This window comes from Uloborus diversus, chromosome 4 (assembly GCF_026930045.1).
Source record: "Uloborus diversus isolate 005 chromosome 4, Udiv.v.3.1, whole genome shotgun sequence".
NCBI classification, from domain to species: domain Eukaryota; kingdom Metazoa; phylum Arthropoda; class Arachnida; order Araneae; family Uloboridae; genus Uloborus; species Uloborus diversus.
The window spans coordinates 41,602,789-41,663,736 of NC_072734.1; the positions used below are offsets into that span (position 1 = coordinate 41,602,789).

At 33.8% G+C, this 60,948-nt stretch overlaps 1 protein-coding gene across 1 annotated transcript; it reads left to right on the forward strand.

Moving 5' to 3' along the window:
• The first annotated feature begins 6,884 nt into the window (after positions 1 to 6,884).
• On the forward strand, positions 6,885 to 60,322 carry LOC129220073 (tyrosine-protein phosphatase non-receptor type 21-like). The gene is made up of 20 exons (XM_054854410.1): positions 6,885 to 7,058; positions 10,890 to 11,062; positions 14,332 to 14,429; positions 16,183 to 16,253; positions 16,679 to 16,837; positions 17,146 to 17,171; positions 21,856 to 21,943; positions 22,076 to 22,158; positions 24,842 to 24,892; positions 25,002 to 25,041; positions 29,013 to 29,070; positions 29,342 to 29,759; positions 33,924 to 34,122; positions 34,787 to 35,380; positions 40,995 to 41,213; positions 44,538 to 44,666; positions 48,479 to 48,547; positions 53,702 to 53,861; positions 57,300 to 57,460; positions 60,194 to 60,322. The coding sequence occupies exons 1-20, from the start codon at positions 6,885 to 6,887 to the stop codon at positions 60,320 to 60,322; spliced, it is 3,099 nt and encodes a 1,032-aa protein (XP_054710385.1).
• The last annotated feature ends 626 nt before the right edge of the window (positions 60,323 to 60,948 follow it).

The following is a 60,948-nucleotide window of genomic DNA, read 5'->3' on the forward strand; positions in this document are numbered from 1 at the left end:
AGAGAAAAAGAAGAGAGATGAGAAAGAAAAAAAAAAGAAGAAAAGGAAAAAATTCCAAGCGATTATATATATATATATATATATATATATATATATATATATATATATATATATATATATATATAAAAGAAGTAACCCCCCCCGAAAGTCGGGTCTAGCTACGCCACTGTTTGCATTAGGTGATTTTTGGATCCTCACTACGACGTCATTTAGTGGGTTAAGGACTTTGTAGGGTCCATCCCAATGCGACTGCAATTTGGGTGACAGACCTTTCCGTCGGATGGGATTCCATAACCAAACCTTGTCGCCTTCGTTGAATTCATGTCCAGTAGACCTTGTGTCGTATCGGGTCTTCATCTTCTCCGCCGCGATGTTGATTCGCTCTCGTGCGTAGTTATGAACGTCTTCCAACCGGGCCTGGAGATCCTGGATGTACTCCTCAGGCGATGAAGGCGCATCCGGAGGACGACCGAAGACGAGATCACAAGGTAGCCGAAGCTCTCGTCCGAAGGGCATCTGAGATGAGGCATATCCGGTAGTCTCGTGGACAGCACTGCGGTAGGCCAGCAGGAACAAAGGTAGCTTCTTGTCCCAATCCTGTTGATTTCTGGATACCATAAGTGAGAGATTATTCAGGATTGTGCGGTTAAATCTCTCCACCATGCCGTCCGATTGTGGGTGTAGTGGTGTTGTCCTAGTTTTCTCAATTCCGAGAATTTGACATAGGCCCTTAAACACAGCAGAGATGAAATTCCTCCCTTGATCGGAATGAATCTGCAAAGGTGTTCCGTATCTCGAGATCCAATGCTGGACTAGAGTCTCTGCTACGGTAGTAGCTTCTTGATCTGGAATGGGATATGCTTCCGGCCATTTGGTGAAGTAGTCGATGGAAACAAGAATGTATTTGTTCCCATCAGCAGTTCTTGGTAGAGGACCCAGGATGTCGATCCCAATTCGTTCGAAAGGAGCTCCAACGTTGTACAGATGTAGCTTCCCTCTGCTTCTTTTCTTCGGTCCTTTACGAGCAGAACAGGCGTCACAAGAATGGCACCACTTCTCCACGTCATCCTTCGCCTTGCTCCAGAAGAAGCGCTCCCGAACTTTATTAAGGGTTTTCAAGACACCAAAATGTCCTCCAGTCGCACTACTATGTATTTCTTTCAGAACATCTGAAATCCTTGATCGGGGAAGTAGTAACTGCCACCTAGACGTTTTGCCGTCATCAGATTCCCATTTTCGGTACAGTACGCCGTTCCGTAAATGGAGTGAATTCCATAAAGCCCAGTATCTTTTTGTTGCAGGACTGAAGATGGAAACGTCCTGCCAGCTAGGTCGCCGACTGTCACTTTCCATGAACTCCAAAATTGGTTTTATGTCGGGGTCTTCAAGTTGATCTTTTCGAACTTGGTCGTCACTCCATGGATCAGGTTCTGATGATATTGGAGTCACTGTCACCTGATAGGCGGTAGGGCTAGTCGTTCCATACTGTTTCTCGATTCGGGAACAATAGTGGCAGTTCTCAGGACAGGGTCTCCTTGATAAAGCGTCAGCATTACCGTGAGATAACCCTTTTCGATGCTTGATCTCCATGTCATATTCCTGGAGCCGCTGTATCCATCTGGCTATCTGGCCTTCTGGATTCTTGAAGTTCAAAAGCCAAGTTAACGAGGCATGATCTGTCCGAAGCAGAAATTTTCGGCCGTAGAGGTAATGATGGAAGTGTTCTACAGCTTTCACTATGGGCCAGTAACTCCTTTCTGGTGACGCAGTAACTTCGCTCCGACTTTGATAAGCATTTGCTCCAGTAAGCGATGACATGTTCATTTCCGTCAATTTCTTGGGATAAAACAGCTCCAATTCCCTCGTTGCTCGCATCAGTGTCCAGGATGAAGGATTTTTCAGGCTGAGGATAGGCGTTGATGTTAAAGCCTCCTTCAGTCGTAGAAATGCATCTTCGCATTCTTTGGACCATTCAAACTTTTGTTTGCTCTCCGTCAGCTTATGCAAAGGTCGTGCAATGTTGGAAAAACCCTTCACAAACTTCCTGTAGTACGTGCAGAGCCCCAGGAAACTTCGCAACTGATGGATGTTTTCGGGACGACTCCAACTCCTGACCGCAGATACCTTCTCTGGATCGGTTTGCACACCCTCAGAAGAGATGATGTGACCAAGGTAGTTCACTTCCCGGCGGAACAAATTACATTTGGACGGGCTTAACTTCAGATTGGCTTCCTTAAGCTTTTGCAGCACCTTCCTAAGATTTGCCAGATGTTCTTCGAAGCTGCGTCCCACGATGATGATATCGTCTAAGTAGACCAGACAGAAACTATTTACAGGTTACGTTCCTACAATAATTACTATTTACAGGATTTGTAACAATATGTTTGTATCGGTTTTACCAATTTTTTCATATTTAGATTTAAAAATAAAAAAAATCCCATTCACTTTTTGCATTTTTTTTGTAAAATACCTAGTTTTTGGGTATTTACCCAGGCCTTGGGTAAATACCCAAAAAATATTTACCTACCCACTGGGTATTTACCTGATCTACATCACTAATTTTGTTTAAAACTTTTTCTATTCAATCTGATTTTTTTGAAACTTTTAATTTAAATCTCTTAAAAATAAATCTTTGTCAAAGCAGTTTTTCCGATCTTTTTTAATTTCTTAATTATTACAAAATTTGAATATTTTAAAAGTAGCTTTTCCAAATTTGCAGAGAAGATGCGCTATTTTGTAGAATAAATTGGCTTCATTTTTTTTTTCCCTATTAGTTATACATTGCATCAATGTAATATTATTTATATAAGTTATTATGTCTTTATTTTATCACAATACAAGCATCATAATAAGATAATAATTGGTAATGCAGCTGATTTTTTTTAAAGTGAAACTTATATTTGGCTTTGAAATTCTGATTGGCAAATTTTTGTGTGACGGAAGTGACTAGTTGTATTTGTATGATGAAAAGCACACATGTGCGCTCTTCTCACTTTCTTCGTATTTTGTTGTCCAGGGTTGCGTGTACTGCATTGAGTAGAACTATCGGTTATCAACAGAGTATCTGTTGAAACAAGTGTACATAGCTAGGCTTGCCAGACATCCCGGTTTTCAGACAAAATTCCTGTGTCCCAGCCGATTTACTGGTTAGCCAGCTTGCACATCTCAAAAAAAATAATAATAAATTTGTTTACAGATGACTGAAGAAGTCGTCTCCCAAATGGTTTACAGTTTATTGTTTGAACATTTCTAGATAAATATTTATTTTCACAATATTTGCATTTCATGTAGCACAAAATTTAGTTTGTGAACATAGTCAGCATAGCATTGATAGAGTGTGTTTCATTTGTTTGCCAGAACAAAAGTTCATCTTATTATTTTAGTCGTATTGACAATTTGTTTAAAGAAAAATTAACGTTAAGATACCCTCCTTTTCATACAATTGAAAGATTCTTGTTCTTTAAATCAATCATTTACTAAATGGTATCCCAATGCACTATTCAGGAATGTTCTTATAAATGTATCAATGCCTCAGAAAAAGAAAAAGTCCAAAAATGATGATCTTGTCAAGGAAAGCATTTTGGTACAGTTTTGACTGAAAATACATTTAAAAACCCATTTTGTTTTTTGCAAATACAAGCAGAAGACAAACTTAAGGTTCAAAAGATCTTAGAGTGTTCCATAAACCAAAAAACTAAAGCTATTCTCAATCTGTTTTTTTCTTCTATGTATCTTTATGGCTAAATTTTTAGATTATTCTGTTCCTTGATAATAAGATGGCAGTTGAAACTATCATAAACCATTCCATTTTTACAGGCTGCCTTCTTAAAATATATATGACAGAAAAATCTAAACGAGAGATTTTGAGACCTTTTTAAGGTATGCCTGCTAATGGTGAATAGCAGGAACTGCATGCGGAAGTAGTGTTATTGATTGAGATTTTAGAAAAAGTTGCAGGAAAAGCGTAATCCTGCGCCCTAGTGCAAAAACTGTTTAGTGCATTTCAAATATCAGGGATGCCTATCCAGGAGGGGAGGCATGACGCAGACTGCACCATTGAATTTTTTACGGGGGGGGGGGGGGGGTTGACGGGTATTTTTCCCATTTTGGCACGATGTTTAGGGAAAGGCATCCGTGCAAGTATTGTTTTGTGTTTTCCTTGTTTAGAATCTATTTTCTTTTTTAAAAATATGCTATTTTATTGTAAATATGCCTGAAATGTCTTAGCTTGCATTTAACATTTGAAACTTCAACTAGCTGTTGAAAAAGGAAGGTTAAATGATTTGTGCATGGTTCAAAATTAATTTGTACGCCCTGCAAATGTGGCCATACAGCCAGACTTGCAACTGGCACAAATCATCAGTTCTTCAGTTTAAAAAAAAAAAAATAGGAAGTTGATAGTTTACGTATTATAATACATAATGGTTCTTTGTTCAAACCTATGCAAATTAAAAGCTAAAGTTTAAAATTCCCTGAATAAAATTAAAGCATATGTACGTAAAAATGTCACTCCCACGCAATTGGATTAATCAATAAATAAGTTGAACCAATGGACATGCAAGACTCCAGAGACCTCATAAATGGAAGAAAATGTCCTTTTTCTATTTCTTAAAATATCAAGGGACATAGACGGTACACTGGTGGACAATTGCTAAGGACGGATGGCAATAGCAGCGTTAGCAACCCCAAAATGGAAGGCAAGGAAATATAGAAATTAGCATAAGTTCGGGACACAGTAAGACGTGTTGTGAGTATGCAAATTTTAGACTCACAATGTTACTGGTCATGTCATAGCATGATCGCCCAAAATTCCAAATGCTGTTAATGAAACTCAACAGCCCCCCCCCCCCCTGTTTCTCCCAAATCAAATAACACAGTTATCAATAAGTTAACAATTACCCTCCAAAATCTTCTGCTTGAACTGCATGGATAGTGGATTCAAATTGTGTCTCTGCTAGCTACCAGTTCATTTTCTCTCTACGTTTGATACTACCAAATTAGGTTTTCCCGCCATTACTGTCTGTTAAGTAGGCGTGGCTTACAGCGGCGGATTTTTGACCGTCGAATGAGCAATGCCGCTCGACTATTCCCATCACTGAAGGTGGAAAATGCTTGTTTCAGCTGACGTTCCATTTCAAATCTTTGCGAATTTTCATATGAATAATTATTGTCACTCTTTCCCTCCCTTGCCACTCAATAATTTTTTATTATTGATTGAAGTCTTCTTTATAGACGTGGGCCTAACCTGCGATCTTCATGATAAGTGTGGTAGGCAATTATCCTAATTTGTTAGGTGTAACTTACTATATTTTTTAACTTTTAAGTTTTCTAACTGAGACTGATCAAAAGGGCCATTCAGCTCTACCATCAATGACACCCGCCTGCGGCGGGCGCGCCATCCGAATGAAGTCATAGCATGATCAGCGATATGAAGGATTCGGCGCGTGATGACCATGGTTGTTCAAAAGCAAAGTTTGACTGGAAAGAATCAATTGACAAACTTGCATTTTTCGGTATGTCTTCCCGACATCCCTTAGATGATTTTATGGGTGGTGATGTGGCTCGCAACATCGAAGAAGGGCAGAAACATTTAGATGTTGCCAGGAGTTCGATGTCAGCCACAGAGTTGTTTCTAGAGTTTGGAAATCATTTCAAACAAATGGAAGGTGTAGCAAATGTCACAAAGGAGATTGTGTACGCAATACAATGTCAGCAGAACATTGGTACTTAGTGCTAGCAGCAAAAAGCCAGCGCCACACTGCTACTGAGGTAGCAATGCAGTTTCCTACTGCTACTAGCAAGCAAATATCTCAAAAAACTGTAGCCAGACGTTTGAATGAAGTAAGACTATACATCCGTCAGCTTGTTTTGTACATCCTATTGTCTACAAGTCAATGTTTTGCTCGTTTGTAATGATGTCTTCAGCATCACATTTAGAGAGAAGTTTACTGGGCTTGTGTACTATTCTCAGATGAAAGCAGGTTCATTCTGTTGGTCTAATTGTGGACAACAACTAACCTGTCATGAGAGCAGTACAGCATACAAGCCGGCAAACATAAAAGAAAAGGACTAGTGAAACTTCAACAAGTTGTGTCATGGTATGGGTATGATTATAATCAATGGCCGTACGTCACTTGTGTGCTTCCAAACAAGACTATGACGGATAGTGATACATTAATGTTGTTCTACTGCCTCATGTTCACGTGTTCTGTGGTGCTGTGGGCGATAAATTCGTTTTCATGGATGGCAGCGTAACATATCATTAACAATTGTCGTCCAGTAGTGTCTAGCTCACTCAAAATATTCAACCCATCGGATGGCCAGTACTTTTTATAGATCTGAATCATATTGAAAATGTTTGGGAGGCTTTGAGGAGCAGTCTTTCTGGTTGACAACGGCCTCTAATAATCAAGGACACCATAATCCGTGACTAACAGAAGAATGGGATAAATTGGAGCATCACATGACTTGTGGAAGCTTGCATCGCTCTCCATGATAGCCTTATCCCATATTGACATCTTTCGCTGGAATGCCTTACATTTATTCACTTTTACGTATTCAGCCTAAAATGACCGTTTCGTCCTTTGGACTTTTCAACGCCATCGAGTTACACTTACTTTTTTACGCGCTACATAGCCCATTGGAATCCGTCCTTAGCAATTGTCCACCAGTGTATAACTAATGCTACAGTATACTGAGACACAGTATAACTTTGCTCTACTATATTTCATTTTATTTCAAATATTTTTATGCCTATTTTTAGTCTTGCATAACAATTTTCTGTTTATTTTCAGATCTGTGCTTTTTTTGAACATTTGCATAAATATTGAATCTATGGATTATGCCACAGCTGTTGCCATCCACTATTCAGTTACCTAAAGAAAATGCCTTTCAAACTGAAACTTAAAAAAAGCAGACAGTACAATGTCTCCTCAAAGAATTTGTTTGTTCTTTCCGTAGAATTGCTTGATAACACAACTGTGGAATGTACTTTGTCTTCGCAAAGCCTTGGTCAAGAGTGCCTTAATAATGTTTGTCAGAGACTTGGATTACAACAAGTAAGAGAAATTGTTTTGCTCTTTTTCTGACTGTTTTTTCGTTATAGGTGCGTTGAGTGCATTTTAATCTTGCAGGTTGCCATGCCACAGGGAAACCTGAAAAAGTAGGGAAAATACAGGGAATTGAAAAATCCTCTAAAAAACAGGGAAAATCCAGGGAATTTTGAAAATTTGCTTAAAAACCTGGAAAATACAGGGAATTTCATTTTTTATTTTTAATTTAAGTTTCAAAAATCAATGTCAAAACATATTAACTACCAAAAAAAAAATAAATTGAAATTAAAAAAAATATAATAAGAAAATAAGAAAAGCTAGTGGAATAAAATAACAAAATAAAATAACTTTGCTTCAACGTTTTTTTTTCTTTAGTTTTGTTTAAGTGAATATTAAAATGTCTATCATAAAAGCAAATATTTTTGAATGTTTTGTTTAGCATGCAGTTTTTATTGTGCTGCTTATTTTTTACTTCCTTTTACAAAAAAGGAAGTATTCACAAAAAAATTTTCACTCAAAAATCAACCTTAATTTCCATTTTGCTCACCCCGGAATGAATGTTAAGTTTTTTTTTTCGACTCGACCACACGTGGAGAAGTGCTTAAGACCGTATAGACACGCGCAATATCCATTTTGACGATTCCTGAGTAAGTTACAACAAGTTTTCTCGTGATGTCTGTATGTATGTGCGTATGTATGTCGCATAACTCAATAACGGTATGTCCTAGGAAGTTGAAATTTGGTACGTAGACTCCTAGTGGGGTCTAGTTGTGCACCTCCCCTTTTGGTTGCATTTGGGGGTTTCTAAGGGGGTCTTTTGCCCCTTTTTGGGGGGAATATATCACCAGTCTATTCATCGCCAACTTAGCGACAAATTTGGCAGGGTTTTTTTTTTTATCTGGTTTCAATTTGGCCACTGTTGTATTTAGAATGTAAACTATTGAATCCCATTAAAATTGCCAATAATGGGAAAATGACATTAAATTGGAGTATAAGGAAGTGATGCACACATCAGCTGGTTTTCTTTACAAACAGCTAAATATAAATATTCAGTTACCATACTGTTATTTCAGTTTTAATGAATACTACTACTTTATTTTTCATGTTTAATTTATGTATTTTTTTGCTGTTGACTCTCTATTTAACGACATTCTCTTATTTAAAGAGGACTTTTCACGGTCCCGGATGCTATGAGGTAGTTTTAAAAGCATCCTATGTAGGGACTCATTCTACTTAAGGACGAATTTTTGTGGTTCCTTGAAAGTCATTAAATAGAGACCCAACTGTAATTATTTATTTTCCTATAATGAAACTATCAGGATATTAATATTAATTTCATCATACAAATATATGTTCACTCATTTTTAATGCGCACTTATACAAGGAAAATACAGAGAATTTTCTCCCAGAATTGAAGGGCAACCCTGTCTTGGCAATTATTTTTTGTTTTATTTACTGTCACCATGTTTGGTCAAAGTAAGATAGAAACTAGGAAATACCAATTTGTTATTTTGTCTATTTAAGGGACATTAAAAAAATATGCCTTTAAAATAGCCAGACTAAAAGTTTGATTAAAATGAAAAATAATCAGCTGAATAATTAAATTATGCCCTTAAAAGTGAAATAATCTGCCAAATAACAAAAAAGTTAGGAAATAATACAAAAATTAAACTACAGTAGTTTGCCAAATCAAGTTAAATGCTGAATTTGCAAATAAACTATTCCGCAAAGTAAATGTATTGAGTCACAAATAAACATTAATGTTCCATTGAAACTTAGAATTTTGCAAAAATTAGTTTAAATGAAGATGTTAACATAATCTTTTAGTTTCCACCAAGGTAAAAGTTAAACAAGTAGCCAAGCCAAGTGACTGGAAAATTTCCTTTTTTTCCCTACAACAAAGATTTTTCTCTGGTAAAATTATTCAACACTTTGCTCATACACGTGTTCAATCTAGAAGTTTAGTTTAAAACAGTAGTTGGGAATCTGAGGACTGCGATCTAGGAGAAAAATGCTTGATAAAAATGAAACATTTTGTGGAAATATTCTTTTAGTTTCGTAAATGCAACTTATTTTATTCTAGGATAATAAGTTAATAAATTTATGTTAAGTTCTTTGCTCAAAATGTTTGTATTATTAAATAGTTTGTATTATTAACACACACACAGCTCTTTTCTGCTAATCTTTGTTCAAAATGAAACTTATTTCTAGAAGACAAAAAGTTGTATTAAATCTTGAATATTTCAGTTTAAATCAAATGTAACATTCATGACAAAATCCTTATGTCATTCGAAATCAGTCTCAGTCTGAACCTTTTGTCTGAATTATTTGATGTGTGGTCTGGAACATTTTTTTAAAGTCACTAAACAAAAATGAATAGTTCAGCAGATTAATGCATATTTTAAAATATTGCATTGAAATTAAAAATTTAAAGTTAGATGCCTGAGTACCTAATGCTTTTGCGTGTGTGTAATTGTGTTAAATATTTTGTTGTATCAAACATTCTTTGTTTGATGCAAAATTTTAGCTTTCTTTATAGCTTATTGTGGAATTATGTGTATAAGAACTTTAAATATAGACACTGTTTTTTGCTTTTATGACTCCTTTTATGAGTTTTACAAAGTTTTCACGTTCTGTGAGAATTCATGACATGAAGCATCAACTTTGAATGCATAATGTAGTGACATTTTTTTTTCTTCTAAACTGTGATAAGTATTTGAAATAGATGATAACAAACTAACCAATAGCTAATAAGATTCTTTTGAGGCTTTAATGTAACACAATACTAAGATTTCAGAATCATTGAATAATAGATTTATTTTTATACATCACTAAAATTTGCTTATTAGCGCATGCATGTACTATACACCAAACTCCATGTGAATGTACAAGGGACGTTTAGAATGGTAGTTCTATTTTAAAATATAAAATTTATAAGTTCAGATATAGCAAGGAAATTTATTGCACAAAAATCTACTTTACTTACACTATCTTTTGACGTAGCTCCCATGATTTTCCAGGAGTATGACGTATCATGGTACAAGTTTTTGCATATCCTCTTTGTAAAATGTTGCCGACGGTGTAGTCAACCATGAAGTAACTTGTTTTTTCAGCTCGTCATCGCTGCTGTACCCAGTTGTGTTCCCATTGGGTATACTCCATACAGTGTATGCACTCAAAAACATTTGTTTGGCATATTATGTATATGATCACATACACATATTGTGCATAAAGGATTACTGGGATTGTTCCCTCAGAAAAATTGATGGGAACATCATTGTTTGTTTTGCTGATTGTCTAGGAAAGACTTCAGATACCAAAATAAATAAAAGTCCCTAGAGGCGGGTTCAAGACTGTAAGAAGGATAATCAAAAACGTTCCAGCCCAAGCCCTGTAGAAATCCTCATAGTTGACTACACACAGAGGCGTGCACAGAAATTTTGGGGCCGTCACATATGACTTTTTCGAGCCCCCTCCATATTGTTTATCCCCACATCCCTGCACATATTTCAACCTTCATTTAAAAATAATGGGGCCCCTTCTCAGTCCCAGGCCAACAGATGTGTCCAAGCCCCCCCCCCCCCCCCCCCCCTTTCTCTCTGTGCACGCTACTGACTACAGAGTGGAAACATTATACAAAGAGGGTATACAAAGACTTGTATTACGTTATGAAAATGCCTAGAAAATCTCGGGAGCTATGCTGAAAAATAGTGTAAGGTTGGAAGATTTTTTTGCAATGACTTCTTTGCTGCATCTGTACTTGTTCTTTTTTTGTTTCAAACTGAAACTTACTTTTCGAACATCCTTCATAATATGTGTTTTATATTTTTCTTCTAGCCTCAATATTTTGGGCTCAAGTTTCTGTCCAAAAAGGGTACATTTTGGTGGGTGGATTTACAAAGCCCTTTGAAAAAGCAACTAGATAAATATGCAACAGAAAATTGCAGTTTGTCCCTCGGTGTCATGTTTTTTGTATCTGATGTAAATATTTTACATGATGAAGTTACAAGGTATTGTATTTCAAAGATATTTTCCAACTGCATTTTAATATTTTAATTAGAGACGTACCGAGTACTCGGTAACTACTCGGTACTCGGCCGAATTCTGATCATATACTCGGCCAATACCGAGTAGTTGCAAAAAATTGAATATTGTCCAAGACATATACTAAAATTTATTAAAAAAAGAGCAAGCATTTATTCTGCAATCATTTACAATTAAAATTTATAAGTCAAATTTAAATTTTGAGAATAATGAAGTGTGTAATGCTTCAATGGAATAAATCTTTATTTTAATGTCCCCAAAGTTAATAAAACATCTATTAAAAATTACGCAAAAAAGGTAAGTATAAAAAATATGGAATTTTTATATAAAAAATGGATTTTTGCTACAAACAAAAATTAGTTATAAAAAATGTAAAAATACCTTTGCTTAAAAATAAAAGGAAATAAAACAACGTAAAAATTACAGTGCAGAAACTCTGCAGACACGTGTTTTGGCGTTACAAGGAATTCCTTCTTCAATGCACAAAATGGGAGCTCGTAGATTTAAAGGCATCCGACAAAAGTCAGATTTTGTAACAGGGGGGGGGGGGCAGAAACACGTGTCTGCAGTATTCCTGCACATTTGTTTTATCTGCTTTTAAAAATTATTTATGTTTGGCGAACTAGAACTATAATTGATTGGCTAACGGACCCCCACTTATGCGGACAATTTTTAATTCCCCAGTTCCAATGCAAATAACATTATTAAACCCCTGTCCTGCGGACACCTCTATATTGCGGACAAAAAAATTTGTCTCGTTAGTGTTCGCATTAGAGGGATTTTACTGTAATTTGTTTTAATTCCAACTTGATTGATCATACCTTTTATTTATTTATTTTTAATTTTAAAAGTAAAATTTTTGACACAAACAAAATTGTATATATAATATGCAATTAAATTTCAGCAGGAATTTAGTTTTAAAAACTATTATATGGACAAGGAGGTCTGTACTACTACTCCAATAAGTTTAAAATTCATCACATGTGTGTCGGTATTGATGGTTCTTCTTAAAACTTAATTGGTACTTGGTAACTCGGCCGAGTAGTGAAAGGCCGAGTACTTGGTACTCGGCCAAAGTGCTGCTCGGTACGTCTCTAATTTTAATTAAAGTGTTAGAATTAATTCATAAATTGAGATACAGTTTTAGGTAACTAGCTATTATATGTAACAATTACGTAGATATAAAACTCTAAAAAAATGTGTAAATCGTTTTGTTAATCAAAGTGTGGTGATAAGTACACTTAAATATTTTCAGTAGTCCAATTTTTTGAAAGTGTTTTTTTTTTTTTTTTAATTTCACTCAATCTTATTAATAAGGCTGGGTTTATATCCTGTCTTACTAATAAGAAGGTGTACAATTAAATAATTTTAACCTTTAGTTTACATAAATTTGAAACTGAGCACTTAAATCTTATAAAAACAAACCTAACTTATGTTTCTCAAGGATCATTTATTTTTGTAAATAGCTTTCATTGACTAACTTCAGAAATGGTATGTCTTTGGTTTAAAGAATTATCTGGACAGGAAACTTAGGCATTTTCTCTATATACTTGTGTGGGGGGGGGGGGGGATATATCAAGTTATGAATCATGAGAACTATGCTACTGGTACCAGGGGTCAAAGTGGTCCTATATTTCCTATATTTTCAAAAAAAGTATGAAAATTGTCCTATATTTCCTATATTTTTGGAAAATGTCCTATATTTCCTATATTCCTGCTTTTTTATCCAATTTATTTCTTTAAAACAACAGTAAAAATAATAATAATTTGAATTTTGTCATCTTGAATTCAAATTATGTTTTTCGCAATCACAAGTGTGTGTGTGTATATGTAAACGTACGTGTGTGTGTGTGGGGGGTATGTGTGTGTAGGCATGTGTGTTTGTGACTGTGTGTAGGTGTGTGGGGGGGGGTATGTGTATGTGTGTGTAGGCATATATGTTTGTGTCTGTGTGCAGGCATGAGTGTGTGGGTAGTTGTGTGTATGTGAATGTGTAGGTGTGTGTGTATGTGTTTGTGTATGTGTGTAGGTTCATGTATTTATGCGTGTAAGTGTAGGATATTGACGAAACCTGGAGACGGTTTTCGCTAGAGGTGCAGCATCGTGAGGAGCCGGTCAGTGGTGATGCTGCAGAGGGTGCTGGTGGGAAAAATCAAAGGAACGCCAAAAATAGTCAAATGAAAGCAATAAGCAATCGTGATTGCTCAATAAACTATCTGAATTTTTCGTCAAAAATACGTGTGCAAACGAATTTTAAATTAAGAAACGCAACTCACTAAATCCTGCAACAGGCATTTTCTCGCATTGGCTACAGCAATATGACGTCACTGTAGTGGGTGGAGTTTCAAAAACGAATTCTGAAGTTGGTTTTAGAATTTTGCGTTTGGCAACAGCAGTTTGTTTTGTTTTCCAGCGTGGTTTTTTTCGGTTTTTGTTTTCGCCGGTATATTTTTGTGTTTAGTGCATTTTCTAATAGTCTTAAGTTCGGAATGTTCTAATAGTCTTTTGCAATATTTTCTTTTTGTGGAATTTTATAGAACAAAATATCTGTATATTTGTGCTACAAAGCATTGGTTATTTCCTGGTAGTTCTCAACACAAAGACGGTTTTTATTTATTTATATAAGCTATGTTTGTGACACTTCTATCCCTGCAAAAATTGTGAGTTGCTCTGATAGTTATCAATAAATTTCACTTTGTTCTTTTTTTTTTGTACAAAGTACACTTTTTTCAAAAATTATTCTTTCAACTACAGGAAAGTCGATTCAGGTGTAAGTTATAATTTTGTTTGAGGGTTTTTTTTTAAACGAAATCATTGATAAGAATAAATAAATAATATGTATGTATTTCTTTTTTCATAGCGAAACTATTCATATAATGTGTCCTATATTTTTTGTGGAAAATGTCCTATATGTGACAAGTCGATCACTTCTACCCCTGTGGTACTCTTCCTAATATGATGAAAAGTTATGCCAAATTATAACTATAACATCATGGAATCGCAATTGCAGTATTTCCATAAAAAATGCATGCCCAGTTATACAGAATTAAAACTTAAAATATTTACACATGGGCTAAATGTATAAAATTTAACGTGCAAAAACGACAATTTGAAACTTTTTGTTAATTACGTATATGTAATTCATTTAACCAAAAAAAAAAATGTAGATGCAAGAATTTTTGTTTTTGTTGCTGAGTTTTGTCAAGAAGTTCCAAGATCTCTTTTGCTTTTCTAGATATCATTATTTTCTTCAGCTGAAGTCTGATATTCTAGAAGGTAAACTACATTGCACAGAAGAGCAAACAATTCTATTTGCCAGTTATAGTCTTCAAGGTATGTATTCCATCTTTTATCACTTTTTCCAGTTTTCAATGCTACAATTGCCTCATCATAATCTTCTCCAGTTTAATATAGTGTGTGGCTTATCAACCTCCTGTATTTTGAGAAAGTGTTGTGCGAGTTGTGGTAGGGTTACACTGGTGGAAGTGGATAGCTGCATACATGCCATTTACTGTAGTAGCAGTAGCATGGTGCAGTTAGTATCATCATGTGTTGTGGAGGGGTATATTCCAGGATTTAAGCTGAGTTCAAAGTTCTTTTACAAAAAAGCTAAAATTGGAGAAATGTCATTAGCTAAAAATCAGCCTTGAAATCTTTGAACAAATAAATTCACAATAGGCAATATTTTTAAAAAATTTGAAATGAAAAATTCCGAATTGTTGTTAGCATTAAGGGAGCAAATTTTTTTTTTAAACCATAATAATGCATTTATTAAGCGAACATAGTGTTCTTAAGACGAAATACTGTTGAACTTTATAGCAGTTTACAGTCAGCTAAGCATTATAAATAAGATTAGGTTCAACATAGTCATTCTTGCTTCATCTCTTGGATTGTGCATCTTTCCCCGCCCCCCCCCCCCTTCTTTTTTTTACTATATTGGAGCAAAAAGCCTTGTTCTGTTTTCTCAATTTGAATAGCATTTTCGCGCATTTTGCAAAAAATGCACCGTAGCGGAAACCCTGGTATATTCATAATGGTGAATTTTTAAATTACTAGACCATTTCATGTGACAGATCGGGACATTTTGAGGGAGTAGTATTGTCACTAGATTTTGTTTCATAAATACAAATAATACAAACTAGAAATATTTTGTTTTTGATAGCAACAGTAAAGATTTGTCATAAGAACTATGTAGAACATCAAAAGTTAGTCAGTTTGAAGAAAATAACTGAACAACATGCAATAAAATGCCTGTGACGGAACGGGACACATAAGAGTTCAATTATTTTATTTTAAAACAGTAACTTTCAATATGCTGTGTAAATTCTTATGACAAATCCTTACTGTTGCCATCAAAAATAAAATTTCAAGTTTGTTCTATTTGTATTTATAAAACAAAATGTACTGACAGAACAACTCCAAATGTCCCGTCCAATGGAATGACCCCACTGTGAATGATTTTTCTTACGTTCCTATTAGAAAATCACTAGCCAGCTGCATGTTTTATGTGCTAAATGGCTTTGAAGCTTCCTGGATGGATGCTCTCACATGCACCACATTTTTCAGTCTTGTAACAGTCTGAGGTCAGCATGGCGTATTTGTTTCCAGTGTACCTGTATCTCCAAAGTTTGGTACCCAAACAGGATTTTTTTTTCTATTTGTAACAGGATCATGTTGGCCAAATTGAAACCAAATGCTAATTTTTTGAGCAGATATTTTAAGTTTTGAAGCTTTAAGCAGCCTGATACCCTTATTGACGTACTGATATTACCCCTTAAAAATTGTTATTTAATATCGATATTTAAATTTAAGAACCAAAAAGGACTACACAGGCCAAATTGGATGGTTTATTGCAATGTTCTTTAAATGTTCACCACTGACAGTCAGTTATTTTGATTATTAAGTGTTGCTTTATAACATGTATAACGAGTTTAAAATAGTTACAAAACAGTTAAAAAAGATCAATTTGCATTCAGGGGGAATTATATTCTGCTAAATTGTTGTTTTTTAGAAATTATCCATGTTTCACTTTATTATTAAATAATGCCATTTTTATGTGTTCATTGTTCTTGTGTCTATTTTGCAGCTGAATTTGGTGACCACGATCCAGAAAGACACACTACTGAATACTTGACCAATTTTGGACTATTGCCTAAGGTATGATTTGGGAATAAACTCAAAGTTGTGGTTTAACCTTCAAAGTTCATCCTTCACCTTTCTTTTTTGAGATATTTTTGAAGTAACATTTTAAAGCATAGATCTTAATAATGCTGTATTGTGCATAGTCAAAAGTTGAACTATTGGTAAAAGAAAAGTGCAAGTTTAAATTTGCATGAAAAGTTTTTTTATGATTCACATAAATGATGACAATGCAGTTTTGAGCCTAAACTTGTTATGCTTGAATCATCTCAATATGTTCATCAATGCAAAGCAATAAACAGTAAAACTACATTGTTTAAAAGTTGACTCTTGAAGCTATCACACAATGTGTTGATTACATCCTAGATTCAAAAACTCATTCAGGGATTCTTTGTAGTTTATATAGAGAAAAGTTTCAAAAATTTGATTTCTTTACTTTTCAGCAAATGGTTCAGGGTAAAGAAAATCAGGAGGCCATTCTGGAACGTGTAATTCTTACCCACCGTAGTCTTCAAGGAATGTCTCAACAACTGGCTGAAGTATATTATATAATGGAGGCCCAGAAACTAAACGGTTATGGGTTAGAATGTTTTGCTGCTAAGGTAAGTTAAATTTTGTTTCCAAAATTTAAAATTAATTTCTTATGTTATGTATTCAAAAAATCTAAGGTAATTTATTTGCTGTTGATAATATTAATTTAGTACCATTCATATTGATTGAATAGTTTACTGCAATTTCTTAATTTTTTTTTTCTTTTTTTTGGATTTTGTTTATTTATTTATTTTATTTTTTTGTCTCAGTATTAAAGTCATTTTGCTTTTAAATGTATTTTGTTATTTCTTTCAGGATAACTCTGGAAATTCTATCATTATTGGGGTCTCATTGATGGGGATTTATATTTGGTATTTAATATAATCTGCCTTTTGTTTACTTTCGGTAAGTATTATAAAAAGACGAAATGTAGCATTTAGCTCTTATTTTAAAGCTAAAAATATTTCAAGTGGAATGATTCTAGAGCTACAGAACTTTTTGTGCTACTTCGTAAAATTCAATGCAAATTCTCAATTTTTTCACTTATAATTTCCCCTGATCTGTGAAACAAACACCATTAATGCTTATCCTGTTTAAAGAGCAATTGTTGCCTTCCTCTGAAAATTCTTTTACATGTTTTCTCCTGAAAATTTATTCCATAAGTAACTTCTTAATAAATCTAAGAAGAAGCATTTCCAGAGCATTAACTTTCTTCATTAAAATATACACTTTCGTTGCGAATATGCCTAAGTCAGGCACAAAAGGATTAAGAGTGTGGCGTAATAGAAAACCTGCGGGTGAAGTGACAGTTTAGAAAAAAAAAGGAAAGACAAAAGTTTCACTTCAGTTGCGTGTATTTATCAAACATTTTTTTTTCTTTTGTGTCTTTGCATTCAAAAAAGCACTTGCATGCCACAATTTTGATTGCATAGTAATTGTAGATGTCCTGTTATTCTTAAAATGTCCAATTTATCCTTCCATTCTTGATATTTTCTGCAAACCATCAACATGCTACATAATAAGTGTTGACAGCACAGATTCCTAATGCCTTTTTACTACTTGACTAGTGTTCGCCCAGTGGTCGAAATTAATAATTGATACATGAATATTCATATTCATAAATGAATATTTGAGAAAACTTGAATGAATTTAACTATTTCCAACATTTTTATTTGTACTCTTACTCATGTTTGCTGCATATCAGGGGAAACGTACAATTTTTATATATACACACAAAACCAAACAGTAATAATTTATTTCAATTTTACTTTTTGTCTGTTAATCTCAAAATAAATGGATGAAAGGGGATATTTCGGTAATGGTGTTCGGTAATGTTGTTTCTAAAAATTTTAAAAGTTTTTTTTTTTTTTTGAAAGACCATGCTTAAAAACACATCTTTTAGCCATTTTTTAAATAATTTGAAAAAAAAAGTAATATTTTTAACAATTATTTTAATTGGTGCGCAAATTGAAATTCATTTTTTATGCTTCTGCACATTGCATCAAAAGCGATGAAATGCCATTCACTGATGCTATTCACTGATGCCATTGGCGCACATCTCAAATTATCATAACCTGAAAACGCGGTTGAGAGTAAAGCGTAAACATTTAGAGCGGCAATGGGGCAGCGCACCAAAGTACATCACTTTTAACGTAATAAAGACAGAGCCTTAGTTCCAGACTCGGACTTTTAAAAAAATTAATAAAAAAAAACTGTTGTGAAAATAAAAGTTTTTTGGCTCCACGTTATTGTTTTTTTTTTTGCTTATTCTATCAGTTACAGTGACTAAAAGTAGTACTTTTGACTGGAGGAAACAACCCCATTGAGAAATTTGTGGTCGTCAAATTCTTGGCTTGAACAATTTTATTTTGGATACCATGTTGTTTTGTGCTAACCCTATTCAAATAGATATTTTTCTATTCTTTGTTTATGTATGCAAAGAAAAAACATTTTTCGCCCTAGCATTGGAAACAACAAATTTGACGCCAATGGATAAAAATCCCCAATTATCCAATTTTCGAAATCTTCCCGTATGAAATGAAGCATCAAAACTCAGTTTATACGTAAAACTTCTGTATGAAGTTTTACATATAAACTGAATTCTACTATTATTGAGTAAGTTGCTTCTTTGTCATTAGAAATATAAATTTCCAAGGAACAAATGAACAAACTCTACTCGTGGCAACTGTCCATTCAAAAACACTGGACGTTGCAATAATAGTTTTCATTTTTTAAAAAAGGTCGTCTTTGGAATTTGTTTATGGTTAATGGCGGTGCATAACTGATGTCCCACTTTTCAACACTTTCGACACTCTCCCCTCCTTGTCACAAATTTTCGTACTTCACCATACCCCATCTTCCTTTAGTCACATGTCACGCTGTTTTTCATAACTTTCCTATTAAAAAAAGGCTTGTTCTCACATTCTCCCCACTGTAAGTTCCTCTTGTCATGTCTTTCCTCTCCCTTGTCACAAACTGTTACTTTTCGTGAACCCCACCTTAAACCGGGATTTCATTTGCGGACAGCCCCTATTTTGTGGCAACCGTATGCAAATATACATTTCCCTACTATTTGTTTTCGTTTGCAAAGTAAAAACATTTCTCGAGCTGCAAGTGGTGCCAAAAATTTGACGCCAATAGATGAAGAGCACCCGCCAATTTAACAATTGTCGAAATCTTCCCGAATGAAATGATCCTGCAAAACTCAGATTATACGTAAAACTTCTGCATGAACAATGCTTCTTTTGAGTTTAATATTATTGAGTAAGTTGCCTTGACCTCTGCCCTTAGAATTATTAAATTCCAAACAGTCAAATGAACGAATCCTACTTGCTACATTAAAAATTGTTCATTCAAAAACACTGGACGTCGCAATAATAGTGTAATTTTTTTTTTTTAAATGGTGTTTGTGATTTGTTTATGATTTAAGGGAAAAGTGTCAAATGCACTTTCCAAAATTTTTGATCTCCCTCCCCTTTGTTGCAAAGTGCCACATATCACGCTGTTTTTCATAAACGTTCTTATCAAAAAAAGCTTGATGTCCTTTTCTCCCCATTGTATGTTCCTCTTGTCATTTCCTCTGCCTGGTCACGAATGGTTGCAATTTAATGAACCCCACATTAAAGACGGACTTCATTCGTAATCAGTTCCTTGCAAATAGATATCTCTGTACTCGTTTTTTACGAATGCAAAAGAAAAATATTTCTCATCCTGGCATTGGTGCCAGAATGGATAAAGTTCGCCAATTTCACAATTATAGAAGTCTTTCTGAATGAAATGATGCCGGGAAAACTCCCTTAATACTTAAAACTTCTATACAAACAATATTTTTTGTAAAAGTAGGCATTATCTTGCCGTTAAATATAAAATTTCCAACAGTCAAATAAATGAACTCTACTCACGACAACATATAATTGTCCATGCGAAAGCATTGAACGTCGTAATAATACACCAATTTTATCAAAAGTTTCACCTTGAGACCTGTTTGTAGTGATAGCAAATGCAGGTATTATTGGGAGCTAGAACTGAAAGTCGTCCCTCACTCCGTGAAAAAATTTATTTAAATATTAAAATCGCAAAAACATAATCAAAATGAAAATATTTTATATGCCCGTAGTTACCCAAAAAGCCTCGATAATAAAAACAAATGGAAGTATTTCATTTCTTTATGCTCAAGCAAGAATTGGCAACACCAGAATATTATCCAGCAATTTCTTCACGCTAACTATTGTCGCGTGAAAAAGCAAATAAAAATGGATTTTCACTAACTTTTAATTGCTTCTACCGCTGTTTCTAGCCAACATAGCGGTTTTGATTTTCGCGCGGTAAAACCTGGTAAAACGTGTTTTAAAGAATTTTTTGCAAGCTTTCCAACCATACCAAGCTCGAAACATTAAAATGGATTTTTCGTGTAGAAAAAGCGGTTTAAAAAATGAATTAAAACTTTGTTTCACGCTTCCAATAAAGAATTTCAACAATGGAAAAGAGAGAAAATTAAAATTTTTGAGTTTTGCTAACTAAACACGCTTATAACTTTTTTCTAGTGGGTTTAGGTTAGTGGACCTTGGGCGCCCTGACAATTTTTTCGTTAGGAGTATTTTTTAAATACCTTTACAACCATATCAAATTCAAAAGAATTGGACCATCCGTTCGCTTAGAAAGAGCCATTTAGAACGAAAATGCGTTTCTTATTAATATCTCCGTTAATTGGCGTTCGATTTCAAAAAATTTATTGATGACACTAAAACTCGGCAATAGCTATTAAACAAAAAAAAGGAATGAAGGAAATCTGTTCACAAACAGAGGAGAAATCGATACCGAAAGAAAACTGCTTGCCTATTAATGTATCAAGATTGCATGCAGTTAAAAAAGTTTTATGATTGCTGAAGATAGATGTTTCAATGACAATCTGTTTTTAGTGATTAAAATACTTATACTATTTAACTGTGGTACAAGAAAATTATTTGGTGTCCACATAAGATTTTTTTTTTTTTCGATTTACTTCTTTCTGTACTATGATTTATAGCATGTTTTTAATATATGCAAATTCAAAATACATACAGACCTGCCAACTTTCCAGATTTCGGCTTGCAATGCCGGGTTTTTGGCGTATCTTCCAGGTTACTGGATTGTGATTTTTTTTCCGGAATTCCACCAATTTCTCCGTCAGTAATTAAAAAAAAACGTGGACAGGTTTGGATTTTCTTCTGTTATGGACCGCAATCTACCTTTACCTACAGTGAGTTTGCAATTGGTTCGTCCTTCGAATGATTGCCATTCAACATTTGTTTTTTCCTAAGTATTCAATGCAATTTTGTTGTAATATGTGTTGATTAGAATTTTTTAGTACTAAAAGTTAGATATTGTTGCGATTTTGATACGTCATACGTTGGAAAAAATAGCTGCTGGATTTTCTCATAGAAATTGCAAGAATTTTCATTTTTCTAGGTTGGCAGGTCTGTACATAACACACTAACATGTCATTTTACATTATCTGTGTAACATTTATTTATTACTTGTAGTTTCATTGAAATAATAATGTGAAGAAAAGTGGTAGACATTTTAATATGATGCTTTTTTCTTGTTTTAGGTGGAATCAAATAATAAATTTATTTCACAATAAAAAGTGTTTTATTATTGAACATCGCAACAATCCTAAATTGCTTCACAATTTCATGGTAAGAAAACTTTTGTGGTCAAAATAGTCAATCATGATTCACTTTTTCATTACTATTTCCTTATTTTAATTATATATTTTCTATTATTAGTACAATTATGTATTTTGATTTAAATGTGAACTGTACTTCTAGGAAGATTCTCATTTAGCCAAATATATTTGGAAAACATGCATTCAACAACATTGCTTTTATACAAAGAATGAAGGTATTGTAAAGTAAGTATCCTTTCTGCTACTGAAAGCTCAGTATTATTGTTGCAGTTAAATTATTTTATGAAACGTTCATTCTTAAAATTTCTAATAAAATTAATTGTATAACTCTGTCCATGACAAAAATTGAAAGCCTTGTCCCTTTGTTTTGATTCTATATACTTTTGCATTTTTAATTTTTTTAAATTTTAAGTAAATTGTAGAGACGTACCGAGTAGCACTTTGGCCGAGTAGCCGAGTACCGAGTACTCGGCCTTTTACTACTCGGCCGAGTACCGAGTTACCGAGTAACTCGGCCTTTCACTACTCGGCCGAGTTTCCCAGTACCAATTATGTTGAAAGAAGGACCACCGACACACATCAATGAATTTTGAACTTATTGAAATAGTAGTATAGACCTCCTTGTCCATATAATAGTTTTTAAACTAAATTCCTGTTGAAATTTAACTACAAAATTTTGCAAAAATAATATTTTTTAAATTAAAAATGAATAAATAAAAGGTATGACTTATCAAGTTGGAATTAAAACAAATTACACAAATTTATTCATTATAGGTCTCTAGTTCGATAAACAAATAATATTTAAAAGCAAAAAAACAAATGTGCAGGAACACTGCAGACACGTTTTTCTGTGTTACAAGGATCGTCTTTTCAGTGCACAACATGTGAACTAAAGAATGTAAAGGCATACGACAAAAAATTCGACTTTTGCCGGATGCCTTTAAATCAACGAGCTCACATTTTGTGCATTGAAAAAGAAATTCCTCGTAACGCCAAAACACGTGTCTGCAGTGATCCTACACTGTGCTTCTAATGTTGTTTTATTTCCTTTTATTTTTAAAGCTAAGGTATTTTTATATATCTTATAACTAATTCTAGTTTGTGTAGCAAAAATTCCATATTTGCACAATTTTTAACAAAAAAGTTTTATTAACTTTCGAGACATTCGAACCAAGATTTATTCCATTGAAGTATTTCAAACTTCATTATTCTCAAAATTTAAATTTGAATTGTAAATGGTTGCAGAAAATTATATATGCTTGAGCTTTTTTGTAAATTTAATTATATATTCAATTTTTTGCAACTACTCGGTATTGGCCGAGTATCTGATCAAAATTTGGCCGAGTACCGAGTACTCGGCATATTGGCCGAGTAGGCCGAGTACCGAGTAGTTACCGAGTACTCGGTACGTCTCTAGTAAATTGTAAATTGCTACTTTTCTAATGCTGCTAATTTTATACCAAAAAATTTTTTTGAAATAATTTGTTTCAAAATTACTGAATAATTCATTCAATTTTTCTCTTTTGTGCGAAATTTGTTAAAACGCGACAGTGCTACGATTATTGTTTTTCTTTCTTTTTTATGCAATAGTGAATTGCTTATTGTTCTTTTTTAACCAGTAAATGTTCATTTGATTTCATTTTTCTATGCTTATAATTAAAGGTCAAACGATTCAGAAAATTTCTAAGTGGCCAGTGGCCACTAGACCCAAAAAACTTGGTGGCCACCACTGTCCCCGAGTGTTGAAGAACAAAATAGGAGAGCAGTTTTTACTACTTTCATGAAAAAACAAATAAATTTAACTTTACAGAATTAAATTTTAAAAGCTATTAACATGCTTTTTTTTTTTTCAAAATAAATAGATAATAAATGTAAACCAACGAAAAGTCGGCAGGTAACTGCATTTTAGATGAAATTTACAAAAAGTACAAGTTTGCTGATAAAATATCACTTTTCCAGAAAATAACTAATTTAAAAAAGAAAACATAATTTCTGGCCCTTTTTATGTTATTTTCAGTAGTTTGTACTGAGATAGGCATCCAATCCTGTTTTTGGAAACTTAGGCAATTAAATAGTCTTTTCTGCTTTCATCTTGCGAATGACCAAACATGGCGACTACTTTAAGATATGAAAGTAATTTTAATAATTAAAAACACTCAAAAACAATAATTCAGATGAAAGAGTGTTTTTAGCACATTAGCGTCTAAAGCAATACAGATAAAATAATATTCTGAAGATAAAATTTTAAGGAAAAAATTTTTTATTTGACATTTGGAATTAACAGGACTCCCAAATGGGCCGCTCCCCCCAAAGTCCGTTTTTAGGGTAAAGTCCGCTTTAGACGGTTTTTTAACATTTTGGTCCGATTAGTCCATTTTATATTGTTTTTACTTACAAATCAGATTTTAAAAGTTTTCATTACATTAAAAGATACTGTGTGCTGGTGTTAGTTACACCCAAACACGCGGCCGCAGCACCTTTTTTCTATTGAACCTGACTTTCCCGTATTTTGCTTCAGTGAAGCCATTACTTCTTCAACTGTTGCAGAATGGAAATCTAACAAATGGAGAGGTTTGGGGGAGGAGTTATGATGTCAAATCAAAGCAGAGCTACTGATATTTCTCCAGGGTTCGTATGCCCTTGAAAAGTATTTGAAATTCGTTTTCAAGTACTTGAAACCTTGAAAAAATCCCTATTCTTCCCTAAATAACAATGAAAAACCCGTTGTAATTATCTACTAGATTTTTAATCATCTATTGAATTTTTCCCCAGTAGATGTTGGCAGGTATGATAATATATTATTACTACTAAATAATTCTATGCTGCATAATACCATGCAATTTTAAACTCAATTGTATTTATTGTCTGATTTTATTAGTTATACTCATGTATGCCAAATCTTTTACAGTAGTAGCAGTCCATCTTTTGATCATCAAACTGAGCCAAAGCAACCAAGTGTGTAAGTAGTTTTGCTAAAACTTTTAAGTTATGTTCAAATAAAGTAAATTTTTTTTAAAAAAATCACTGGTTTTGAAATTAATTTATGTTTTTATTGTCTCTTTCTGTAGATCAAATGTATCAATAAACTCGAAACCTGCCAGTACAAAAGTAAGTTGCTTATAAGGTTTCATGAAATTCATTTATTAATCGGAATTGAATAGGAAAATGGAAAAATCATAGTAATTTTGAAAAATTAGCATTTTTGTTATTTCAATTTATTTATTCAGTTATCCAAGTAATATTGATAATCATTATTATTGAATATCTGTAGTACAGTTAAAAATAAGACAAAAATATAAACAGCAATTTTGTTTACATGGGACCTCGCATAAAATTTACATTGCTCATTAAATAAATCATTACTCTTTTTTTTTCTTCTTTCAGAAATTATAATATTTTTGTGCATAGTGTTTTATTGAAAATAAAAGGGAAATTATGTGTTCAAAATTACATTGTAATCTAGAGTCAGAAGTTTATTGACAAAGGAAGAAAAATATGCATTCTGACTTATTCAATACATTTAGTCATGACACTAAGGCATTTTTGTTTATTGCTTTAAAATTTAAAATGCATTTCAATAATTTGGTACTTTTAAAAATACTAACTACCAAATGGCACGACCTTGAGAGTCACAGATCTGGATGAAATTTTGGATTTAGGTCAGTTCGCACTAGATATGAACCTAGGTAAAGCGGTTTGACTGCATAGGCCTTAGTTCGGCTGAAACGTGGGTTCAAAGTTGCTGTTTGAGTTCAGAAAAGCAATGGTTTTCCTTTGAAATGAAACTTTCTCTACCCTTTTCTTGATTTGCATTGCCGTATGAGTCAATTAAATGCATTCACAATATCCCCCCCCCCCCCTGTTGTTTTGACAAGAGACGTCAAAATGTCTTTGGAGCATAGATCTTGTCCTGAAGTTTCAAATTCCAATAAAGACGCCATTGCAATTCTGGAGACCTGCAAATCAGTGTAGTTCATTCGGCAAAAACTTGAAGGTCAGAATTTGGGTACATTTCTGGATTTAGCTCAATTCGTACTAGATATGAGCCCAGGTAAAATAGTTTGAGTGCATAGCAGGGTTGGCAAGTTTTTGCCGGAGGCGGAAAAAACCATGGAAAAAACAACAGTTTTTACCGCCCGGCAAATATAGGTTTTTGCCAGTTTCTGCCAAAGTGGCAAAAATAGATTTTGTGTTATTTGTGAGGAAAAGTTGATATTTTTCTATATTCAAGTAAATATTCTGTTATTAATTAAATAACTTAAAAATCTTAGTGGGATCAAAAAAGTGATTAATTAAATATATGTATATATATATATAATTAGAATTCAATTTTTTTATTAATTTACTAAGCTTAACAGGGGTCTGGCAAGACGATATTTGGGTCCGTTAACGGACCCTTCACAAAAACCGATCAACCAAAACGGACCTTTCACAAAATCCCAATCAAACAAAACGGACCTTTCACAAAATCCCGATCAACCAAAACGGACCCTTCACAAAATTCTGATAAACAAGAACGGATCTTTCACAAATTGTTTATTGAAAGAGCAAATCTGAAAGCAAAATAACGCATATTAAACCGATAATTTTTGGAACCTTTTTTAAAGTCAAATTAAAGGGATCAGCTGATACAAAATCTGCTAATTTTGCAAAGAAAAAAGAATCGGCACTCTTGTGATGCTCCTGCAAGCGATAAATTGCTACTGCCAAATAAATATAATGCTTGTTTGTTTCTTAGAAAGAAATTAGCAGCTGAAAATAAGTTTGGTTTTAAATAATTTTGTTTGTTTTATCATAGCTAATTAGCAGCAGTGTTGTTGTAAACTTTTCTGACTTTTCTCCCCCACTGATGATTTAATAAACAATAATAATATATATCAGCGAAATGAACTTAGAACTGCAAAGGGGTAGTAAGGGTGGGGGAAAATATGATCGCTTCAGATAGGGTTACCAGCTTCAGATAGGTTTACCAACTTCAAAATTATCGCCATTTAGCGTCTGGCGTTAAACCTTTATAATGACTTGATTAGAAAATATTCTCATCATTTTACCAGCTTGTCAATATTTGCGTTTTTATGGTGTGGTGCGATGTTTAACTGTTATTTTGGAAGAAATTATATGGGTTTAATTTTTCGATGCTAACAAGGATGATTAACTTTAAATAAACTGTTTTACTTGCCTTTTTTCTTTTCTTTAGATGTCTACATTTTGAAAAATACAATATTTTAACATCCGATAAAAGAATCCTATTTTATTCTTTTTTTTAAACTAACTTCGCTTTATTAAGATGCAAATAAATGAAAAGTCTATTTTTGTTAGAACACGCACTTTAAATTTTTAAAGCAAAATTGCATTTTCTTTTATGAGTCAAAAATTAAAATGCTGAAACAATGGGTTAATTTTATTTTTGCTTTAACTGTGTCCACAGACATTAATGATATGTTTATCATAGGACTCTAAAATGCAATTTAAAAATAATTTTATCAAAAATATTTCTTTTACAAGCCATTTTTATACCTTTGATGCCTTCACTTTGAAAATTGCGATCTCTTTGCATCCACTATGGGATTCCAATTTTTTGAATTTTTGGTGTTTAGTACCCTTTGTTAAGAAGTAAACAAATAAAATTTCTCTTTATTTTTATTAAAATCACGGAATTTATAAGTTTTGAACGAAATTCTGTGCTTTTTTAAGTGTCTTGGGTCAAAAAGTTAAATGCTGAACCCCCCGTCTGAATTTTATTTAATTTATTTATTTTTGTTACAATTATTTTAAATGCTGTTCAGAAATATTTCTAGTATAATTTAACATAATGTAAATTGGTAGATAAATATTGCTACTTGAGGGAGCGATGCCGCCCCCCCCCCGCCAAATACTAGAAAAACACCCCAGAATGATATTCTCAACATGGAAGAGGAAAACACACTACTTTAAGTTGAAATGATGCAGTTTGTGCCCACTCTAAATTCTAAAATTTTGATTTAACATTTTTTTTGCAAAATTATTTGTTTTTTCACAAAATTAATTCACTTTTCACAAAATTATTTGATTTTTCACAAAAAACGGACCCTGTGAAAAATCCTGGACAGACCCCTGCTTAAATAAACATTCTTTGTTTTAGCATTGAAGGAATTGGCTCATTCTGAAAAAATTGTTTTGGCAAACATTTAAAATCTTAAGTTTTGCAATCCCAAAATTTGTTTTTTATTTATTTTTCACTTTATAAATTAGAAGTAACATGGAGAGACATAACTAAAATATTAAAGTGCATTATTTATATTATATTGTCACTATTTCTTGATTAACACGATAATGCTACTTTATTTGCAATTAGGTTTTTGCCGGTTTTTCCATTTTTGCCGGTTTTTTCCATTTTTGCCATGGTTTTTTTCACTGTCCCAGCAAAAATACCTTTTTGCCGGCAAAAAACCCAACCCTGGCTGCATAGGCTTTAGTTCGGCTGCAAGTAGGGTCTAACTTTGCTGGTTTGACCCCGAAACTGCAATAGCGTGTTCTTTGGAATTGGAAAATTTTGGAGCAATACTTGCTTTCCTATCATCTGTTGCGTCTCTTTTTAGTACTACGTAGGGGCTGTGGAATTTATTCTGTGCTGTGAATGTATTTAGTTGGATGATACTGCCATGCAGTATCAAGAAAAGAGTAAAAAAAATGTTAATTTCCAAGTAAAATCCATTGCATTCTGGAGCTAAACTAGAAACTTTGAATCCCTATTACGACTGAATTAGGGCTTATGCAGTCAAACCGCTTTACCTGGGCTCATATCTAGTGGGAATTAACCTAAATCCAGAGTTTCGTCCAGATTCGTGACCCTCACGGTCGTGCGGTTTGGTCGTAAATCTGATTTAGACTCTTTTGTTTTTGAGTAAATTTTAAAAGTCTGCATGTTTTTGAAGTTAATAGTTTTGTTTTAATAAGACTTTACACAGATTAGTTTCTATTTACTCTCACTTTTTTATGGTTATATAAAAGCATGATGATTTGTATATAACTGTTAAATTTAACAATTATGCATTTACCTGAATCGAATGAAGTCTAATTTCTGAAATATTTTATTATAGCAAAATGAAAAAGGTTCTAGAAGTGTGCTGCATATGCAAGAAAGTCAAGACTCATTAGGTAATACTTTTCTAAAATTAAAATTTTAAATGATTTTGCTTCAGAGAATAATATCTTATTTCAAATTAAAATAAATATTCTCATAGACAGTAGTTGGAACAAACTTAACCTAGCAGTGTTGTAACGGTAGGATAAGGATTTGTTTAGCCTTTATAATGCTGCCAGGTTAGGTTTGCCCCCAACTATAGTCAGAAACTGGAAGGTGTTTTTTTTTATATTGTAAATTTATATTCTTTTATTATTTTTCTCTTAAATTGCTTGTCAATTTCAGATGGTTTAGGTGTTTATCATACAGATAGTGGGTATAGTGAAACATTACCGGCAACTAGTTCCTGTAGCCAAATATTTGAGGGGAATCATAGCCCTGAAATTTCAGCAATGTCTAATCCATCGATTCAACGCAACAGCATAACAACATTGAATGCAAGCAGCTTGCATATCTCTTCTGGCTCAAATTCCGTCTCTCCGGCATATTCTCAACTTCTACCTCAAAGTTACAATTCTCAGAGCAACTTGTCACTTCTAAGACGTGTTTCCTTATCCGATGCTTCCATGCATCAACAAAGTCATTTAAATATCAATGAAACTGGAAGCTTGTTGGAATCAAAGCCGGTTTGTTCAGTGTTGCCCTTGTATCGCCAAGCACCAGATTACGATACAGCCATTAAATTGAAGTATGGTATGCCAAAGTAAGTTTTTTTTATTTATTATTATTTTTTATATGAATTGATTTATAGCTTATTCTTACCAGGGGGAGAGGGGTGCATGGTATTAGAATTAAAAAATAAAAACCAGAGTGTTAGCTTTCAAAATAGGTTAAAATGTGAATTTTATGGTGTAATTACTGTGAGACAAATGTTTAAGAAACTTTTATTCTACAAAGTTAAAGTTATAGAGTTCAGAATGTTATATTGTCAATGTTTTTAATCCATCCTCTTAATTAACAGCTTAAATTCCTAAAGAGTAGCCAATGATAGAGGCTACTCTTCCAATTAGAGAGAGGCGGACACATAATGGACAACTCAATTTTCCGAAGCTTATAAAACAATATGAAAATTATGAAAACAAGCACTGTATTCCACTTTCCAAAAACATGTGTGAAACATCATGGCAATCTATCAGTCTTGAAATTTAAAAATAATATGTGCTGGATTGGTTTGTTTGCTAATTTAATAATTAAATCTTTATATTACATAATGAAAATTAATGATATAAAAGTAAATAGTTTATTTATAGAATATAATAATATATTGATCAAATTGACCAAAAATAATTTCTAATAGGCTGGATTAACAAAATTATAAATATCTAGCTATGGAGCACATTTTGACACTGCTTAGGGAACACATATGTACAGTCCAAATGTGCTCCTATTTTACATATATATTTATATAAGTTATTGCACAAAGTTGAAGAAATAGGGTGCTTAAAATAATTTTTAAATAACTTATAAAACCTGTTACTATCATTCTTTGCTTGTGCATAAGACACGTAGTTAAGTTTGGACTGAAATGTGGCTGAGTCAACGTGTCTTTACAAGTGAAGAAAAAAAAGCCATCTTCATGCCTAATAAAATCATTTTAAATAGGTACAATGTGGCCTGTCCTATGTTTCAGCCAGAATATTTGCATTTAACTATGCAGAAGCTTTAAATAAAAAGTTTCCTAACCCTAAAAACAGTAGAATAGCTGGTATCACTGGAAGAAGACAAATAGCTACATGAAGCAATGTCCAAACCTTTCTCTTTCAAGACAAAAGGATAAAATTTTAGCCAGGGTCTTTATTGCATAAAATACTGTTGCATTGAGTGGATGAAATATTGAGCGCATTGTTTAAAAGGTGCAAATAAAATGCTTACTTGATATTTCAGTTTAGGGAAAGGATTATAATTTCAGATTTTATTTCATGTCTGCCATATACTGTTCAAAATGGAAAGTAAGTCCTTTTTTGTAGCTGAAAGTGATTTCGTTTCCCCAGTGTTGTACTGGCAAATAGATAAAAGATATTACTCTTCTCGAACCACTATTTTTTATGTTATTTTTAATTATTTTTACAGTTGTGGCAGTGCAGGCGATATGTCAGCTAGTCAGTCACCTCCATCACATACTGTTACAAGTAGTAGCCAACTGGATGTATCTCAAGCTTATTCAGACACACCAGCTCCCGCACAGTCTTATAATCAGTATAAAAATTATACTGATTTGTCACACCTGGATATTTCTGAGCTAAGTAGAAACAAAAATATGTGTGATAATAATAATACATTAATAAGGTATTGAAATATTTTATATTTTGAAACACTTTAATTTTAAATATTAGTATATTTTAAAATTTAAGTCAATTTAGTGCATAGTTATATTAAGTATCACAACTTTACATTTTGTTAATTGCTCATGTAAACATTAATATGCCGTATTTAGGTAGAAACTTATGTATTATGACTTTCACTTGGTTTTTAAGCTTTTCAACAGCAACATTTCTCTTACTGTATCAAAATTACAGTTCTTATATTGCATCAATTATTAGTTGTCTGTGTTTATGTCTCCCTTTAATACTACATTTCATTAAAAAGCAGATATTACAGGTTTTATTTGTTGTGGAAAAAATATGTACATGATAATGTCTTCAACTTCTTATTCCAGCATTCGACAGTAACTGTAATAAGCATCAGAATTCCCGTGAGTTAGTATTATTATACAGTTAGGTGACATGCTTGAGATAACCAAACAATACTCCTGGATAAGTTTTACAATTTTATTTACGTCTTACAGCTTACTTACTACAGCAAATACTTAATCATGTAATATCGATTCTTGTTTTCAGCAGTCTATTTCATTGACATCATAACTACTTTCCGTCCAGTTTTAAAAATTAGACCTTTTCATTTTGCCACGGCAACTGTGGGAAAATTAACCCCCTTTAAAAACAAGATCTTTAAAAACAGGACAAATGTTGCTTTTTTGTCCACATTTGCATTTTCTGATGGATTGAGAAGGTTAGCAGAGACTAATGAGGTCAAAAGTCTTATTAGTTCAAGAACCAAGAGAGGTGCTAGACCTACATCATAGTATAAAGGCCCAAAAATTTTTTGCGTAAGAACATCAGAGCAAGTAAGATTCTTTATTCATTAAGCTGAGTCGCACTGGCTTTGGCATGAAGCAGGTAGCAAAGGTGCGTAAAATTGCTGCAAAAAGCTAAACATCACAGATTCATTCCATGTCACGTGACCTAGTGGTCTCTACCCAATCATCTCTGATTTGGAGGACATTCTAGAGAGCTACAGACATGCCTTTGAAACTAACCTATGCAAATTTTCATCCGAAAATTTCAGTCTTCAGAAAGTTTTATTTGAGTCCACTTGCACCCCTGAAACTCTCCTCCTTTTAACATGAACAAAATTGCCTAGAATTATGTTTTTGAAGCTTAATCTTTGAACATTGCCAAAGGACCCCCCCCCCCCCCTCCAACCTCTTCCCATAACATCATCTAAGACAGCGGTCGTCAACCTAAATTGACTGAAGATCTACTATCCAAGTTCGGTGAATACGAAGATCGACTTGGAAGGGGGGGGTGTAAATGATCGTGTTGCATTCGCAATTAAGTGAAGATTATACTAACTTCAAACTATAGGCAAAATCTTATCAAAATAGACTTTACTACTTATATAATAGTTGCTTTAATTTGATAAAATAATGTTATGTGAACACTGTTATTTCACATAGAAATATTTTCACTCATGTTTTACCCATGTTATGACCCATGTTATTTCACCTTGTTTTAAAATTGATAAAATAGTGACCATAAAAAGTTTTGCTGAACTTAAAAAGTTTGTAAATTTTAAAATAACTTGGACGTTAAACCTCATTTTATTTCAGAAAATGTTACTCCAATAGAAACCAAGCAAAATATAATTATTGTCGCAATTGACTGCAAATATGCTCGAGATTGCCCGGTCAATCGCGATCGACTGGTTGCCGACAGCTGATCTAAGATAATTTTAAACTGAATTTTTGGAACTTTCATTTCAAACAATTGCTGGGGGGTCTCTAAACACCATCCTTTCTATAACAGTACGAAAAGATCTACAATCAGGATTTGAAGATTTTAATTTTAAAAACTTTCCAAGTGCAAAGACCTCAACTCCCCTTTGTCTGACATTCCCAAGATTGTCTAGGATTGTGCTTGTAGAGCTTCAGTTTCATAAAAAACCCATAGGAGAACCTTGAACTCCCTAACACAACCAAGATCATCAAAAGTTGTGTTTGTAGAGCTAGTTTTGGAGTTATTCCAGAAGAGAACCGGAATCTCCTGATATCATTTAAGATCTAAAATTGTATTTTTGAACCTTCTGTTTCAGAAAACTGCTGCAAAGAATTCTGGGATGCCATCCCTTTCCCTAACATTTCAAAAATGGCCTAAAATGGTGTTTTAGACTTCAAATTTTGAAAAAATTCTGAGGGGAGGGCCCTCAAACCTCCCCTCTTCCTAACGTAATCAAGATTGTCCATAATTGTGTTTTTAGAATTACAATTTCAGAAAATTTCTGTGAGAGAACCCTGAACCCCTTATTCTTTTTGCGTATATTACTCTTAAGACTATGTTCATATCTTTCATTTTAGTTACTCAAGAAGTGTATGTTGGCAATTTTCTCATTTTTTATATATTTTATACCTTTAAAATTCAAGTCTCATTGTATTTTCCCACCCTGTGCTATTCAAAAAGACTGTTATCACAAAATCTTATTAAAGGAATGAAAATAATTCCAGTTTTTTAGCATTTTTTTTTATAAAATATTTTGAAATTGTTTTAGATTATGTGTCATGAATCAAATTTCATAGATATCTCCCTTTTAGGAACCAGGACCATGTTTCTGCTCCTAGTTTGCATTTGCCACTTCACACATATAGTTCACCTGATCTGGCAACTCAAAGTACAACATGTGCGGAACGTCTTTTAAATGCTCATGTGATGTATCAGTTCAAACCACCTCCTCCTTATCCATATAAACAGAGGTCAAGCTCTAGTACTCCTGATCTTACCAGCAGTCATCAGGTTTGTGAATTTAATATTCAGTTTTAAAAATTGTAATTTGTGCTGATGCCCCCCCCCCCAGTTATTAATGATTTGTAAACACATTAATGCGATAAAAAAATTTAAAATAGCAATAAATTAAAGAATGGGGTTATTCAATATTAATTACACAACTTAAAATTCTTTGTAAAACTTGAAGCGATGAATTAGCGAATTTGTCACTGTATGCAAGTACAAATCAACTTACTGTGAGAAAAACATTTTTTGTTTGAGGTCTAACAATGTTATAACTTGTAGTATGTACTATGTACATTCTTGGTAGTTTAGCCGGTTTTAGTTTCACAGACAAAAGGTGGTTCATTCCTTGTGTTTTAAGTATTAAATGTTTCTATTGAATTGTGCACCTGTGTCCAAATGTCCCAATCTGTGTAGAATGACTGCTTGTAAGTGGTTTTTGAACATGCACTGTTGTGATTTGTTTACTGAAGATATTTTTAATCATTGCTAATGCAATTTTGTTTTAATTTGAGTGATTTGGAAGTTAGTTGCCATCGCATGATGTATAATATTTTTCTTACATATATTAAATATTTTTCTTAAAACTTAAAGTGATTGATTTCCATTCATTAAATGAAATTATTTTAAACATTTTACTTCACTAAATCATGTTGCATTTCTCTTACAGACATCACTACCTTGCTCTAGTCCTGATGCCACTCCATTAAAAAATTTGAACTCTAATGTCCACCTACGTGATGATGCTATTGGATTCACTAACTTAGCTTACAGACCTCCAGATACGTCACAATTTACCCCACGTAAGGTAGTGCCTGAAATTTATCGAAGTCATTCTTATGAGCCTACTTCTGTTGGCTGCGCTAAAATAGTAACATCAAATGCTATACCCCATCAGACAATAGCTTCATCTCAAAAAGTTGGTTCTCAGACTAGTTTACCCATACATACGTACCAGAACTACAACCCTACTGCAACCGTTACGGACAGTTCTGTCAATCATCTCTCGGAACCTATTCATCAAGTCCCTGCTAAGCAAGACAATCATTTTAGTATCAACAACCTGTCTTCTGCAAGTACAGCTGCTGCTGTTAATTTATCTCGATGCGATGTTGCTTCTCAAAGAAATTCAAGTGTTCCTCAAAGGGAAGACTCGCACTCAATGGGTCCCATGTTGTTGGCTGCTATGAATGGTCTTTGCATTTCAAGGCCAGATATTCTTATTTCACAAGTTGAAGAGACAAGAATTCCAATGGATTCTAGAGTAAGTTTTTTTTTTTTTTTTTTCCAAATAAAATTACTCAACTTCATGTGTTGTTTCTCTAAATATAATATCTTGTATGCTTTCAAAGCTATTTGAAAAAAAAAATGATTATTCAACATTAGAAAATGGTCATGACTTGTATTAGCAAACACCAAAAGGCCACTACTATTGCAGCATATATTTTTAAGCAAAATTTAGGTGGTGCTGTGTATTGGGAAAATAATCATATTATTTTTTTACAATATCTTATTTGAAAACATGTGGGGTTTTGTTCAATTTTTTTGACTGTTTCAACTATAAAATGTGCTGCATTGTCACATTAAATAAACTAAATGTTAAAATCCCAGAATTTATTTCAAGCAGCATTTAGAGTCATACAGTACATTACTTGTAACATCAAGCAAGTTTTTGCAAATTACTGGAACTGTCCAAGCAGGACCCAAAGCTCTTGCTTGTTTTGTATATGACTAAATTCATTTTTAAATAGCTTTTCTGGCTGTTTAAAAATGATGATAATCCATCGAAACCAAAGATATAGTACAGTAAAAATAGGGGTTGGACCCAAACATCCAAAAAAAAAAGTTTAAACCTGTTGCAAATTGTTTATTACCCTCCCAATAAGAACAGATAAAGAGTCCCACCCCATTGTGTGTCGGGTTTCGGAATGGAGGGCATCAAAAAATTACAGTTTTGAGCATTTTTTCGGACTTTTTAGAGTAAATTTCAAGGGGGAATATTATGTCATACTAAATTTAAAAGCATGAAAATAAGTGTTTATCCCCCAAGAGGGATAACGCAATCCACCTATGCTACAGAGCCCCCCTATACCCGTAAAACAAAGCAGTACCTCCATCCCCCCCCCATACATTTCAAGTGGAAATATTATTTTATGAAAAGTTAAAGTAAGTAATCAAGTGTGTCCATCCTCCAAGTGCGATGTACCCCTCCTCCCAAAGCTACAGCACCCCCCCCCAAAAAAAAATAATATACCAATCCCCCTCCCCCCTCTCCTTTCCATTTCAAGTAGAAGTATTATTTCATGTAAATTTAAAATGCATCAAATCAGGTCTGTCCATCCCACAAGAACAGTAGCTCATCTCCCAAAACAAAATAATATACTTAAAGATTACCCCCCTCTCCCCCCCCCCCCTTCTGATGGCACATTTGATTAAACGGTCAGAAAAATTATGCAGAACTGTTTTTTTTTTCTTTTACTATATTGCTTTTTTGCAGTACTTAAAAGCAAAATTTTTAGTTTGTATCATAACATGCATGCCTCAAATACGTCATCAGATTGAGATAAAATCTCCATCAGAACTGGAGTTTCCAAATGATTTCTACTAAGCTTATAACAAAAAGTCTTTGTCATCAAGATCTTTTTTGGAATCTAGATCCTCAGCAAAATCAATATTGTTGCAGCTATGTCTAACAGTTTGTGCATATAGTTGAGCACTTCAATCCACTTTCAGACTTATCAAACTTACATTTTTCCAATGAACCTCTCACAGCAAGCACAAGATATGAGACAAAGAAGGTCTTCTAGAGCGGAAGGCTTGGCTGTTGTAAAAGGACGCAGATATTTTTGTGGTGCTTTCTCCTTCTTTGTACTCATCAAAAATGACACTAGCTTTCCCATACTTACAAGTGATATGTACACTGCATTGCTGGCATATTTCCTTGAAGCTTGCAGATCATTACCGAAAAAAACATGAACAAGCAGGTATCTTCCATCTATAACATATATGACACCAGTTGTTTGTTTTGTGATGGTGGCATTAATGGATCTTTTGCTTCAGATAATAACACCTTAACCATACAGGTTTTCTTTCCTTCTGAAACCAGATTCATTGAATACTGATGGAGGATCAGCGCACAACTCGTAATAGAAGTTTTTAGCAATTTGTTGTTCTACCTTTTTTACTGTTCATACTATTCGGTGTAAAAGATGGTTTGGGCTTACACATGTCTACAGATAGTAACTACACTCGTAACAGAAGCTAGAGACATAACTGCATACCTCCTTTACAAAGAAATGCAGCTAAATTTTTTGCCTTCCATATCCTTTTATGTTACTACCCCAACGTTAAAGGCTTCAACACATTTCACCTTATTATCAGCGACCGACCAGTATCGGCGAGCAACACCACTACCAACTTGAGTTACCCGTAGAGAGAAAAGAGCAGTATTTAGCATTCTACTGTTGTATTGCTTGTTGCTCTCAGCAAGACTTCTTCTATCGTTGAATCACTACAGGTTCTGGACCACTTAAATTTGTCACTGCGATGGATCGTTAGGTAGCTGTTGTGACACCTTTATCATTTTTTTTTTATTGCATAATGTACTCAAAAGTTTCAGATAGTGTTTCAAGTATATGTTTTTATATTTAGCATAATTCACATAACCACTTGCGTAAAAGAGAGGCAGCTAGATGTTTGCAAATGAGGACCCCCACCGACTTGGAGGGTGCAGAATTGCAGCATTGCCCGTCTCACCGTTGGCAATTTCAGTTTATCCCCCCTTACGATAATGGCAAAAAAATTTAGAAAAGTTGGAGTGAATCAATTAAGAAGAAGGAGGTAAACTTCAGTCAATTTGTACTTTTTTATACTGCACAGGGATTTTGTTTTATATATCACCCCAGTGCTCTAAACAGTTTAATAACTCTAGTCACAACTAAATTGGTTATCGATCCCACTGAGATCTTTTAGAATTATTCTTCTGACATTACTATATCATTGTGTGGCATTTTGTACTTTAGAAAAGTTTAAAATCAGCGAAATTTTTTCATGATCTTCACTGCAATTATTAATTTTAGAAATGCAATTTCATGGTTCCCCCCCCCCTCTCCCCCATAAACGGATGGCGCACCCCTGAAGTGTGACAAAGTACCCATCCAGAATAAAAGCCTTCAAAAAAAAAAAGAAAGAACGCTCGAAAAAATGAAAAAAAAACTCCTTAAAAATTCCAACGAAGCAAGCTGCATGATATCCACTGAAGTGAGCAACATCCGTACTGCACATAACCCGTAAAAGATTCGTAATGTGGGGAAAGTTAGATAAAAATTGTTTTTACTTCGAAACAGTTGTAGTGTACATAAAGCATAATGCAAGCAGTGGAAATATGTGCAGTACATACATTAACTGGTATGTGGTGGTCATCACGAAATTTTTCTTCTATATATTTCTTACGAATTCTAACCCCTCCCCATGCTTGAGGAAAAAGCAATATTCCCAGAAAAATAAAATTGCGCACACAAAACTTGCAGACTGTCCCAGTTTTCAAATTATGGCGAAAGCAAAGCAAAGAGCGAAAATTGAAAGTTATTTTAAAAACCTTGCTTGAACTTATTACAAGTTTTATTTGTTAACAAACATAAGATGGCAACAGTTTAAAATTTTAAATGATTGAGAAAATATTTCCTTTCATTTCCATCAAAATCACGAGAAATAGGCAGACAACAGTCTATTACGATTTATCTTTCTCGTTGTTGCGTTGATAAAGCAATTTCTATTCGCAAAACAAAAAAAAAATCAGCACCTCTTGGAGCGATTGGTGCCAAAATGGAACTAACTCTTGCTTACATATAGGTTCACATTTATTCCAAATTTCATCTAGAATGTAGCATTACTTTTTGAGCTATAGCATTAGCAATGGGAAAAAAAAAGAAAGTTTGATTGCACCACCCCCCTTTGCAGCTCTTGACGCCAAAATAAAATCAGCTCTTGTACTCTCTAAGGGTTACTTGATAAATAAGGGCTACGATAAATTTTTGTTTGATTCCGTTCATTATTTTTTGAGATATACCAGACACAAGTGACGACAAAAAATGTTCTATAGCTCAGCCCATGTTTCAGCTATTGTCACCAAAGTTGAATCAGCACCTGTACACGTTAAGGGCAACATATAGACCAAATGTTGTTTGGTTCTGCCAGTTACTTCCTGGGGAGTAGCAGGCATGCATTACTCAAGAAACGTTCCATTTCTCCACCCCCTCTCTCTTGGAGGAATTCTCGCTAAAAACCAATGGACACAAGTTCACACAGGGTCACATAAGTGTACCAAATTTCGTTTAATTTCATACGGTAGTTTTTGTCGTAGAGCGGCCACAAAAAACCGGTCCTATACATACGGACACACACACAGACATTTTCCAAAAATGGTCGAAATGGACTTGCCACATCTCAAAACGTTCAAATCTTTTAAAGTTCAAAAATTTACACGAAACCAATACTTTCTTCTATATATTAGATATTGAAGAAAGTAAAAATTAATTGTATTTTATGCACAAAAAAGAAAATAGAAGCAATGAAGAAAAAGTACTTATTATCGGTAAGCTAATTTATTTGCTAATTTACGCCTCAGACTTCTCTACCAAATGTAGGGGGAAAAGCAACAAACTTTAAAATTTACTTTTTTTTAATCATTCATTTGTTTTAGTTTCTTGCTGCAAAAAAGAAAAAAAGACCTATGACCCATGGGTGCCCATATGCAAAATTGTAAGGGGGGGGGCTCAGATATTTTAATCATGGTTTAGCAGGACATTTTCCCCATTGAAGCAGATTTCAGGACAGATTAGAGTCATTAAAATTTGACATTTTTAATAACTTATTCATTAATGGCTGGAGAAGAACTGTTTTTACATTTTTGCAAAGAAAAAAGTACTAAAAGCAAGGAAGTTCTAACTTCTAAGGGGGGCTTGAGCCCCCCCCCCCTTGCCCCCCTATATGGGTGCCCTTGCTATGACCCCCACTTTTCCCAATCAACTCTAATTTGAATTCTAAAACTTTGAATTCAAATTATGTTTTTCGCAATCACGAGTTGCAACAAGACCCTACTCATTGGAGTTATTGTTTCTAGAAACGCCAACCGCCTCAAACATATCTTTCCTCCTGGTTGGTTATGTGTGTAAAGCTAAGTGTGTGTGTAGGCTTAAGTGTGTGCATGTAGGTGTGTGTAAAGGCATGTGTGTAAATGCATGTGTGAGTGTGAATATGTATGAGCATGCTTGTGTAGGACATGGGTACCGTCGCTAATTGTCAGTTAGCAGGAGGGGATTATGGGGGACAGTGCTCAGGACCAGAGGAGCCGTGCCGGTGGGTGGTGGTGCTGCATAGGCTTCTGGTCCAAGCTGAAAAAAGAACCACAACATCAAGGACGGTCAAGTGAGAACAATAAGCAATCGTGATTACTGAAAAAAAAACCTCCATTTTCTTAATTGTTGACAGCATTTTCCGTAGCACCAGTTTTTCATCTAACTTTACTCCATCTTGCCTCTCTAAAAACTTAGTACAGTCTATCAACGTGTTGTAGAGCAGTTTCATGAGTCATCCAGACCTGTGTGTTGGGCTTGTCTTCTTCGCTTTCAATTTGTTCTTCTAGTTTCACTGTTGCTTAATTTGCATTAGCTTAAAATTTTAGTTGAATACAGTATTTCTTTCCGAGATGCTTGTCCGTTATCGGGAGTTTACTGTAAATTATTTAAAATAAATTATGATGTTTCAGCTTTTGTGTAGTTCTGCTTTTAGCAACTAAAAATCTTTAAAAAATTAAAGACTATGTATTGAACTACCTTGTATGCTTTTGCCTTAAACTGATTATATTTTTTATTTCAAAGATTCAAGCCCTTGAAAATAGAATAGCTGAAGGCCAAGTCTTCTTAGAATTTGAACGTGTCATTAAGAAGAAACCAAATGCAGATTTCACCACAGCCTTGTTACCAGAAAACTTATCTAGAAATCGTTTCAAAGATGTGTTCCCTTATGAAGAAAACAGAGTTCGCCTTACTCCAACGAATGAAAATACTACAGGTTATATCAATGCTTCCCATATCAGTGTGAGTCGCTTTTTCTGACTTTACTTTAAATTCACCATTTGTGGTATTGTATGCTAACACATCTCAAATGAATTAAATCCTCCCATCCCAGACTCTTGATGGCTGTTTTAGGTTGCTTAAATAGATATAAGGGCATTAGATAATACCTAGTAATGATTCAAACTCTCGCCAGAGACTAAAGTACCAGCTTTTTGGAAGGGAGTGAGATCAGGTAAAACACTGCTGGTATATTATGCATTGGACAAAATCAGGAAAAATAATCCATTTTCGGAATTTTATCTTATGCATTTAAGAGGCAGTGAGGTATCGTGAGATGGAAAATTTTCAATATGGAGTTCATGTTGGCAAGGTTTTTGGTCTTTGCATCTCGAACAATCGAAATGTTTTGCTTCAAAATGAACTTTAGTATATGTTGAACCCTTTAAAGAAGCAGCTTTTTTTTATATGAAGTTAAACTAAGCTTCTTAAAAATGATTTAATGGAACTAATGCTATTTATCTAACTAAACCAAAGAGTTCCTGGGGTGAACAATATTTTTGATTTTGTTTCCACTTTCTTGTAAAAGTAACTTTTAAAAAAAATAAGAAAGAAAAAAATTAAAAGAAATAAAAACATTTAAAACACTTTGGTATTCTGCTCTTATTTTCATGCTTCAAGAAATCACAAAAAATGATGATAATAAAAATTAAAGAAAATTTCTACATATACTTAACATCAGTGACTGTGAATTGAATATTTTGGTTCATTTAAAGAGCTTATTTCCTGTATATGCTAATTAAATAGCTGTGCTGGTGCAGTATATGACTCGAGGCATATAAAGTTTCACTTAGGCATTCTACTTAAAGTAGCATAATTGTGAAAGCATTTGCTCTATGACAGCAACCCCGTCAGTTCAAACCCCATTGGTTTAAAGCATTTTAAAACCTGAATTTTTTTTTTTCCCTTTTAAAATTTTTAGCATTATTATTATTTATTTTTTTTTTAATCAATGATCAAAGCACAAAATAATTTCTACTGAAATAAATATTTGAAATTTAAATGAATTAGAAATAGAAAATCTTTGAAAAGAATTGAATTAATATTGCACTTAATTACCTTTTTAACCTAATGAGTTTTAATTGCCAGAGGGGGGAGTTTCATTGTGATTTTGTTCTGTGGCTTTCTTCTTCATACAATATTAAAAACAAAGGGTGATTTTTGTTTGGAAGAATTTTGGAATTTCTAGCAAAAACATGTATTTAGAAATTTATAACATTTACATTCCAATGCTTTTTTTTTTTTTTGGTAAATACAGTGGACTCTCTGTTTAATAATGCTCTATTTAACAACAACTTTACAAGATCCCGGTTGCTCCACTGTAGTTTTAGAAACATTCTATTTTAGGACCAATTAGGATATTTTGTGGTCCCTTGAAAGTCGTTAAATAGAGATCCAACTGTTTTTTATGTTTAGTATCCCACATGAAAACACTAACTTCGATAAAGGGAGCTTTAACTAAATTTTTAATCTATTTTCTTTTAATGTGTGTATTATATGTACTCACACGCATGAATGCATATAACTTTTTTACAAAGCTAACTTCTGTCAAAAATTTGATTTGATTGTTTGTAACAAATCACATCTTACTCAAAATTATTGGTCGATTAATGATTAGTCTAATTAAATTATCCTTGGTGTTTTGAACAATGAAAGCTTCTGGAGAATTCTTTCAATTGTAAAAGTTTTGTGTGCATATCTGTTAAAAAGAAAAAATATGGTGGATAACATACATCTTTAAATGTTAAACATTTTGAAAAATATATTTATTAAAAACATTTTAATTTGTAAAAAAATCAATTTTCCATTTTTAACCTGAGAAAAAACAAGGATTTCCATTGTCGCGAAGTTTCCAATAATTGTGCAACCCTAATTAGTATTGAAATTTCATACTAATCTTTTCAAACATTGTTAGTAGCACCTAGAGACAGCTACTGAAAATAACACAGGCGACAATATAAAAAGAATTAAGCAATTTCAAAGTGTCAAGCTGCAATTTCTGATTGTAGCATGTATGTCGCGCCTACAGTCTTTTCATTGAAATCACTTCTCACTCTCAATTTGTAATACACCAAATGAGTTCCTTCGGAATGAGAGAGGTGAGAGTCTCTGAAGACGATGAGCTCATAATCATGTCCCATGTTATTTAACTTTGTTAAGAGTGCCAGCATTTCATAGGATTATGGTCAAACTTGCAAGAAAAATAGCGGGGTTCTCTTGAGAAATGTTGTAGTACTAAATTATGAATTTTCTTTAAACTGAGAAATTATAGATAACGAGGGATGAAAGTAGTTCAGAAAACTTTTATTTTTTTACTATTTTAGTGATACAAAAAATACACTAGCCAGCTCAGTTATTCCATCCGAGGACTAGTTTCATTCTTTTTAGCACTCATCAGCTCAGAATAGGAATCAACTGAGCTAGACTGGGAAAATCTCTTAAGGGAGCCAAGAGAGCCAAACAAACTGGTAGCTAATGTAGAATTAGCTCACCAGACAAGTGACCGCAACAATGGTGTGGTTCAACTCAAAGATTGATGGAAAAGCGAGGTATTTTGCTGTAAGTTACCGCCTTAACTATATTTTAGTGATAGTCAAACATTTTTGAGACAGGAAAGAAATTCCCACAAAATCAGGAGCCTTCGGGCAGCCATCCAAATGATGTTATAAAAGCTTTGAATACATGGCAGAAATTGATTTCTCACTCTTCAATAGCATGAGAGAACTGTAATGAATACTAGTATTATTTCTTAATCGGGTTATTTTAAATATACATAAATTGATTTTTAGAAGTTTTGAATAGAAGTATGTTTATAAAATTTATAAATAATAAATAGTGAAGTACTAAAGAATAAATAAAATATTCCTATAAGAATTACCTAAAACGCATTGTTTTAACTGAAGTAAAAGCTAATGTTATATTTAATTCAGCTCATTCCCTTTAGGTAATCTTATATTGTTAAAATCAGTGTGCGTCTGTGTGCCCAATATTTTTATGAGTTAACACTGGTTGACTCCAAACTTCGGGAGATATCTTCACATCATTGCCAACTAGGCATCAAATTGACCATGTTATCAAATGGTCAACAGGTTCATTACTAGTGCCATACAACCACCCAAGACAGCTGCCTAGTAAGCATAACCCTGTGATCTAACATTTTTTTTATAAATATGGAGATGTTGAATTATTATGTTGCAGGACAGCTTTTATTTTTGTTGAGAAAAAATAAAAATTCTTCATATTACTTATAAAAAAGCGTTTTCAACTTTTAATCTTTGTCCTCTTTAGTTGTCTCTGGGATCTACGCTGAGGTTTTATATTGCTGCTCAAGGTCCTTTACCTAACACATTGTACAGTTTTTGGCAAATGATTTGGGAGCATCACGTGTCAGTCATCGTAATGTTGACTGAAGTTCAAGTGAGTTTTTTTCATGTGATTAATCTTTGATTAGTTGATAATTTAAGAAATGTTTTATATATATGTAAGAGAAAATATATATTCATACATACTAGTATTAACTGTCATGAACATGCACTCTGTCTGTGTGCTTATTATAGCTAGTTCATGTCAAAATTTCTGTAATCCTTGTTAATTTGTTTCATACAATTTTACATACAAAATGTTTCATACAAATATTTTGGTTTATCTTTTTCGAAAACAAAGGCAGATAATTCTTAATATCTTGCAGTATTAACTACTTAAAGCAATACAAATTGCAAATTCAATTCTTGTTGTTATTTGTGCTTCACAATAACAGCAAGAACTAAACCAACTTTTGTTTTAGAGTAGTTAATTTAACAAGTGAAAGTAGATATTTTATTTTTGTTGTGGTATATGTATACAGCTAAAACAGCGGAAAAAATAAATTCAATCGCAAAAATCGGAGTGTGTTTTGTTGTGCAGAAAAACAAGACCTTTTAAATTTATGCTTAATGAAAAAGCAAAAAATGTGCAATTCCCCCCCCTCCCACTCTCCCTTTTCTTTTTAGTGTGTGTACTTATTTTCCATATTTTAATGTGTATTTTCGTTATTTTTTTGCAACAAAGTTCCAACTATATTAAGCTTTTTATTGAATCCTTTTTAGTTTCTTATAATATTATGAATATGATCTGTAGCAAAAAATATGACTTTTACGAGTGGTTTCAGAGGCGTCAATAAGCTAGTATTGAAAATACAAAAAGTAATGTGTTCATACTCAGAAAAAAAAACTTTCTGATATTTGATTTACAATCAACATAAGTTTGTGCTAGTGATAGAGTTTAACTCTGTTAAGCAAACTGTGGAGAAAGATAAAAATGTACATTATTTTATGCTGCACAATTAATCTAAACTTGATTGCCAGGATGAAGCTTCAAAGTTTGAGATTACTTAATTGAATCAGGATTTTCTTTTTTTTTAAAAAAAATTCCAATAATGTAATTTGCTTTTCATTTTACTTTGGATGTAACACCTGGTTTAAAATGTTTTACAGACTGTATTTGTGCACTCTGATCTTCTGTTTAACAGTCAAAGACTTAGCTTGTTCTTTCCTATTAACCACTTTGTAATTGTCACCAAGGGGTGTGAGGGGGTGCTACCCCCCCCCCCTCAGGTTTTTCAGAAATGGGGACGCCAATTTCCTTTTAGTGGTGCAACAAATGAAGAAAAGGAAACTCTTCGTTGTTTTTAAAAATTAAAATTGTAAATATAAATGAACAATTGAAATAATATGACAAAAAGTATTTTTTCTGTAAAATTTGAATGAAAATGTTAATGCAATTTAGGAACATCCATGATTCTCTTTTATTAAGATTATCAAAATAAGGACTGCAGAAATGTGCGCTTTAAACATATTTTAGCGCAAAAAAAAGTATTCAGTGCTCTATACACTTGGCCGCTTAGTGGGTATGTCTGTCTAGTCGAAAACTATGTGCTGGCTCAAATTTAAGTATTGTGCATAGAGTAAAATTAGCATAATGGGAGTGAGGACTGGCGACAAAACGTGCACGCCTTGTCTCTCGGTGACCCTGGTTATACAAATCCATGCTTCATGGTTCTTCAGTTTAAAAAAATAAATAAATAGGATGGCTTTATAGCGGTTGCCAAAAAATTCCCATACATAATTTTTTGATGAAAAATATTGTCCTGAAAATCGTTGCTAGGTGGAGAAAAATGTATGGGTTGCCAAAATACATTTCAAACAGAGGGAGGGGGGGAGAGAATTTACTGCTAAGAAAGATTCAAAGTATTGTGATGAATACTGACACCAGAAGTTCCAAATGTTTGAACGTAAACATCGTAAGTTAATCAAAGCTTGATCAATAGATGCAGGAGGCATATTTAAAATAAAATGAAGCGGAATAAATAAGACCTAAGGTATCACAGAAAATTACCACATCCGTTCAAACTGTTAAAAGTTCTTTTTCTGGGGTCACAGATGCTTGTAGCCAAACTGAGGGTAGAATGGATAACTCTAAATCCTTTTTTTACAACCCCAAAGCTGACCTGGAAATGAGTTTTTAAAACTTCAGTTTAGAAAAAAATCCAAGAAAACATTCCCAAGCCCCATCCCGTGCCATAATGTCATTAAAGATAGCCTACACATGAATATTTAGGATTGCACTTTCAAAAAACCGTGAGAATGCTCCCAACGTAACCCCCAAGAAACGCCCTCTCAATTAATCTTTCATCATCATTCACGGTCGAATTAATTACGTTTTTAGACTTTTGATTTTTAAAAACTCCCTGAGGTGTACCGAACCGGTCCTCCTCTTAATATTACCTAAGATCCTCAAAAATTTCATTGTTAAGGCTTCAACTCAGAAACTTTTTCACAGGAGATCTCCGAAACCCCCTACCACTCTAACACTATTGAAAATCGCCTACTTAATTGTGTAACTTAAATTTCAATTTTGAAAATTTACCAGAGGAGGACTTCAAATCTCTTCACCCATTAACATTACCAAAAATAATCTAAAACTGTCTTCTACGGACAAAAATTTTTTTGATGGATTGCCCCCTCCCCTTCCCCTCCTCTCTCGCCAACATCATCCGAAAATGTCTTAAATCTCGTTTTCGATGTTTCAATTAGAAAACATTTCTTTGCGCGAACTCCTTTAAAACTCCCCCCCCCCTTCATTGGTTGGCTTAAATTACGTTTTCGAAGCTTTAATTTCAAGAAACTGGCAGTGTACTCAATTTTAACAAAGAAGTCTGCAACTGCGTTTTTAAGGCTTCAATTTCAAAAAATTTCATGGGGATGAACCCTGCGTCTCTTTTTTCCTTAATGTCACCATAGATTGTCTAAAACTGCATTTTTCAAAATACAAATTTCAAATTTTTCCCTGGGGAGCCTCCAGACCGCCCCCCTCCCTCCTCCCCTCCTTTACCTGTCACAATCAGAAATAATTCACAATTGCGTGTTTAGACTTTGAAGTTTAAAAATTTGTCACGGAATGAACCCAAATCTTTTCCTCTCCCAACATCACCATAGATCGTCAAAAACCATGTTTTCAAATAACAATCTTAAAAATTCTCCCCCGAAGTTCATCTCAATACATAATGAAATGTAACGTAGGATTGTGTTATGGGAACTTAAATTAGGGAAGGGATTATCGGGAGTGGCTATCGGCCCTCCTCTCTCCTTCCTCTCCAACTTAGTCTAAAACTGGGTTTTTATATCTTCAATTTTGATAAAAGCCCGGAGGAAGCCCTCCGACACCCCTGTAATAGGCCTGCTAAACCAGAAGCTAAATCTTTTCTCTCTCTCTCTCTCTCTCTCTCTTTCTATATATATATATATATATATTGGAACATGCGTTTGAAACAATTAAGGGGCTGTCAAATGCGTACTCCCCCCCTCCAGTTTTTTGACCAAGCAACGGCCCTGTCAACCATGACAACATGATGTAGGTTGGATAGTCTGTCATGAATCTATAAATATTTGAAGGTAATTTTGTGTTGGTTAGCTAAGTATCCGAACTGAAACTTTTGTACTAAACTTCTATTGATGATTAACCCCTGCTGTGAATAATTTGTAGATTTTCTTCTTGTGGACAATGATGCCTTTGCCTACATTCTTTTTTCCCCATTGCTTTTCATGTATGCATGCATAACTTCGAAGCTTTTTAATCGTATTGAAAAACAAGACCATTTAATACATGAAATACTTTTAGATTTATTTACTGAATTATAAATTATTGAATATTAAGGTCTTTTTTTCTTCAGCTCATTTTAAGTACATTTACAGGAACAGGGTCGAGATAAATGTTTCCCATACTGGCCTCAAGAAGATGGTAATAAGTTGCAAATTGGAGAGGTAATTTTGTAATTTGCTGTAAACTACTTTAATGAAATTCTTTGATTTATGTATTTTAGTTCTAAAAATAATGTGCTATAAATATTATTTTCCTACTTTTTTTTTATTCTTTATTTTATAATTATAGTATAATTGTTCAGTAAGTTTCCGCCCTATAGCCAGGGCTAAGGCAGAAATACATGAAATACACTGCCAGCTAAGGCAATTCCAGCTGAGGACTGCAGTTTCGTGCTTATTAGCACTCATCATCCCGGCATAGGAGTGATTGAGCTGGAGGTGGAAACCTCTTAAAGAAGCCAAGAGGCCAAATAAACTGGTAGCTAATACAGAATTAGCACTGACCAGACAAGTCACCCAAGCAGTAGTTCGGTACAATGCAGTCTTCGGCTGGAATCGACTGAGCTGGCTGTGTATTTCATGTATTTCTGCCTCATCCTGGCTATAGCACAGTAACTTACTGAATATACCTGCCTTGCCTTCAATATCCGAGTTGTAGCGAGTCATTGTTTCGGTCACTCATCTGGTCAGTGCTAATTCTGTATTAGCTACCAGTTTGTTTGGCACTCTTGGCTTCCTTAAAAGGTTTCCCACCTACCTCCAGCTCAGTCACCCCTATGCGGGGCTGATGAGTGCTAATAAGCACAAAAATGCAGTCCTCAGCTGGAATTGACTGAGCTGGCAGTCTATTTCATGTAGAGTATAATTGGTCTATCTTTAAGTTCTGCTTTCTTTAGTTTTAACTGACAGACTAGAAAAAACAAGATAGTTTAAGTCTGATTTTAAAGCAGTATTTTATTGTACCAGAGTTTGGAATATTTATCTCTTAAGCAGGTAGAGCATCTGTACCAAAATCATTTTTTCTGAGAGCTCAGTTCAGACCTTGAAACTTAACATCTGACTTAGTACTAGGAATACTAGGAATTTGTAAAATGTTTATGGTTCATGCTGTTGAATATTTGTTAACTCTGATGGGCATAGTATCGACACTGGTTTACGTTTCAACCACTCTTCTAACATGGTGGCCATAGAACCAGGAGATCAGGGCCTAGGAATTTGATCAATCAAGGAAAAATCACGGAAAAGTTTGGGAATTTCGTGAAACCAACAGAAACTAAGGAAAAACTGCTTTAACTGAGAAAAAGTAATTTTTGTTGTGAAAAATTGAGTAATTCTTATTAAAATGACAACATTTATGCTAATCTATACATATAATAAAATAAGATGTTTGTGTGTGTGTGTGTGGCGCGCATCCCGGGAAAACGGTAAGGCCTAGAAAGATGAAATTTGGTATACAAGTGTAGTTTTTGCTGAAGTTGTGCACCTCGGGCTTCGATTTTCGATATTTTAATTAGAAAAAAAGTTATTTAATGTTTTATGTGATTTTTAGCACTTTTTAGTACTTTTAACCTCACAGACCCCGAACCAATCGCGCCAGACAAATATTTTTTGTACTATAGTGTCGGAAATTTAATTCTAAATATGATGAACAAAAAAATTTTGAAGATAGAGCAATTTTTGTATTTTTTATGAATTTTTGAAAAAACCTTTATTTTGCATTTTTTTCTGGGTTTAATTTTTTTCTAAACGCATCCCGTGAAAAATATAATAACCTATTTTCTACAATTTTACTATGTAGTAGCCAGAACATTTCGTCCTCCACAGAGAAAAAAGTTTTCAAAAATATTCAAAAGTTTTTTTTTTTTTTACAAATTTTTAAAGGCAGAACGAAGATATGAGCTATCGCTTCACCGAAGATCTGCTGACCGCTTTGAATATGACGTAACGCATCCACGTGATCTGACTGAAGTTCGTAACTTGCTTTTTTCTTTTCTTCCTTTCGAAGGATTCATTCTCTTTTTTTCTTTCAGGTATTTCATTTGTTTCTCCCCCCCCCCCCCTTGGATGTTTTGCTAAACATTCAATTTCGGTTAATCAGACGGACCATATCGGATCGTTTTGGTCCCAGTCACGCTTTTTTTTTTAAATTTCAATAAAAACAATGATTTTTATACTTTGGCAAACTCAAAACAAATTTTTTGTGCTATTTTAATAAATAAGTGAGCGCGCTTTTTTTGCATGATTTTCTTTTCGTTAGGGAATAAGATTGGAGGTTAGATCAAAATAAATAGAGATAGATGAGAAAATTTAGAGATGGATCGAATAGGTAGATAGATATACATTGAGTGTACAAAAAAAAAAAAAAAAAATTTCGAATTAATACTTTTTTTCTTTGAAAAAAGATTGTTAATTACTATCAGAGGGAAATTTGCATGGATCTAGAGAAAGATAAATCTACAGGTCGATGTATAGTGACAGATAGACAGACCCATTATTTAAAGAACAACAATGGAGGTTGGGTGGGGGATATGCGCCGCTACGATTTCAAAATATTGTTAATTACTGTCAGAGGTAGATACGCATAGATCGTATAGATAGATAGATAAATAGACAAATGCAGAGGTCGATATAGTAGATGGACAGCAAGAAAGAGACATGCCCGTCATTTAAGGAACTTCAACGGGGTGTCAAGGTTTTTCTAAACATTCGATTTTGGTTTATTAGACGGACCACATCGGGATGGGATCATTTTGGTCCCAGTCACTTTTTTTTTTTTTTTTTTTGGAATTTCAATAAAATTGATGGTTTTTATACTTTTGCAAACTGCGGGTACCACAGAGATACCATTTTTGTGCTATTTTATAAATAAGTAAGCGCGCTTTCTTTTTCGCATGATTTTCTTTTTTTTAGGGAATAAGATTGGAGGTTAGATAAAAATAAATAGAGATAGAAATTGCCATCAAGAGGTAAATTTGCATGGATCTGGAGAATGATAAATCTACAGGTCGATAGACACCAAGAGATAGACAGGCCCGTTATTTAAAGAACAACATGGGGGGAGGGGGATTCAACCCCCACCCCCCCTTCGCTGCTATGATTTGAAAATATAATTCCTAACGACGGAACTGGAGATAGGTCTAGAAAATATTTTATTCAAACTACTAATGATATAGATTGATCGATACCGCCACGAAATTTCTTTAAGCAGCCGCCAAAGGCAGCAACATTAGCGTAAAAAGACGAATGATAATATTGATACATAAAGAAAAACATTGATTAATACTGTTGCTAAATTATCCAAGCAGCCGCCGAAGGCGGCAACCCTGGTGCAAAAAGGTGAATGGCGTAAAAAGGCGGACCAGCTGGTCGCCCAAGGCGGCTAGTAAACATTAAGGGAGCATTTCCTTTTTTGTTATCTTTTTAATTTTTCCAGTGAATCATCTTTTTTGTTGTGTACGTAGAATGGCCTATTTTGTCCCATACCTAGATTGATGTTAGAAATGTTTTTCCCACACATAAAAATGAGACATGTTCCAGTGATAGCTTCAAAGTTGAATGTTTTTTATAAATTTTTCCATAGTTTTTTCTTTTATAAATTTTTAATTCCGCCTCATATCGATCATCATATTTTGCTTTTTGAGCTTTTCTTTTGTTCTATTCTATTTATAGCACATATGTGTTGAAATCGACAATATATTTGCATGCTTTAGGATAGAAAACTTTTACCTTCAGTGTTCAGCCATTGTCTGCAACGTATAACGAATATTATTTATCATTATTTATTTTAATCTAAACTTTTAAATTTTTCATTTACAGGGGACCAAAATATTAAAAGCTTTTACTTATAGTGTTGTGTACAGGAAATGAACCAATGTAACTTTAATACCTCTCAATTAGCAATAAAACTTACATCTGATTATGACTTTAAATGTTTATTGAAATTAAGAGCACCAGTATAGTTTTAGTGGATTTTTAAAAAAAAATCAGAGAAAGAAATTTATGACACATTACGTAAAGTTTAAATCCTTTACTTCATTCTAATGCCTGAATTTCAAAAAATCCTGTTAGCTGCTCAATCTAAGTGTATTCCTTTAATTTTAGGTTTCATTGATTGTTTTGATTCTGCAATTTTTATTGAACTAAGTGGTAATTTAAATGAAAAAAGTGTGCAGTAGTACACAGTATGATAAAAACATTATTTCCCCTTACGTATCCTGCTTTTATGAGTTCTTAATATATTCTAATGATGCATAGTGTTTCCTTCATGGACATTAGATTACTATAACTGGTAATCAACAACATTTTGACGCACAAAATTAGCAGATCACTGCATACACGTGTTTTGAGGTTTCAAGGAACCTCTTTTCAAAGCGTTGTCGAGTACCAGTTACATTTCCGCACAAAGGTATTTATTTCTTATTAGGTCACTATGTTTTTCAGAAGTATATCCAGCTTTTTTTCTTCCCCCTCATTGCTATTTTAGTGTATTTGTTTTTATAAAAATGAAAATATTTTCCAAAAAAAAAAATTCAAACTTTTTGAAAAAAAGGGTTTTTTTTTCCTATAAAACATTAATTATAAACCAAAAAAAAACTGCTCAATAGATAGTAATTTTTAAAAAAAGTGGTGAATGAATGTAGAAGCTAAAACATAAAATGTTTTTCAAGTTTTAACTAAAATAATTTTGTGAAGGGTCACATTTCAGCTCCTCATGTTGAAACAATAGCAGTATTCTTTATAACGAGCTCTGTGTGCTATAAAATGTCTATGAAATTACAAGAACTTTTACAATCATATCGTCACCTCAGAGCAACAGTAGGATATCTTAGTGTTATTACTGGGATTAGATGTCTTACTGTTGCTCTGAGGCAACGATATCCTGAATTAAACTAAGAACTAATGATAATGGTAATAAGTTTTGAACATTGGTGCATGTAAAATATTACAAAAAAAAATCGTTAATAAAGAAATTGTTAAAATTAAAATTTAGTGCTTTAAACCTTTTGACAGGGTTTTTTTTTTCCCTCTGTTCAGGGGAATATGTCTCAGAGAGTAACTCTTTTCTTTGTATTTTTCGCATTTTGGTTTGTCAATTTTTTATGTACTTTTGTTTGTTACTTCAAAAATAAAGTACAGTAACAAAAGGATTTTTATTTATTTTTCATCATTATGCTTGAAGTGTTCAGGCTGACTAAACTTTCACGCACAATGCCACTGTAAGTACTCGCCTTAAACTGTACTCATCTTAGAGATGGATGTTACATCAAAGGGAACTTGATATATGTAATAAGTTACTAAATTTTAATGTTTTTTCAGTTTCAGATTGTCAGAAATTTTAGTATGTCATCGCCAACATATGTTACATGCTCATTGTCTTTGTGTCACATTACATCCCACCAACAAAGATCAGTATGGCACATTCAATACACAGACTGGCCTGATCACAGTTGCCCGCAAGATGTCCAAGGCTTTATTGGTAAATAAATACAGCTTTTCTTTTTTTTTTCTTTTTCCGTTTTCTTATTTCATAGTAACTATTTAAGATAGTTAAAATTTATCATGGTACTGCAATTTTTAGTTTATTGTACTCATTAATAACTTTTATGATAGCTACTCATCAACTGTTTTCCCAAAAAAAGGTTCTACTGATAATCAGTGTTAGCTACTTTAGATATTCCGTAACAAAGTTTTAAATGCTATCCTGATTTTTGTATCGAAAACTTCCTGCAGCTCAAGTCAAAGAGCAGATGTTGTGGGTTTTTTTTTTTTTTTTTTTTTTACCAAGGGTTTTTCCACCTTGGCAAAAGTTTGCGAACTTTGAAAAGATACAAATGGCTTTGCAAGGTTTGACTACCGTATTTTCGGGAATAAGCTCCGCGGCGCATACAAGAAAAAAAGTTTAAAAATTGCTGGTGCGGCGCATATAACGGATGCAGTGGATACAGTGGTTTTTTTTTTTTTCAAGTTTAAAAAAAAGTTGAAAATGCTGCTAACAGATGGCACCACATCGTTTGCTTTCATTTTGCGAAATTTTTCGCCCTTGGGCAATAAGTAAAGCAAAGATGAGGAGGGAAGGTGAGTCAGCGATTGCACGTGTTTTACTGGGGAGAGAAATGCTGATCCACATGCGTGAGCAAGCCTTATCACTTCGGAGCAAAATGACAGAATATCCTTCGACCTTGGGCGGCAAGTAAAGCAAAGAGGGGGAAGGAAGGTGAGTCAGCGATTGATCCACGTGTGCGAGCAAGCCTTATCGCGGGGGAGCGAAGGGGTCAGGAAATCCTTCAACCTTGGGCGACAAGTGAAGCAAAGAGGGAGGAGGGAAGATGAGTCAGCGATTGCACGTGTTTCACTGAGGAGAGAAACGCTGATACACATGGGCAAGCAAGCCTTATTGCGTCGGAGCGAAAGGGTCAGGGAGAGGAGGCAGAGAAAGTACTAGTATGGGAGGGAGGTGGATGTCAAGTGTGTAAAGAAAATTTACCACCTCCCTCACAAAAATGGGCGCTTGGTCAAGCAACTTAATGGGAAACTTGTCTCCTAGCTCTAATTTTATTGTTCATTCACATCGTTGTGTTGCATCTTTTGCTGTTCGTGCGTTCTTGGCTTATTTTTTTTACAAAATTTTTTAGAGTTGCTTTTGAAATGGCTCCTAAGCAATTGAAAAGTTATACTGCATCCTTTAAGTTTAAGGTAATAAAGGCAGAAGCAATTGGAAATCGTTTTGCTGCCAGAGTTTGGCATTGACGAGAGATGTGTTTGCGTTGAAAATCAGATAAATTAACCATCCAAAGTGATGGCCAATCGAGGGATGCTGAAGGCAAAAAGTGCAAAATAGGGATTTTTAAAAATAGTTCATTATCATTAATTAAAAATGCTAACGAGAAATAAAAACATATTTTTTATTTAAATTTAATCTAGCTTTCTTTACTACTGATTGTGCTTTTAAGTTGTTTAATGCTGGGTGTGCACTTATGGAAGGTGCGGCGCATACATTAAAAAACTTTTTTCTGTGAGAATATATTACGATGCGGCGCTTATTCCCGAAAATAGGGTAAGTGAAAAATCTATAAAGAAAGACCATCAAGTATGTGAAATTAATGGGAATAGAAATTAGCAAATCCGTTATTCGACTTGAAACTCAACACTCTCGGGCCTATTAAAAGGCATTGGGTCTGTGGCGGGTTCATTCGACCGTAAACATGAAAACATATGTAAGAATATTTAAGTTGTAAATAAAAAGAATTTTATCTTATATTAAAAATATAGACGTCGCGTATCCTGGTACCGGCAGGTATGCAAGTGGGAGCCAAAATCTAGCAAATAAGCGACTCTCTTTATAAAATAAATGTGTTGCTGTTGCTACACACTTGGTGGCTAAATTTTTCAGTTACAAGTAAAAATATGTGCAAATTTGACCAGAATAAGCAAAAATATAAGTCCTCCCACAATACTCCCCTCTGAGTCTTGAACAGTCTGGGAAAGACGAATCTGTCCGGAAAACGAACTTGTCGTCCGGAACCCGTTGTCACTGGAACAGGAGTCGGAGTTGCCACATCCAGGCACAAATCCTGGTTAAGTAAATATGCCGGCTTTAACTCGTCAGTAGAAACAGTCTTAGTCGAACTTTTCATGCCTATCACAAAGTCCTTGACCATCCTTTTCACCACAGGGAAGGGTCCATCATACTGAGGCTGCAGAGGCCGTCGCACCTTGTCATGTCGCAAAAAGGCGTGTGGTACACGAGTCCAAATCCTTAGGGATGAAAATGCTAGAAACACCATGTCGTGACACTGGCATCGGACGAAGCGATCCAATTATTCCTCACAGGTGCTGCAGAAATGTCGGACTCAGAACAGGAAGCTTTGATTCAACGACTAAGTCTCCGGACAAAGAGTCTCACCGAAGACGAGCTCGGCGACTGAAGACACTAAATCTTCCCTGTACACTGCTCTCAATTCGAGAGGCACTGAGGGCAGGGCATCTACCCATGCCGCACTTGAAACACAGCTAATTGCCTGTTTTAATGGACGATGTAGTCTTTCGACCATGCCATTGCATTTTGGATTGTAAGCTGACGAATTCCAAACAAATTAGCAAATGACTTAAAAAGTGAGGATTCAAGTTGTCTGTCCTAGTCACTAGAAATGACTGAAGGAACACCAAAACGAGCAATCCAAGAAAAATATATAGCTTTAGCTACCGTTTCTGCGGATCACATCCGGGTCACCGCTGTCGCGGGTCCATTCAGCAGCGAACATGAAAACATATGGAAGAACACTTAAATATAAGATAAAATTCTTTTTATTTACACTTTAAAATATAGATGTCGTGCATCCTGCTACCGGCAGGCATGCAAGTGAAACCTGAATCTAGCAAATTAACAACTTGCTTTATAAAATAAATTTGTTGCTGTTGCCACGCACTTGGTGGCGAAACTTTTCAGTTACAAGCAAAAATATAAGTCCTACACAGGTCTCTTGTTATCACATACCTTGAAAACTTTTTGAATAACTTATTCAAAAAACTTTGAAATTAGATTTTTGCATTTTAGAATGCCATGTTGTATGCTGGAATTTTAGCAATTAAATAAAACTGTGTTCCTCCTCACATTGGCCATTTTGGTGATCACACTGCAAGGGTTTATAAACTCTAATCAAATGTGTAGTTTTTAAATCTTTGACATGAACATTAGGCTCCATGCAACATTTCACACTGATAGTAAATATTTTTTCTCTTAACTCCACCAACTACTTATTGACTTTTGTCTGAAAATGTTCTTGTGTAGCAACATTAAAATTGAAAGTGCATCAAGATTTGATCACTCTTTATTATCAAGACTTTTATCTCTCTTTAAATATGCAACTTGTGTAAAATCTACATAAAAATAAATGTATATATGATTATTATGTAGCTTTTATGAGTGAAGTGGATGCTGTTAGAAGGCATGCTCTAAGTAATCAGGAAACTGGAATGTGCTCTTCACCTGTTGTTGTGCACTGCAGTGCGGGAGTTGGCCGATCAGGAGCTGTAGTTTTGTGTGACATCATGCTGTATTGTTTGGATCACAATCAGGTAAAGTGAAAAGTTTGTGCTTTTGCCTATATTACCATGTTTTTATTAACTTAGTTTGGTGTATGTCTGTTTGGGTAGAATCTTGTGGTTGATTTTTAACTGACTTCCCGCTGAGCTAGAAACTTGAAACTTCGGGCATAGTCTGGAATTAGATGACAATGCATGAAAAGAAGTATAAAATATTCCAATATGTTCAAAATTTAATTCTAAAGCTTGAAAATTGCATGAAAAAGCTCTTTTCTATATGAATAAAATGCTGTATCATTTTGGGTTTAATAACGTTTTGAAATCCTTAAAAAACTACCCCCCGCTGATGTTAATTCGAAATATATTTGACTATTAGAACTCTTGGAACAATGACTTTCAAATGATTGTAAATTATTTAAAGGCTGTACAGTATAACCTCATTCATCCAGACTAACTGGAACCGAAGGCAGTCCAGATGATCAAAAATCCTTATCACTGGCGCACACAAGGTCCGGACCTCTCCAGGGGGTCCGGACCCCTCCCATAAGTCTTGCTTTTTTTCACGATTGATTATGATTTGATATATTTTGTACGTAGAATAATTTCAAGCGAAGGTAACAATAGCTTCAGTTCTAATAAGTAAAAAAATAAAATCCTCACGTTAAAAGACATAAAAAAATATATTGTGCTCTTTTCCTACAAAGAATTGCTTATAAAAAGCAGAATGGTGATTATAAATAAATACACTGTAATAATCATGTTTTTAGTTTTGTAATTTCAGATTAAAATTAGATTCAATGAATCCATTACTTTAATTATTAGAAAAGTAAAAGTGTAAATACTGTTTTTCATTCTCGTGACTTGACTAAATCAAGTGAATATGTTTGACGGCACATTGTGGTATGATATAAGAATAGGACTTTCGACTTTGGACCCTCCCCTTGTAAAATTCCTGTGTGCACTGAGACTTATAATCCAGGTAGTTTGAGTGATAAGCAAAGTAAATCCTTAAACAAGCAGACTTACCTTTCATGATGTCAAAAAAAAAAAAAAAAAAACATGTTTTGTAGCAAAATTACATGGAATTGTAAAAAAGAGAATATCATAACATTTTTTCGTATTATATCTTATATGGGCCATCCAGAGGCTGCAGTCTCTGGATGGCATAACAGAGCTGTCGGTATATTGCATGCAGTTCTGCCTCAACCCTGTTTTAAGGGTGGTAAATTACTGATAAATTGAGCAATATCAAAGCCACTAACATGGAAATGCATTTAGCTTTGTGCGATGAAACAAAGTGTGCAACTTGATTAAAAGCACTCATATCCGAGCCAGATGAACCAACATATGGGACTAAGCTACATCATAGTTTTGATAAATCATTGAGGGTACAGGGTTTCCGGGAGATTTTGACTTGCCTCTCCCTTCTATATATCTGGAATATTGCAAAGCTGACACTGCATTTGAAATTTTGGCATTAAATTTGTCAAGACATTGTTAAATGACTGAAAACAATTACCTCCAAATCTGTCCCCAAACCTTGTAATATCTAAAACACTCATTCATTCCTAACTTTTCAAGTAGCATTCTTTTGAGGGTTAAAGTTAAATAAGAACAACCAACAGTTTGAGACATATTTCTTAAGGTTTAGAATCAATTTAGGCTCTGATCATGTGATATTAAGTTGAGTTTTACGGGAATTTGCTCTGTATGGACAGTTCTGTAAATTTTTAAGCTGCTGTGCTTGCTCAGTACTTGAAAGAGTAGTATAATAAGTCCTCGGGAGACTATTTCAGAACTTTTTTTTTGAGAGGCTTCTAATTGCTTTGACTCTATATACTTTCAGGAGCTTCTAGATTTCTGCTCAGTTCTCTTTAGGGGGATATGAATAACTGTGGTTCAATCAAGGACGCAGAGAGCCAAGAGCGACCCCTTGTCAGTTATGTCACCTTGCCCGTATCCCAAAAAATGAAAAGGGGGGATAAAAGAAAAGGCTGAAGGAACAAAAAAATGAGGGAAAGAAAAAAATCAAGCCTGCTGACTAGAAAACAATTAACTCTATTTTAAGTGCCACAACAGTAAATACCAAAAGAGTAAATTTTACTTAATCTTTACGTTTTCTCGTATATATTCTAGAAATAAATTGTTCAGCATGGTGTGAACCCAGCGCTGGCTACAATCTAAATTGACTAACATATAGTTAAAAAGTTAATTTAGTAAAGTAGTTGAAATTTATGAAAATGTAAACATAAATATTCCAACAGTTTGAAAAAATGAAATTCATATTGTTTTTATATAAATGGAAGGCTTTTTTTTACATAAAAGATCTACAATTCCCCCCCCCCCTCTAATTGTGAAAAAGGGAAGTTGAAATAATTTGCAACATAATCCTGCTGAAGGAGAATTTTAGTTCTTCTTCAGAAAATCGAAGTTGGTTAATGGAAAAGTAGGCAAGCTTAGTCCTAAACAAGACTCCTTTGTTAAATAATGCTTTGGAACAAGTGTGCATGTAAAAATTTATTTCAGAAAGGGCCTGAGTCAAACATTGTGAAAACTTTACAAATTTAGGTTTGAACAGGTTAAAACCCCAATGCACAATATGTAGTTTTCAATTTATTTCAAGAGAGAGCCCTGGCCCTTCAGCTCCTCCCTTAAATATGTGGTGGCGTTGGGATCTATACTAATTGCATTACTTATAATTGTAAGTGCATTTTATTATGATTGTTAGAAAGTATTAATGTTTTTGGTTTTTTTTTCTATCCTCAGCCCATTGACATACCAAAAGTGCTGACGCATTTGCGTCTACAGAGAATGCTGACTGTACAGACTTTAGCCCAATACAAATTTGTTTATAATGTTCTTATACAGTATTTAAAAAATTCTCGTCTGATATAAATTGTATTCTAATAAATGTTGGTGTTTTATTGCTTTTAAAATTTATGTAAATATTGTGATATCTTGAGCTTATCAATGCGGGAAGTTTCCTTAGAAATGTGTGCCTTTTACTGAATATTTTTAGACTTTTGAACTTTTTTGCATCAAATGCATATAAATGAATTGATAATGATGCATATGAATAAATTAAGAATGAATTCTTATGCACTTAAACATCTTTATCGGTTATTTTTAATCTTCATCTGTGAGCAATAAATATCAAAATAAATTTTATGTGTGAACAGATTTGTAAAAAAATAATGCTATGTTCTGAAAAACAGGCATATATGCTGAATATGTGATAATCTATGAAGTATAAATTCTGTAATGTTTTTACGTTTAAATTTTCTGTGTCGAAATTGTTTATTACTATGAGCAAATAAAAGAAAATAGTTTCTTTTATATTTGTATGTATTGTCAAGAAGTAATGTTTGTAAGATGTCTGAGGTATTATCTACAAAATTTTGTTTCTTAATGGTCAATTCTTTTTGAACACCTTGTAATTGGTGTAAGTGCAATTATATCTTATAGTTTTAGCTGTTTTCTAATATTTTTACTTTTTTGTGTTCAACTTTTTCTCTTATGTA

Excerpts from the sequence above, each read along its gene's own strand:
- LOC129220073 (XM_054854410.1), top strand. The coding sequence starts at position 6,885 with ATGCCTTTCAAACTGAAACTTAAAAAAAGCAGACAGTACAATGTCTCC. Across the intron at positions 29,760-33,923 it reads TTGAAGTATGGTATGCCAAA|GAACCAGGACCATGTTTCTG; the intron begins GTAAGTTTTTTT and ends TCTCCCTTTTAG. Across the intron at positions 53,862-57,299 it reads AGATGTCCAAGGCTTTATTG|CTTTTATGAGTGAAGTGGAT; the intron begins GTAAATAAATAC and ends ATTATTATGTAG.